General features: G+C 43.6%; 3 pseudogenes; 2 read left to right on the top strand and 1 right to left on the bottom strand.

Annotated features, from left to right (window-relative positions):
- The first annotated feature begins 5,765 nt into the window (after nt 1–5,765).
- On the top strand, nt 5,766–38,559 carry LOC117035416 (vomeronasal type-1 receptor 4-like; annotated as a pseudogene).
- An 8,430-nt stretch (nt 38,560–46,989) lies between these two features.
- Nucleotides 46,990–57,674, bottom strand: LOC117035415 (zinc finger protein 479-like; annotated as a pseudogene).
- A 142-nt stretch (nt 57,675–57,816) lies between these two features.
- LOC117035414 (zinc finger MYM-type protein 6-like) lies at nt 57,817–59,568 on the top strand (annotated as a pseudogene).
- Nucleotides 59,569–66,411: the final 6,843 nt, after the last annotated feature.

The following is a 66,411-nucleotide window of genomic DNA, read 5'->3' as shown; positions in this document are numbered from 1 at the left end:
TTTTGTTACCGGAGAGCAGGCCCTTCTCGGTGTGGTGTCCAAGTTCTTGGCGTCTTAAGCAAAGACTTGAACAAGAAACAGAAATACATTGGTGAAAGAACAGTTTATTAGAAGCAAAACTACACTCCAAAGAGATAGGAGCGGGCCCGAGCAACAGAGTGGCTCAAAAGGCTCTGACTGGTGAGGACTAGGAGTTTTTATTTCCTTCTCTTCTAGAAAGGGCTAGTCCTCTCTAGGTGTAGGGTCACTTGATTGGCAGGAGGCTATTACCTCATCTTTTTCAGACTGTGCATGTTCCTTCCCAGAATTCAGTCTGTTATAATTAAATTAATGAACGTCTGGGCATATGTATGATATTATCATAATGGTATAATGAGACTAAGGTGAGGCACAGGTGTGAGTAACTGATCTAATCTAGTTAGATATTTAGTATCCTTTAGCTTCCACATAGTGGTTGATGGCTATAGTGGATATGGGAAAGATTTTGGCGTGGAGGGGAGCTCTTCTGGGTGGTCGCTTATCATAGGTCGTGTTAAACGTGCAGGAATGTTTGGAGACCCCATTCCTATCTTTAGCGGCCTGCCTCATTTTCCTTCGAGAGGCGTGATCCCCATAAATCTCTATGGGAAGTTGAGGGGCAGGAGGTCTCTCCTCTGTATCTGCTTCCTTCTGAATGTGGCCGTTGTCCCTACCTCTTGGGGATTCACGGAGCTCTCATCCTATCTGATCTTAGACGAAGTGAAGGGGTCTCGGGATCCGCCAGGAAGGCCATATTGACCTTTTTGGATGGGATGTACTGGAAGTCTTGCTGGGGCATCATTTGTATTCCATTGGTCCCTTGATGAGGAGAAATAGATTTTGGTTAAACAGAGTTAAAAGGCCTAAGAAGCCTAAGAGGCCTAAGAAGCAGGACCCAAAGCCATTGACACAAGGTGGCTATGTCATAGAAATTATGTTTGGCTTCATGGAGCCTGTGGCCTTTTCATCTGGTTAATCTGGTCATTAAGGTGGTGGTGTTCACTCAGGAGCTGGGCCATAATGATTACAATAAGCACAGATCGTAGGTTCCGGGGCAGTTATCTGAGGCAGGGGTAGGAGACTTCCTATGATTCAGGCTAGAAACAATCTTCCGTTCAAGATTAAAAAGCTAATTTGAAAAGTGATTAAAATGAGGAACTAAGGAACTAAGAAAGTAAGGAAAAGGAGACTTAAAATTCCTATAGTGGGGGGCTCTCCCGTATCAATTTTCTGAAAACCTGATTGGACAATAATTGCACTAAAATTGGTGAAAGCGAGTGGAATGCCTATTTTGAATGGTATTTTGAGGCTTCCAACATGACCGAGAATCTGAAATTACATCTTTGTGAAATAAAGTGTGATATTAACAGAGGCTACAGAAAATTTTAAATGAGAGAAAATGGCATCCAAAGCAGAAGAGTTTTTATCATTATTAAGTAGTCTTTTATTACCTTGTTAAGAATTAATTCCTTTTTCTTATAACTGTCCCATAAAATACTGAATGTTTATGTTAAATTTCTTTTTATTTTATTTTATCAAATAGAAAAGGAAGTGACTAAATAGTCACTTAACTCTTGGAGTTAAGTTTCTGTTTGGCAGGTTTAGGGGAAACAGAGCTGGAAGTCCCGAGAGGCAGGGAGATCCGAAGCTTGGAGCCATCTCCCTCCATAGCCCCGCCCAGATCCACCCTGCTGAGGCTAATTTCAGGTCTGGTCCCAAACTGGGATTCCCCCCTCGCTGAAGGGCTGAGAGGAGGTCACATTTTGAGTGGCTGCACCTCCTGTCTCAGGGCTGGTGCTCACAAGTCTGGAACCCCCATAGTGGATAATGGGTGCAAAAGACTATTTTGACTTCTTTCTTTCTCTTTAAATCCTGTGATTAAGGAGCATTCACCCAGCATCCAGCTTTGCATTCCCGCAGATCCAGTACCGTGTTTCCCCGAAAATAAGACCTCACTGGACAATCAGCTCTCATGCGGCTTTTGGAGCAAAAATTAATATAAGACCCGAGCTGATTGTCCGGTGAGGTCTTATTTTGGGGGAAACACGGTAGTTGTTGAAGTTACAAAAAGATAAATACTTGTATACATTATTAAATGATTACAACAGTCTAGCTAAGTAACATACCATTAACTCACGTGGTTACGATTTGTGTGTGCATTGAGAACATCTACAGTACGCTCTCTCAGCAAATTCAGTGCTGTAGTTTACATCTCCAGAATTTCATCCTCCTGCATAACTGAATCTTGTATTACTTGACCCACATCCCCTCCTTCCCCGCAGTGGGTCCTAGGAATCACAATTCTGCTCAGCTTTTATTAGTTTGACTTTATTAGATGCTACATATAAGTGAGATCATACAGTATCTGCCATTCTGCATTGGCTTCTTCCACTTTGGCATAATGTTCTCTAGGTTCACCATGTTGTCCCAAATGGAAGATGTCCTTTCTTTAAAAAAAATGTCGTGTTTTTTTTTTTTCATATTGGGGAACAATGTGTTTCTTTAGGGCCCATCAGCTCCAAGTCGTTGTCCTTCAATCTACATGTGGAGGGTACCGCTCAGCCCCACGTCCAGTCGCCGTCCTCAATCCTAGTTGCAGGGGGCTCAGCCCACCATCCCATGCGGGAATTGAGCCAGCAACCTTGTTGTTCAGAGCTCGTGCTCTAACCACTTAGCTATTTGGCCACCCCAAGGATGTCCTTTCTTTTTTCTTTTTTTTTTTTTTTAGTATCATGTAATCTACACTTTATTTTTGGAAAAAAGATACCATACAAAGCACACGTTCCAGTTCTGCTCCCATCACCTTCTTAGAGTTGTGCAGCTGAATCATGAAGGAGGTGGGTTAATGGTTGTACATAATAGATGGCAGCATTCATTTCAGTATTGGAAAACTGGGATGTGACACCACCACCAGCATACACAAGAGAAAAACACAAATGAAGTTACTGACAGCAGGAATGATGAATCACCCAACTTGAGTTGAAAAGAAACAAAAGTGTACCACTAACTACATCGGATCTTAATGACCATAGAGTCTTTTTGCTAAAATTGCATCCTCTTTCCCAGTTTTATGCATCATTTTGTAACAAATTTTAATAAACCTGATGTGCATCTCAGGGTAACATGTGAATTTAGATGAACTTAAGCATCCTTGTAGTAATACATTCTGTGGATGACCTGCTAGCTACCGACGATCAACAATGCTTCATATGGTACGGTTTTTAAATGCTTTCAGTGAAACACCACCATTTTTAAACCAACCAACCCCCCACCAAAAAAAAAACCTCAAATAAGCAACACAAGTAGAATAATGACCTTAAGCTTAACCTTAAACACAAGTATAAATATGCCAGAAAGAAATATGCATCCACTACTCAGGATGCAGAAGAGTGTCCCCAAAGGAGGGTGGAGGTGAAGGGGAGGCTCATAAACCTGAGGTGTACAGGACAAGCCAAGAGCGATTCCTCGTCTTTTCCGCATTCTGCCACCCTCGGTCTCTCAGCGGTGAGGCTGGGGCCACAATCTATAACCTTCATCCCAGAGAACCCCAGCATTTCTCCATGGTGTGCAAACCCAATTGCTGGAGGGCAAAGGGATGAAAGGTAGGCAAGGCTATGCCCCTCAGGGACGTTACACCAATCTTTGCGATTCCCAACCGAAATCGGAGCAATGGGTGTATTTGCGGAATGGATGTTCAGGAAGGCACCTTCAGACAAAGAGCTGCGAGTCGGGAACCACCCCCGAGCCGGGAGTGGGGCTGAACAAGCCGGGCCCGTATCCCCGGGAGTGGGGCTGAACAAGCCGGGCCGTATCCCCGCAGCCGGAACCCCGCGCCGAGACGCGCGGGACCACGCCGCCGACACTCCGGAAGTATCGGGGACCCCCCACCCACCCGCCCAGGGCTGACCCTCTCGCCCACCCGTAGGCCCTCGGCCTAGCCCCTCACCCTGGTGATTGAACAGTCTCCATATCCTGGTGAAGAGAATTCCCATTCTCGGGCAGCGGACCCCCTACAGCCACCGGGCCGCCTGGCCTCCCCCGGCTCAGGCCGACGGGGAGGAGAGCGACGCGCCGGAGCCTCCGCCTCTGCTGCCGCTGCTCCCGCGCTGGCCGCCGGCCGGCTGCCGAGAAACCGGAAGGAGGCCGAAGCCCCGGCCGCCTCGCCGCGCGCGAGGCCCCGCCGCTGCCGCCGCCGCACTCTCCTGGCTCGCGGACATCGCCGCCGCGTTGTCTACGACGGGCCTCGCGGGCCACCGTCCTCCCCCAGCTCCTCTCGGGCGGCTGCCAAGGATGTCCTTTCTTGAAGGCTAATATTCATATCTTTATGTATTCACATATACATGTTTATCCATTCCTGCTGGACACCACGGAGACAATAGTGAGAGGCCAATGCCTAGTTTCAAGATGGTTAAAATTAAAACAGACAAACAAACAAAAATCCTGTAATACCAACTTTTAGTGAGGATGTAGACTAATTGAAATGACCCGGTATTGCTGATGGGAGTGTAAAAGGTACACCCACTTAGGACAATTGTTGGGCTTTTATGTATGAACTTAAACATTTGTCTGTCCTATTACAAAAAAAGTGTCAACACAACAATGAAAATCTGAACTTCTGATCCACCCCTCCTTTTTGTATGCCACCATCTTTCTTATTTAATTCCTACAATATACAGGGATTGTTAAAACTCATTATTAGGGTACAGGAGGAAAAGGAAGTCAGGGCCCAGGATACGTGCTCACGGTGATTATGGGACACCTCGTGCCCACCCTAGGGCGTCATGAGGATTGACTGACATAACATGGGGAGGGTCCCAACACAGTGACCGTAACTGACTTATGAGCACATGTTTGATGCTCAATCACACGTAATGAACATGTACATGATGTTTTCCTAACAGACTTGCTTAGCCGTTACTGCCTTTACTAGCCTGTAAACTTGAAAGTGCCAGCAAAGCCTGTGATCCTTCAGGACGGTGACTGTGGTCCTTACTGGGAATGAACAGTTAACTACTGGGAACTCCACAGAAGTTGGCTGTGTTGAGATAAGATGGGTGGTGTGAGGGGCTCAGGTGTGCTGTGACTGCTTTCTCTACTGTGCTGCTCCTAAAATGGGTCTGGGGACCGCGTCAGCACTGACAGGAACTGGTTAAAGGTCACTGTTCCTGGGCCTGTCGCAGTGGGCGCCAGAAGCACAGAAGGACAACCGTGCAGTTTGGTATCCTGGTAGGAGCTCCTTGTTCCTGACTGTGTCCTGGGACAAAGGACAGGAGAGAGCAGCCCATTCAGCATTTCAAGGTCCTTCTGCCTGTCAGTGTGGGGGAAGCAGACAAGAGGCGCTGGGCCGACGCCCTGGAAGGCCCATTCTCAGGATGCAGAGGTGGCTCCTCCCCATGAGTCCCCTGAGGAAACAACCAGAGCAGGACGACAAGGACGAAATGGCTGCTTGTGGGGTAAGCGTTCCTTCCTGGGGCTGAGGCTGTGTGCGCTTTTCTTACTGAAATGCCATGTATTTAGAATTTGCAAACCTTTACTGCTCTACTTCTGAAAACAAATTTGTTTTCAATGACTTTGTTTTCCCCGTCTAATGAAAGTACAGGCCAGTCCTTAGGGTGTCTTCTCATACCCGAGAGCCTGCTCTTCACAATATCTGTCCTGGCATCTTATATGGCATGAAGGATTGACACCGTGAACCATTTGAACCATTGATGTGCAATTACTGAAAATTCCCTTTGTGACAGGTCAACATGGGCATGTGCTGGTACCACGGTTCCCACTGCCGATGGGGTAGGGCCCTGGGACATTGGTGCAGAAGGTGACCATTTCATAATCAGGTCCCGTCAGGATGCAGGCAGGATGTGGCATCTGTCTGTGTTGACCAGGATTAGGAAAATGCACAAATAAACAAATTACCTCATGGCCGAGAATAACTCAAAGTTCTGAGGGAGAGGCTTGCTTACTCCCTAGGTTGCCTCAGAGAAAAACTGTTTAAAATACATTAGGGCCGGCCCAGTGGCTCAGGTGGTTGAAGCACTGTGCTCCTAACACTGAGGTCGCCGGTTTGATTCCCACATGGACCAGTGAGCTGCGCCCTCTACAGCTAAGATTGTGAACAACGGCTCTCCCTGGAGCTGGGCTGCTGTGAGCAGCCAGAGGTCGGCGTGAGCTGCTGTGTGCTGCCATGAGTGGCTGGCAGCCGGGGAGAGCTGCCCTGCGGTGAGCTGCTGTGAGAGGCTAAGTGATGACCAGCGACCAACTGCCTTAACCCGGGGGGAGCATAAGGCTCATAATACCAACATGGGCCAGGGAGCTGTGTCCTACACAACTAGACTGAGGAACAATGGCTTGAACCGGAGTGGGGGGGGGTGGGGCAGAAGTGGTGGGGGAGAAGCTTAGAGTCAGTGTAGCTGGGTAGTCCTTATAAGGGTTAGTTTAACATTTTTGTTTGCAGATTCCTCTGGTGCCATCTCTGGGATGGTAAAAGTCTGTCTCCAGAAAATGGAGAATTTATTTCCTGCCTTTAGGCAGTAAAGGGGGATTTCTTTTTATCTGTACTACTTTTCAATCACCTTCAGCTCAAAATAATTTTTATGTCAAAGAGGCATATTTTGAAGTGACATTCTGGTTTTTTTCATGTGTGCATGTGTATGCATATGTACATATATTATGAAATTTCAATTTGAATCTCAGATACACTCTGAAAATTGTATAAGAAGGAGGATACATCTCCAACGGATGAAAGCTGTTACTTCTGGAGATAAAATAATTGATTGTGAGGTAATTACTGGGAACTTGTACTTATTTACATTTTTTCTACTTTCATATTTTATAACCTTTTTTAAAATAATTATCAAACATTTTTTTCTTTATGTAGTAGTTTTCTGTCATGGCCATAAGATAACATTTAACAGCTTAATCCAACATCCTACAATTTATAAGTTAGAAGTCTAGTAAGCTTGGTAGGATCTCTAGGGTCTCACAAGGTCAAAATCGAGGTTTTTAGCAGACATGGGCACTTATCTACAGCCTGTACGTGAAAATTGACTTCCAGGACCATTCAGATTGCAAGCACAATTTATTTTCTTTGCATGGTTTTTGTATGACCCTCCATCGTCACACCTTGGGACTGGTATCCCCAAAAGAGAGACTAAATTTGTGGCTCACTGCTCACCGAGTTCTCTACTGTATATTCAAATAAAGGGATTCCTAGGCATGTTTTCTATAAGTGAAGGTACTGCCTCATGGACTGAAATTCAGAACTTCTCACAATTGAATTGTGAATCAAAAGCAAATTAGAACTAATGAATGGGAATATAAATTAATGACCTTCAGTCTTCCTCCTGCAACCTCCTCTTCTCCACTTCCATCCCTTCCCTCCCTCTACCTGTGTCCTCTATTGTGACCTCAGTTGCCCCACCCCAGTCACCTTTGGCCATCCCCTAGACCTCACCTCTCCAAATAACTGTTCTAGACTTCTATATTTTTCACTTCTTCTATTGTTCTCTTCCTCTATCCAGTGCACTTGAGACATCCATCCTTATGAAATTTCTGTCCCCCTGGCCCCAGAACGCTCAGCCCACCCCATCTTACCTCCCATCACCCCAAAGCCTCCCTCATCCATACCTTCCCTTCCCCTTGAGCTCTATCCTTCCCCAGCCCATTCCAATGACTTCAGTGCATTTCCGGTGTCCTCAATGTCCAAACACCCTCACGTGCACCCACCATGATGTCAGGTGTCCCCAGCTCCCATAACCCTGAGGCCACTACCCCAAACCCTACAATCCTTGACCCTTGCTCCTGGGCCTGTTATCCCACTGATGCCACTATTCTCCCAGCTCCCTTCTCCTTCCACCCACTTTGTCTCATCATGTCCCACCGTTTATTTCTATTTGGAAAACTAACCCCCCTGAGACTCCATTCACAACCAAGTGTCTCCCTTCCATCTCTGTGTTCTCTAAACCTTCACAGGCATTAAGGTTTCTGTGACTTTTACCACCTTGGCTGTACCCTCCTTTGCCATCCCCCAATCCCGTTATCCCCTTCATTCCCTTGACCCCCTTTCCTCCCTTATCCCCTCAACAACCGATACACCCCACATTCTCAACTTCCATGATTCCTTTTGTCCCCTTACATTGTTTTACTTCAAAATGTCCTTTCACTATGAATTAACATTAGAAATTTCAAATAGATATGCCTCAATTTCTCCACAAAAGAGTAGTTTAATGTATAGTGCTATCTCAGTTTTCTAACATAATCCGTTCCGGAAGACTGTTTGAAAGAGTTCTGAAACGTTTGAAAACCGAGGCATGGTTTCCCATGGAAAGCAACGCAAAATGGATTAATCCATTCCAGACCTTTAAAATCAACCCCTAAATCAGTAATTTAGCATGAATTTTACTACCTAATGGTGCCATAGATCCATAAAATGATACACAATGAAGGCAATAAACACAATATACTGTACTGTAAAAGCAATAATCAACACAATGTAAAAATAGTATTGTAGATAATAAAAATGAAGATGTAAATTTTTCTTACCTGCAATGATGATAGTCTTGGTTTGGATGGGGGGTCCCCTTCAGTAATCACAATAGGTGACTGTTCTTCAGGTGTTCTGTGGTCCTCTTCCATAATCACAATAGGTGAGTGTTGCTCAGGTGTTCTGTAGCCCTCTTCCATAATCACTGAAGGTGACTCTTCTCCTGCCATTCCTTCCCTTGATTTATTTACACCACTGACACCTGGTTTACACTCACTGGATCTTTTCCTCACTATAAATTTTTCAATTGACATTTGCTTTTTCCGATGTTTTAAAATTTGTCTAAAGTGAGACGTAGCATGATCATTGAAAGTGTCAGTGGAATGACTTACAGCAGCTTTATCAGGGTGGTATTTTTCAATAAAGACTTGCACTTCAACCCAGTTTGCACACATTTCTTTGATCAGTGCAGTAGAAACACTGTCTCTTCCCTCCTCCTCCGAAGACAATTCCTCAATGGCCGCCTGTTGCTGCTCCGTCAGAAGGTGCTGAAGTTCTTCTGTGATGAGCTCAGTCTGTGGTCCTCCATTGACTCCTTCAACATCACGACTCACTTCCCAGCCCATGGACTTTCCCAGAGACACAACATCCTCAACGACAGGAGCATCCTCTTCAACACCCTCCAATACACGTTCAGGGACAGCGTCTGGCCACAGTTTCTTCCATGCTGACCTCATTGTTCTGTGAGACACATCCCTCCATGCTTTGTCTATGAGATGTAAGCAATGTAGGATATTGAAATGATTCTTCCAGAACTCTCTGAGGGTTAGCTCTGTGCCCAAGGTCACCTCAAAGCACCTTTGGAACAGTGCTTTGGTGTAAACCTTCTTAAAATTAGATATGACCTGCTGGTCCATGGGCTGGATGAGGGGAGTTGTGTTGGGGGGCAAAAGCTTTACGTTGATAAAACTGAACTCGTCCTCCCAGCCTGGGGGGTGCGCTGGAGCATTACTCATAACAAGCAGGCACTTCATTGGAAGATGTTTGACTTGGGGGTATTGTTTTACACTTGGCCCGAACACTTCATGAACCCACTCAATGGAAAATTGCCTGGTTACCCAAGCTTTGCTGTTTGCCCTCCACATCACATGCAATTTGGTTTTCATGACATTGTTTTTTTTTAAATAGCCTGAGGTTCCCAGAATGGTAGACTCGCAAAGGCTTTAACTTAAAATCCCCACTTGCATTCCCACAAAATAGAAGGGTTAGCCTGTCTTTCACGGACTTGTGTCCTGGCAATGAGTTCTCCTCCTTTGTTATGTAGGTCCTCTTTGGCATTTTCTTCCAAAGGAGGCCTGTCTCATCACAGTTGAAAACTTGTTGGGGAAGGAAGCCCTCTGCCTCTACATAATCTTTAAATTCCAAAACAAATTGGGCGGCGTCTTCTTTGTTGGCACTGGCAGCTTCACCTTGTCTCACCACATCGTGTATGCCACTTCTCCTCTTCAACTTTTCAAACCACCCTCTACTTGCCTTGAAAATATCACTCTTAGTACTTATTCCAGGGGTGGTTTTGATGAGGTCAGCATGCAAATATAAAGCTTTTTCACAAATTATGCTCTCAGAAATGCTGTCACAGGCCAACTGTTTTTCATTTATCCCTATGAAAAGCAATTTTTCCACTTCTTCAATTGTCTGTGTTCTTTGTCTTGTAAGTGTTTTAACACCTCTTGCAACATTGGCTCCTTTAATGGCTTCTTTATTTTTTAAGATGGTACTAATTGTAGATTTGGCAATACCAAACTGCGTTGCCAGATCATACACACGGACACCACTTTCATGTTTGAAAATAATTTCCTTCTTCACCTCTATTGTTGTTCTGTTAATGATTCTCTTGGCTTTGCAGCTTTCATCCATTTCTCACAGCGAGGGGTGATTGGCAGAGGGCTCCTGAGGTGACCTGAACACAGATTGATTGCACACAGTCACAAAAACAAATTGGTTGCAAGAGGGCTACTTAGGTTAGAATTCAGGGGTGTCCAAACTTTTTTCAACGTTTTTCACCAAGGGACATAATCGGTAAAATACACAAACAGCCAGGCCACTCACTCGAGGTGAAGTACATATTGCCTCACCTGGTTTATTTAACTAAATATACTTTTGGAATTTGCTGCGGGCCAATAAAAAATGGATCGTGGGCCGCAGTTGGCCTGCAGGCCGCAGTTTGGACACCCCTGAGTTAGATGAACACAGATTGATGCACTGGGTTCCACACAGTCACAAAAACAAATTGGTTGCAAGAGTGCTCCTGAGAGGAGATTGATGAGTACAGACTGACTGCACACAGTCACCGGGTTGCGCCGGTACTCAGGACTCAACAGCTGACAGCTAGGCCTCAGGATCTTGCACTCAGCGGAAGGCGTGTGACATGTTCGATTTCCGAGGCGTGTTCGAAAACCGAAACATTTACTTCCGGGTTTACGGCGTTGGTAAACTGAAATGTTCGTCAACGGAGACGTCTGAAAACCGAGTTACTACTGTAGTTCACCTTTGCGGTGCCTCACCTGCCCCAGGATAGGTCTGTAGACACGGAACACAGCATTATGGGTGGCTCTCCAACCATCTATTTGTACAAGGTCAATCACTGCATTACAGTCGCAATAACCCCTCACGTGGTCTTGGCGGGACCCACGCCTCTGTAGGAGGCAGGCAGGACCCACATCTTTTGATGTGATGTCCCCACCTAATGTAACCGAGTCCTGTCAACCTGGGGAAGCTGGCTCATCACACTTGCATGGTGTGGAAAGTTGTGACCTCCAGGAGACCTGCCCACGCACCCCAGGTGGGAAGGAGGATGCTAGGCTGACTGTCAGGTCCGTGGGGGATCTGATAAGCTTACCTGATAGATAGGATGACAACTGAGGGTGTCTGTGCCATTGGCCCAATCGTGCTGTGGACACACATTACACACAGAAAGCTGAGGAAGATCTAGGCACTGGGGTTGGGGCATCTTCTGGGAACCGGGGTCGTATCCTCAAGCTGGACGGCATGAGGCATTCACAGTGGGTGAGACTCTGAAGGGAAGCATTCACCCTTTTAACGGGGATGAAAGGGCATCTCCAGTCTCTAAATTGAAGGCCATCCATCACTGGAGCCGTCACAGTGTAACTATGCATTCCACAGCATCCCATTAATTAGGCCGGAGTAAACAATAGTTTGAAGGAGGTTGCAAACCTGCAAATAAAGGAATATTTAGAGCAGGGGTGTCAAAACTGTGGCCCGCGGGCCAACTGCGGTCCGCAATCCATTGTTAATTGGCCCGCAGCAAATTCCTATAAGTAAACTATATTTAGTTTACTTAAATAAACCAGGTGAGGCAATACGTACTTCAGCTCGAGTGAGTGGCCCGGCTGTTTGTGTATTTTACCACATATGGCCCTGGGTGAAAACCGTTGAAAAAATTTGGACACCCCTGATTTATAGGATGAGAGCTGATTCCCTGTCTCCTGGGCATTTCAATTCCCTGCTTACGAATCCCTCGGTAAGCTGCACCACAGACAGATATGCCCCCCAGGCAATTAGAGAGGAAATCGTGCTTCCACAATATGATAAAACATTGCCGAATTCACAGTGTTATTACTTGCCAACTTGTCCTTTTTCATATAGTTATAGCTCCACCGAAGTGTATGAAACCAAGTCGGGTAACCGCCTGTTGCTGCGGTTCCACTGTGGGGCCACAAAAGGGCGCGCTGAGGAGCAAGTTCTCTAGTGGCTGAGAAAGCAGAGGGCCAACAGGGGCCAAGGAGCTAAGAGGGATCGCCCGGAGGACTAAGGCCCAGCGAGCACGTGCGTTAATACATCTCACAGAGGACAAAGGAAAGCCACCGTATTCCATCCGACCTTCCCGGGCTCTCACCCAGCCGCCCCTGTTCCCAGGCACGGCTCTTGCTCAGGCTCCGGGAACTTCTATGGCAAAGGGAGGGGCAGCGGCTGCCATCCCAGTGAGCTCCAAGCCAGTTAAGGTTGAATAATAGTAGTGTAGGGCCTTTAATGAATACAGAGTGAAAACAAGTATAAATGATTCATTGCTTTTCTTTGCAGGGCTACTCAGTTTTTAGAGCACAGCACGAGGTGACCGCTCCTGAGGGTCAAACAACCTTCCCCTCACAGTTCTCCCAGGCTCTCCCTCCTCTTCTCCATTCTTTTCTGTCCTCACAGGACACAGAGATGGGGTTTTCTTATCCCATAAAGCTACATGGGATGCTTGCAGGGGTATCCAAAAGCCCAACAGGGCCATCTTTTCTGGCTGTGCCCTGCACAGGGCTTCACCCAGGGGCCGAGGTTGAAGAGACACGGGCTGGATCATCTGCCCAGAGCAGGTGTCTCTGTGTCACTGGGGCAGTCACTGTAAGGCCTGGAAGGTGCTGAAGCTCTGCTCTGCCCAGAGACCTCTGGCTTTTCTTCACAGTCCAGCGTTGACATCTCACGGGGTGAGGCCTCCCCAGCTGAGCCAGCCCTCCCGTCTGAGGGGGCAGCCTACACCCCACTGCTGAGACCCTCACCACCCTCCTGGAGGAGACGCTGGGCTCCTGGGGTAAGACCAGGTCCCCACATCCTTCCCTGAGCACCTTCTCACAGCACAGAACAAGACACCGTAGGTGGAACTCGGCAGTTTAATGCGCACCTGTGAACCGGTCCACAGCTGCTTTCACTAGGAAGCAGGACTTCTCCGCAACTCACTCCAATCGCCGCTTTTCTCCCTGCCTGGGAGAGGAAACTGCTCCCCCTGACCACGGCTTAACGGCCACACTCTTCTAGCTGTTTACACTCACTGTTTCCTCCTCTCCTGTGTTTTTAACTGGCTTCTGTCCCCACACGCATGAATTCAATCAGCCACTGCTCGTCTCTAGCCAATCACTACCTTATAGGTACCATGTTAGTCCTCGTCCGGCTTTCACAGAGGCCAGAAATCCAGATTTGTATATGAAACGCCCAGACTGTCAAACCTTGGTTTAGAGCACAGTCAGCAGACCTGCAGGGCAGGCATGGCTACAAGCAATCCATTGGTTTCTTCCATGTAACGTGCTGACAGGGTGTCTCCAACCTCCAGCTTGAGGTTCGCCGTGGGTGAACACAATAACGGTGATGAAGGAAACGAGATCAAGGGGTGAGTGCTCAGGGCCAGCTCAAATGCTGACCTGTTTATACAAAGAGAAAAACTTAAGAACTCATCCCTTCACCTAGGGCAGTGGTTCTCAACGGGGGCGTGGGGGGGGGTGGGTAATGATACTGCCCCCACCCAGGGACCTAGGGAAATATCTGGAGACATTGCGGCTTCATATATGGGGAGTCTGCTATTGGCATCTGGTGGGTAGAGCCCGGGGGTGCTGCTAACCAGCCTCCAGTCCACAGGACAGTCCCCACAACTAAGAATGACGCAGCCCCAACTGGCAGCACCACTGAGGTGGGGACACCGTAATGGAGTAGTGGCTCTCAACCTTGCTTACAAACAAAAACACTTGAGGGGGGTAAACATACTGATGCTGCAGCCTTCCGACTGAACAAGGAAATCAAAATTTCTAAGGATGGGCTTAGGCCTCATCTTTTAAAAGCTCCCGAGCAATTCTAATGTGCAGCCAGGACTGAGAGCCATGACAGACAGTGACAAACTCCCTGCGTGTGCCCACAGTGCTGCCATCCCCTCCCCTCATGGAACCCACTGGGGGCTCTGCTGAACATATAAATATGTGTCATCGGGATGGGGGCCTAGATCAATCACCCATCATTAGTCTCTTACAAGTTGCTGTGCTGGACTTGTATTGACTGTCAACATTCTACTGGTTGCTGCTATAAGCTTCCTTTTTAGTCGATTTTTCAGTACATCGAAAGGACACAATGTCCAGAAGTCAGTCAACAGTGTGACAACACACTTTCTGTTGGAATAATTACTCCTGAAAGTGAACCATACAGAAACAATCTGGACGGAAGCTTACAAAATTAACTTGCAGTCTTTTTGTCACCCCTCCTGGTCATGCAATGAGAAGAATTAAAAACTGTTTATTAAATGTAGTCTTGGAAACTTCCAATGCTATCATTCAAGGAGATATAAGAACAACAATAAAAACACACACACACACAAAAAAAAACAGTACTCAAACCAGAGCAGGAAGGAATATGGGAAAACCACTAACACTAACCAGATTTCCTTATAATCAGAATTATTTGCTTGGTGATTTATGCACATCTAACTGAGTTAGGGGAAATTTTCACAAGTCTTGATGGAAGCTAGAAAGTGGTGAGAGATGAGGAAGGATTGGTCTTTAGTATTACAAACAGCACCAGCTAATCTACCCAACTGCCAAGTGCTATTTAAGACAGTGATATGACCACCCCTGGTCCCAGCACAGGGCCTCCAGCCCTGCTAGGAGACAGCAAGTGTGTGTGTGTGTGTGTGGGGGGGGACTCTGTGGGAGGGGATGCTCATACAGTCCTGGAGGAAGTGACAGGTGGGAAGAGGCTTCTCAGCTGCCGATAAGGAGGTGTTATGCATGTGAAGGGCTTAGGGAAAGAATATCCCTGATAAAAGGAACAGCACATGCAAAGGCCAGGAGGTAAGAGAAAGCTGGGTGTGTCTGGAAACCCCAGAGCAAGTGGTTCTTCCAGAGGTGGGAGGACTGGGAGGTGGAGGCTGGATAGGCAGCAGGGCTGACCCAACAGGAGTGGAGGCATGGGGGTCCTTTCAGGTACAAAACAGGTGGGGATCCTAAAGGGGGAAGTCACAGAGGAAGACACTGGGTCTGGCGTCAGACAGACCCTGTATTCCAATGCTAGTGGCACCGTGTTGTGTGTGACCTTTGGCAAGTGACTAATCTGTAATCACGCAATAAAGATAACACCTCCTTCCCAAGGTCATTGAGAGGATTAGTTAGATAATATACACGGGGCTGGGTTTGTAAGTGGAAGTGTTACCTGCAATGACATTGAACCTTGGCTCTTTGTCTTCTTGAAGGAAAGAATTCAGTCCAGAGACAGTTTGTGCAGCACAGAACAGCAGGAAGTTGATTAGTCAAAGCAAGTACACTCTGAGACCCGGAGTGGGCTGCCCCAAGAGGGAAGCAGCCCCTCCTTACATTGTGTGAGGGTTTTTCTCTCTCTGGGTAGAATTGTCTCATCCTCCCCTTTCAGCTATCTTTCTCTTTCTCTACTGAGGTGTCCTGTCCCTCTGGTTCTCAAGGTTGCCTCTTGGAGCATAAGCATAAGCATGAACCTGTTAATTTCCCATAATTTGTATAAGAAGCTCATTAAAAATGGTCCTGAGAAGCAAGATGTATATTCTGATAAGCAGGATGGTTTCTCTTTCTCTCTGGCTTCTAACAACATATCTCTTTGATTTAGGGGTATGTGTGAACCTGGAATCCTGCTGGGTTAGCAAGGCTTTGGTGCCCTAAGCGAGGGCAGCTGCAAGGGGTCTTGACCCAAGTGGGAGTAAGAGCTGCAGCAAGGGGCTTTCTAACCGGGGCTAAGTCTTGTCTTTTCCTGCTCATCTCTATTTATCTACCTACCCCATCAGAAGCATGGCTGCATTCATACCCAGAAAGGCAGAGGACTCTGGCAGATGGTGATGAGATAAATATGAAAAACAGAAATGGGAAAGAGAGAGGAGGAAGACTTTAGTTTATGGATGGGTTTTTTTTTTTTGAGAGCATGGATACAAGAAGGAAGGAGAGAGGAGAGTGAACAAACCAGGACTATAACCCACCAGTTGCACATTCTCAAAACACGGCAGCAGAGATTTCAGAGACGACAATTGTTTTTTGCTCAGTTTTGGATAGTGGCCTGAGATTCCTGTGACCCTGAGCCAAGGTGCCATGGGCGTGAGTGACACGGGGAAGGCCCATTTGCTGGCCCATACAGGCTCTTGGAAAAGCTTTCTGCTGTTTCAAGTTTTACAGTTGTGATTGTTTGTAAGGATAAACTGTCACAAGGGCCCTTTTCCAAGATATGGGTGGCTCTGTGTCCCAAGTCTCTCATCCACTTACCTTTGTGGGGGAGAAATGTTACCCCTACGCCAGCCCCGGGGCCTGGGGCATCCCCAGTCTCTGCCTTGTGACTGCAGGGGGTAACCTCCTTGCTTTGCCTGCAACCCAGGGGACAATATGAGATCTCTGGTGATATGAGGAAAAGGCAGGTGTCTAGGGAGTAAATACTATGCCCAGAGGCAGTGGAGAAGCTCGCCATCCCATAATTGCATTCCACAGCTCGCTGTTTCAGCAGCAGGGAGCAGCCGTGGCTTGGTTAGGCTCTTATTCAGTAAGACTCTTCTACGTGCAAGATACGGGGTGATGCAATGTTTAAGACAAATTTTGGGTCAGAATATTTGGAATAGAGACTCCTTTGGTCTCAGGATACTAGCCAATGCTGTTACTCCTTACAACAGGACAATCACCAAAACTGATTTATAACTCTTTGAATATTAAAATATTAATGAACTTGCTGTCATGAATATGAGTAGCTTTAACTTTAACCAATCCCTTTAAAAACATTAATTTCCACTCACATAAATTGTTTATCATCTAATTTTTTAAAAAATCAGTTCCTCCCTCCTCCACAGTGATTTACTTTCTCTATAGAAAAAATGTTAATAACTGGCCAGGAATCTAAACGTTAAAAGCAAGGAAGAAGAAATCTTTGAAAATGAAAATAAATGATGCATGTTTCTTCTTTCAGAAAAATTGTTGCTCCCAAAAGATACAGGATGTGGGAAGGAGAGGAAACAAATGATTTCAACTGTAAGTTGAAGTTCCTTGAGAGCAGACACTGAGCCTTTTTACTATCTTTCTTTCTGTCTGCGCATTCCTGGACATTTATGGAGCTCTGCTGGATGCCAGTCCTTGCTCAGGAAAGTCACAGATCAGAGCAGATGATAACTACTTATAGCAGCTCACTGCAGTGAAATGAGACAAGTGCCTCCAGGAAAGATGGGTACCAAGACTGCAGAGGCAAGAACTCCAAAAGAAGGGGCTGGCCCGGTGGCTCAGGTGGTTAGAGCTCCATGCTCCTAACTCCGAAGGCTGCCGGTTCAATTCCCACATGGGCCAGTGGGCTCTCAACCCCAAGGTTGCCAGTTCAACTCCTCGAGTCCCTCAAGGGATGGTGGGCTGTGCCCCCTGCCACTAGAAATGGCAACTGGACCTGGAGCTGAGCTGCGCCCTCCACAACTAAGATTGAAAGAACAACAACTTGACTTGGAAAAAAGGCCTGGAAGTACACACTGTTCCCCAGTAAAGTCCTGTTCCCCTTCCCCAATAAAATCTTTTTTAAAAAAAGAACCCCAAAGGTAAAGGAGAGGACAGATGGTTTCACAGAGGAGGGGGAATTTGAGTAGGGTATTGACAGGTCAGTAGGAGTTGTCCAGCTGGAGGGAGAAGTATGAAAAGCCACATGTTATATGGGGAAAGCTGAACACCAGCAACTGAAAGGAGGAGGTACAGCTGAGGAGAATGGCTGAGGGCAGACATGCTGGACAAACGCAAACCCAGTTCAGTGTCTAGATCTTATCTTCTAGTTGATGAAGTATTATTACAAAGGGTCATTTGTCGTGTTCCAGAAATCATTCCGGCTGCAGTGTAGAGGACTGACCAGAAGGGGGCCATCCTGAGCCGGGAGACCAGTTAGGTGAGTAGTACACTAGTACAAGCCAGCAATGAGAAGGGGCCCAACAGGGCGGTGGTAATGTACATGCAGAAGGGGCGGCGGGTGCGGGAGACACCTGACACGTGGGATTAGCAAAAGTTGGTAACCACTTAGCATCAGGGTTTCATGAGAGAACACGGAAAACTGCAGGCTGACAGCCAATTGTACAATTCATGCTGTGGAGGAAAGAGCCAAAAACAGTATAGTGGGAGGATGGAGGAGGGGGGGGCAGCTAGTTGCAAAGAAAAAGGCAAAGGGAATTAAGAAGAGAAGAGCCTGAATTAGTGTCAGATAGTCTCAGGTTTGGAAGAGGTCTTCCCCGATAAATGGTTTTCTAGCCTTTCCTTACATACTTCTGTTGATGGGGAGCTCATTATCTGTGGAGTCACCCTATTCCACTGACACCCTCTGTAACCACAATCTCTTTTCTCAGGCTCATACATGCAGCTTCCTTTGAATTTTTCTTTCAGTTGCTCAATGATACTTTTTAGAAACCTATTTGATTTAGCAAGAAGGCCAGAATGGCCTGGCGGTCCTGTCCTGTTGCTGGAAGTTCTTCCACTAGAGCAGGGCAGAGGCTGAGAAAAAGTTAATGCAGGAACACAAAGCGTGGAACACATGTGGTGGCCCACTCCCACCCTTGACCTTGGATTTTAAGCTACTTTGGCTGCCCGAGTCCTCTACCCCATCCCATTCCACCAGAAAATCCCGCCCGTGCTACTGTAGCCAGCAAAGCAGGCTGACTGGTAGATACCCATCTGCTCCACACACTGCGGTGACGGACTTGGTTTGGCACTGAGTTTTTATAGCCGGGTGAGTAGAAGCCACGGCCCAGCCAGGCACTGAGCCAGAAAGGAATGACGGAACCCATCTGAGAAGGCCAAAGGATTGGAACTATAGGCTCTGAGCTTTTCTTTCTGACTGAAGAATAACTTTATTGTAGGGAGGCCCTATGTTCTGAACACTGTGAATTTACTATTTGGGAGTTGGCACAGTGAGGGGTGCTGGTGCTGATCTCCAAATACCGTTATTTATGGCACGTGCAAACCAGAAGGCACCGTATTGGAGAGGAAGGGACTGACGAGGCCATGGTGATGGTAAAGGGGAGGGAGGGGCGTATGGTGCCTTGTGCACATTTGTGCACGAATTGTGCATGGATGTACAGACAGCTGCCTCTGCCTGTGTTCCCCCGCTCGCCCTTGTGGGGTGGCAGATAAGCCCAGCTCAATTGTACCTTCTGGCTGAACTGCAGGAGCAGGCCTGGTGGCCTGCCTGTAGAAGGAGACTCGCGTGGCATGCTGCAGTCTCAATGCTCCAGGCTGGATTGCCAAGGCAGCCTCAGACTCAGAGTCCCATGTAGAAAAGGGGACAGCTGCCGACACTGGTTATATAAGGACTCTCCATAATTTCCTCTAAAGGCAATTCTGATTGGACTCTAGTCAGAGTCTTGGGATAATAACTAGGAAATAAGGAAAGTAGCCCCGTAAGAACTAACTTCTTCCCTTCGTCTCTCCCATCTTTCTATTTTTCCTTCCCACATTACCAGGTCCTACCCTGGGTCAGACCCTGTCATTACTATGCAAGTCCAATGACAGCGTCCAATCCTCTAAGGAACTGTTGAGTTCTGTCCTGTCTTTTATTCAAAGCTGATTTTACAAAATTTTTATCTTCTCTCCTCACATCATCTGTACAAATGTCAAAAGCAGCTATTGGAGTCCTCTGGGGAGTGATGTCTGATCATTTCCCTCAGTGCTCTCCTGGTCGCCCTGGAGGGGACCAGGTTGCCCTCCAGGGGTGTCAGCCCAGAAGTGTCACACTGATTGTTGGACCCTCAGAGTAAGATGCAGAGGTGTCGTCGATGCCTCAGGTCATGGTCACCAGGGACAAAGCTGGCTCCATTAACCTATCGTCAATCCCTCAGGTCACGGTCACCAGGGACAAAGCTGGCTCCATTAACCTACCCCGGGACACAGTCCCAACACACTTGCGCCCTCACTCCCATCTCTTCATCTCTCTGATTCGCTCTCAGACCCCATCTCAGTTTCTCCCTCTAACACTGTGCCTCTCAGTCTCTCTCTCTATCCCTGTGACTTTTAACTCCTGTGCTTTTCACCATCTGCCCTCCCCTTGCACCCTCTATTTCCCCATGCCCTCTGTTCCCTGCACCCCTGAATCATGCCCCCCTTTTTCTGTGCTATTTCTTACCCTGCTCTATCTCATACCCACCTCCACACTTCCACAAACACTCCAGCTTTCCTGCCACACACCTCACCCTAAGAGGCAATGTTCACAGCACATTTTAAAGGACGCGTGTTGCACACACTGTCCTGGTGGGCTGTTGCAGGTGGAAGGAGAATAAAAGTTACAAAAGGTCCCATTTTTCAGTCATCCTGAGGTTGGAGGCACTGCTTTTCTCCCATATATGAACACGCTTGCATTGTGGTTGTGGAGTGTGCTCATGAGGACGTCAGATTGTGAGTTTGTGTTGTCATCCGTGTGAATGAATGTGAGCTGTTTGTGGTAAGCATGTAGATAGGAGTGCTGGGGAGCATGTACGTGTGGGGGGCTGAGTGTGTGAGTGCATACGCAGGGGTGTCTCTGTGTGATAGAAAGAGAATTGGTTCAGCATGATAGCTCTTATCCATGACCTAGAAAACCAAGATGAGCAGATGGTGAACCGGAATCAAATTCTGGAATTGGTCATTGAAAATATCAAGGACTGCTTTGTACTCATATTTCATATTTCTTAGTTTATTACAAAAGAAAATGAGTGCCCTTTCTATAAAATTCAAAAACAGCAACAAGTATAGACTGTGGTAATTCTTCAATGCTCTTGGAGCTGAGTAAAAAGAACAGAGTTTTCTGATACCTTCAAAAGGGCAGACGTGGCCTGTTAAACCCTCTGATGATAGTGCTTTCATTTATTTATTACTAAATCTCTCTCTCTTCTATGGCTACTGTTCTGGTTAGAAATCCCATCGTTACTGGGGTCAATATTGCTCAATTACATTTTCCTACAAAAATTCCACATTATCTAACCGCAAATTCATTGGCTTGAGTTGTGCAAATGAACCCAATAGTTTCTAATATGCATTAGTGGTTTCCTGTTCATCTCTTTGTGTCTCATGGAATATTAAGTACTTTGCCAGGTTCTCCATCTCCCATCCAAGTACTAACCAGGCCCTACCCTGCTTAGCTTCCGAGATCAGATGAGATCGGGCGTGTTCAGGTTTCTCCATCTCTGTTCATAAAATGATACCTCTCAGTGGTCTGCAAGCTAATGAAGAATTCACGTTTACACAGAACTCAGTGAGGCAACAAGCCAATCCATCACATGTCAGACCTCAGCACTTCCTGCTTCCTCCAGGAGACCCTGCACACCTCCAGGGATCATGGAAAAGGAGCCTGTCCTAAACTTGGCAGTGGTCTCTTCAGAGATGCCGACTAGAAGGTTCTGTTTTCAGTTGTTACCAACGGGGATATTTTTTTTCCATAAACATTCCCAGGTCCCCAAGCCTGCACTGTCGTTGCCACCAGAAGTCAAATAATTGCACTTCACAAGGGAGGGGAGGTCCCAGATCCTAGCCCCTGTCTTAGGGCCTGGCTGTCTCCCTCCCACACAGGCAAGGCAATGGCAGTTGCAACCTGAACGCTGAGTCCACTGGCTGGCAGCAGGAAGGCATCCGTGTTTTTGTTTCAGGCGGAGGAACAGTCTGCAATGGAAGGAAGCATATCAGGGTCTGGGTGAGTGATCAAGCAAAAGGAAGTCTTCTGGGTGGCAAAGAGCTCCATTCCCAAAGCTACAAAGGAATGGAGAAAATTCTTCAGGCACGAGCTGAGCTAGTGGAGAGAAATGGGGCTGTAGACCTGCAGCATTCATGAAGGCTTCTGATGACATTTAATGCAGTTCTTACTGACAGTGTTTTTTGGTATTTGATCAAAGTGATACTGAAACTTGATTTTAAGATGCTTAAATCCATTTTTCATAGTTTTTTTTCAATTGCAGTTGACATTCAATACTATTTTATATTAGTCTCAGGTGTGCAGCATACTGGTTAGACATTTATATAATTTATAAAGTGATCCCCCAATTAGTCTAGTCCCCACCTGGCACCATACACAATTCTAAAAGCTACCTTCTACTCAGTATGTTTTACAGAAATCACAGATGACCTTTCAGGATTATTGAGGGTGGCTGTCATACATCTGTACTTGTAACAAACAATAGGGTGGATTTGCTGGAATCACATAATCCTTTGCAAAAACAATGTCTCAATGACAGTTTTCCAATATAGAAATACTTTTCCTCTAACTGTGAGTTACGATGACCTTAAAAGAGGCATGAATTGTTTCTCTACTGCGAACATCCATCGCCTGATGACTACAATGACACTGGCTTCCCCTCTTGAAGTTAGGAAAAGAGCATTTAATGAAAGGTAACATATTTGTTTGCTTCGGACAGCAGTTGTCAGGTTCAAATTCATCATGTGATATTTTCTCTGGTTTAAAAACTTGTTAATATTAAGCCCAAGCTCAACACATGTTTCTCTACAAATTCATCCCATGCACAAGATTTCACCAATGTCACCTCCTGTTCAGTTTCACTCAACTCAGGTGTGAATAGGTAATATGTTACTGGATCTTAGGGTATGACATAGTGTTTCGTAATGGGAAATTACTGTTCAATTACTGTGACACCATACTTGTGATCCTGGCAGAAAAGCAAACAAGTCTTTCCTAATATTTACTTGCTCTTGTGTTCATTGATCCAAGTTGGTCACGGGACAGACTGCTGCAGTATTATATCGCAATACTTCACCCAACTTTACCGAGAGCTCCAAATCTTTCTTCACAGTTGATGTTGACCTATAAATAGTGACACAGGAAAAGAAACTTGTGAAAACACAAATTATAATAAAATACTATACATCTGAAATAAAATGGCAAGGTATAAGGAACAAAGCTAAACTTGGATCCGAATTATTTGAAAATCCAGCTGTCTTGATTTATGAGGGTAGCAAAGCGGTTCAGAGTACTGTCCTTGCTATAAGCCCAGCCACTCTGCTCTGAGCAGTATGTGCATTTGGCAAATGGACTGACATTCTGTGCCTAATTTATTTTCCTCTGAAAAATCAAAATCACATAAGTGCCTGTATCACAGGGTTGCAAAGGTTTAAAACCTTGCTCTATGCAGTGTTCATACCAGTAATTCATATAAATGTTATTTAAACATTTGGTCAAGGATTAGAAGTCTCTTAACAAAAGAAACACTAAATTGTAGTAAATATTTTTGAGGAGCTAGTAGTACATGCAAAATAGTGGACTTCAGTTGCCCACACATAACTCCACCTCGTGTGTCCATGCAGGTTCTCAGGCCCTGAAAGATGAACATCAGGCATCTGGAAATGACCGGAATGGCCTCAGACATCAGGCAATAGGAATGACATTTTTGTTACAAACTCTTGTTGGAATCCTGGGGGATGGTCTCCTCTTTACCACTCTGTCTCCCCCGTGCTCACAGGATGCAGGTTAAGGTCCACGGATTAGATCCTCAAATACCTGACCATGGCCAACTCCATGGGACTCCAAAGTCCATGGGACTTTCTAAAGGAGTCCCCCAAACGATGGCAGGCTTTAGGCTGAGAGATTTCCTCAATGATTTTGGATGCAAACTTGTTTTCTATGTTCAGAGAGTGGCCAGGGCTGTGTCCGTGGGCGCCACCTGCCTCCCGAGTGTCTTCCAGGCCCTCACCATCAGCCTGGAACGCCGGGTGGGCAGAGCCGAAAGTGAGAGCCTGCAAGTGTGTGGAGCCCTCGGTGTTCCTTAACGGGACGCTTTTTGTGGATAAATTTAATTTTTCCTAAATACCTGACTGGTAAATTGAGCAGCAATGTCATGAGGGAAAAAGCTTTAGGGTAGCGTCCTGCTACTTTTAAAGAAGAAAACCCAGTCTGTTTGTAGCACTACTGTTTATTCTCTGATGTCTTCTCTTTGGGGCTCATGCTCGGGGCCAGCGGCTCCATGGTCTTCATCCTGCACAGGCACCAGCAGAGGGTCCAACACATTCACGGGACTCATGCTGTCCCCAGAACCTCCCCCGAGACCAGAGCCACCCGAAGCACCCATCTTCTGTCATCGTACACCCTCTCCTCCATCTTTCAGGTTTCTATTGGTATTTTAAATAATCCCCACTCTGCTGTGTGTTTCCCAACTGTCTGCCCCTTTCTTCTCATGAGCCACAACTCTAGTCTATCTGGACTCTGCTGTGACTGCATAAGAAACACAAATTCCCAAACATAAGCAGAAAAATGTAAACTGTATATTTTTCAAAACATTCAGCTCTTTATTCACTCATCTCACTCAGAGTCCTAAGCACTATTGTCAACAGTCATGTGACAGGCAAGGAGTGACCAAGTCAGATGGAGCTTTGCCTGCAAATTAATTTTGATAATTAAAAATAAACTGGAATAGAAATTTTAAATGAAATGCTATGTACTTCTTATGCATTTGAATACTTAAAAATTTATTAATGCCTTAGTGGAAAAGGTCAGAGGTAGGCATTAATAAAACATGAGGTCCTAAAACAATCTGGAGATCACAGAAACATACTTGACTGTGTAACTTCCAATATGACAAATTAAAGCTTTTCAGAAGTTAACTAGACATGGGAATTTAGGACACAATCTATCAACGAGGAGGCTTCTCTGAGGTGCTCACTGAAGAAACTGAAGGAAATAAATGAACCCATGGAAGGATGAAGTGGCCTGCGGTTGAGGTAGATGGAAAAGTCACTTTCAGGTAACAAAGAAGCTGTGGGCCTACGTAGAAGTTTTGCACATTCCACCTTAGAGATGGTATTCTTGTGAAACACGGAGTTAAGGAGGGACCTTGGCATATTTAAATTGTGTGCATGTGAAAATGGCCTTCTGTGAATTTAAATGTTTCAAAGGAGAGCACATAAGGATGGTTTGCTGATTTTTTTAAAAAGATACCAAGTGAGCATCAAAAATTTAAAAAACAAAATGGCTTGGATCCAGTGGCATAAATTTTGGAAGCTGTAGGTGATGTTTTTCTCTGTTTAGTGATTATGTCAATTGACTATATGGGTGAGATAGATTTTGTGGGTTGCAGTCTTGTGTATTCAATGTGAGGAAGTAGATTTATGGTGAAACTTGTCATTAAAGTTGGAGCAGAGAAAGCTGGAGTAGACATTTGAGCAGAGAAAAGTTTTTATTGTTGTTTATGGTGAGTTTGTGACTTTTGGATTTCTACAGGAACAAAATGGATATTTACTCAATCTCCAGACATGCTTTAATATAGCTCTCTGTATTAACATTATAAACCTGACTCCATATATTAAGCATCACAAATCAGAGAAAAACAATGAGTTTGACCAAATGATATTGATATATGTCATTACATATTGAGATTACAAATATATTCAACCCTGTGCCATAAGACTAAAGACACACAAGGAGGTTACAAGCTTGGGGAGCCAAGAATATTTCTTAGAACATTGTTCTCAGTTGCTCATTACCCAAAAACACTCATAAATTTCTATTATGAGGTCCCACAGCTCCAACGAGACTGTTAATTTGGGAGAAACTTTCTGTTCCATCATCTCTGGAGGGAAAAAAGCTCTCCCATGAGGGGAGCAGACAATGCTGAGGTCTGACACGTGAGGGACGGGCAGCAACTCGTGTGTTTCATTGGATTCTATGCTCCCCTGGAAAATTCAGATGGAGTTCTTTTCTAGTCTTCAGACCACTGGGCTCCACCATCATGTAATTAATGAGCAGAGGAAAGGAATCAGATAAATTAAGAAGGAATTCCAGTGATAGAACAATCAAAATGAAATCATGACAATAACTGACACTGGCACAACTCAATGCAAATTAGTTTGCGCTTTAAATACTATGGATATTTGGAGGAAAACTATAATCTAACAATATTGATTCCTGGATTAATAGGAATTCTAAACACAACAATCATTCACAAAGACAGAGACTGTTATGAAGAGTCTCTCTCTGACACACAAAAGATGAGGAATGGAAGGCTGAATGAGCAGATTGTACCATTTTTTTAAAAAAATCAGGCTACTTCTACTTAATCAGATCGACAGCATGGAATGGTTACCACAGTACTCACGCAGATTTTCTGTCATAGACATCATTTTGTAATTATTAAACAAATACAAAACATGACTTCAATTCTTTCTCCTTTCCAACAAATCCACATTTGACACCCATCCACTATCTTATGCCACCAATGCCACATTTTCTAAATCACGGGTTAGAGGTGTATTGGGGACAACTCATATTGTATACACATACATACAGACCGCATGTACACATGGAGAGATACAAACACAAACATGCATTAACACTCAAGCATTAAATACACAAGGTATGTAATCATGCTGTCACTTATATACCCTCAGTCACACACTCAAAAGCACACATACAAACAACACCCCACATACACACTCATACCCACATTATACACAATCATAACGAAACACACAATGACATAAGTTCAAACAGTCATATTTATGCTCAAAGAACCTCCGTCACATGAGGACATATATCTCCATAGTGTTTGAATGTGAAAAATAATAATGACTACAGTCCTCTAGAGGCCTGTATACAAGATGTCTTTCAGCCCCATATGCCTTCCAACACAGCGGACCCCACAGGGACTGTCTTCACAATAAGCAGCACTTATGTGGCACTGTGAACATTGCTACTGTAGGTCTAGAGGCATGGTGTGAACGTTGGAGAGTTTGGGTAGTGACAGTGCACGGGTGAGGAAAACGGGAGTGAGGAAGAGAGCACAGGCGAAAGGGAGCAAAAGGGTACAATGGGGCTGCTGAGAGTCTGCGGGCCTGGGGTAACACGGCAGGCAGGGGAAGAGAGAGGCTTCCGAGGGTTCTGGAACAAATGACCACAAACTGAGTGGCTAGACCAACATAAATTTACTCTGTTACAGTTATGGAGGTTCCTAAAAGTCTGTAATCAAGGTGTTGGCTGGCCCATACTTTATCTTTCCTTGCCTCTTTCTAACTTCTGGTGGCTGTTGGCAGTCTGTGCCCCGTCTCGGGGTGTAGACGCATCATTCCAGTCTCTGCTTCCACTGTCACACAGTGTTCTGTGTGTGTCCAAATGTCCCTGTTGTCATAAGGACACCAGTCATCAGATTAGGGCCAACCCAAATCCATTGTTACTCAGTTTAACTTGATTAAACCTACTGCCCAATAAGGTTACATCACAGGGACTGGGGTTAGGACACAATCATATTTATTTGAGGCTCACAATTCAACCCACAACAGGGCTATCGGGCACAAGGTCGTTCAATGTCACTGAGGGATGGCCCTGTGGATTTTACAGCACAAGGGGGAAGAGTGTGCGAGGAAATTAACAAATGAGGGAGGGACACTATGTCAGGTGAGGGGCTAAGAGGGTGAAGGAAATCGTGGGAATGAAGGGGATAACAGAGACGGGGGAGGGGAGGTTAACTGATAAAAGGCAGTGAAAAGGCAAGGAAAAAACAAAGAAATCTTAATGCCTGTGAAGGGTTAAAGGACACAGGGGTGGAAAGGGGAGACTTGGTTGTGAATGGCGGTCCTGGGGTTATTTAGTGCTGCAAACAGAGGCAAGCGGTGGGAAGGGAAGATGCAGCCTGGGGTCACAGCAGGAAGTGTGAGTTACAGTGGCTGGAGGCAGTCCAGGGAGCTGGGAGGAGAGCGGCGTCAGTAGGCAAAAGGTCCCAAGAGAGTCAGTGATTGTGCGGTTGGGGGTGACAGGTGCAGAGTCATGAGGAAACTGAGGACACTGGATAACTGATGACCAAGACATAGGACAGTGGACAAAGGGGACACAAGAAATGGGCTGACGTAGTTGGAGTGGAGAGAGGATAAAGAGCAAGGGGGAAGGAAGGTTGAAAAGTTTGGGGGCAATAGAAGGAGAGGAGAGTTGTGGTGAGGGCTTTGGAAATAAGGAGAAAAGGTTTCGTAGGATGGAGGCCTGAAATGCACAGGATGGACATGGGAGAGCGATACCGAAGCCTAGAAGGGTCCTTTGGAGGGAGGGACTTAGGTCTCCTGGATCTCTAGGGATAACAGGTGTGGAGAAACTGAGGTCACAATTGGGGATAGAGATGGAGGAAGGGAGAGATGGAGGCAGGGGTGATGGAGATTGCAAGGGTGGATTGCAGATCACCGATACACTCTTCTATTCATTAATCCCGATATTCCAGTCACAACTTAACTGTGAATAGTTTCTAATTTGAGCCCATGAGACAAAAACATTACTTATATAAAATATCCCTTGAATTGATTGTCCCTTCAATTGAATATATGGTAAAGACCCAGAAGTAAAAGCTTAAGTGAACAATGTAATAGAAACCTCTCTCTTCCTTGGAGATGCCAGGTGACAGAGTGTCGGAGATAGAGACAGAGAAACACATAGAGACAGAAACTGACAGAGAGAGACAGAGATGGACAGAGATAGTCAGAGGCATAGATCAGAAAGTGAAAACACATAAGTCAGAGGCCCGGGCAGCTTTGGATTGAACAAGAGAGAATTACAAAATCATAGATAGTCATTAAAAAATCAGGGAACAATGGAGACCTTCACATGTGGCGGGCAATGTTCTAAGCTCCCCTATGGCACGAATTCATTTAAGAATTCTGGGAGGTAAACAGATACATTAAACTACTCTTATGTGGAGAAATTGAGGCTTATGTACTCAAAATTTCTAATGTTAATTCATAAAAAGCGAAAGGACATTTTGAAGTAAAAGACGGTAAGGGGACAAAAGGAATCATGGAAGTTGAGAATGTGGGGTGTATCGGTTGTTGAGGGGATAAGGGAGGAAAGGGGGTCAAGGGAATGAAGGGGATAACGGGATTGGGGGATGGCAAAGGAGGGAACAGCCAAGGTGGTAAAAGTCACAGAAACCTTAATGCCTGTGAAGGTTTAGAGAACACAGAGATGGAAGGGAGACACTTGGTTGTGAATGGAGTTCCAGGGGGGTTAGTTTTCCAAATAGAAATAAACGGTGGGACATGACGAGACAAAGTGTGTGGAAGGAGAAGGGAGCTGGGAGAACAGTGGCATCAGTGGGATAACAGGCCCAGGAGCAAGGGTCAAGGATTGTAGGGTTTGGGGTAGTGGCCGCAGGGTTATGGGGAGCTGGGGACACCTGACATCATGGTGGGTGCATGTGAGGGTGTTTGGACATTGAGGACACCGGAAATGCACTGAAGTCATTGGAATAGGCAGGGAAAGGATAGAGCTCAAGGGGAAGGGAAGGTATGGATGAGGGAGGCTTTGGGGTGATGGGAGGTAAGATGGGGTGGGCTGAGCGTTCTGGGGTCAGGGGGACAGAAATTTCATAAGGATGGATGTCTCAAGTGCACTGGATAGAACAAGAGAACAATAGAGGAAGAGAACAACATAGAAGTCTAAAATAGCCATTTGGAGGGGAGGATGATGTCTAGGGGATGGCCAAAGGTGACAGGGTGGGGCGACTGAGGTCACAACAGGGGACACAGGTAGAGGGAGGGAAGGGATGGAAGTGGAGAAGAGGAGGTTGCAGGAGGAAGACTGAAGGTCATTAATTTATATTCCCATCATTAGTTCTGATTTGCTTTTGTTTCACAATTTAATTGAGAAGGTCTGAATTTCAGTCCACGAGGCAATACTCTTCACTTTAGAAAACACGCCTAGCAATCCCTTTATTTGAACATATAGTAGAGGAACACAGCTAAATCTCGGTGAACAGTGAGCCACAAATTTAGTCCCTTCTTTGGGGATACCAGTCCAAGGTGTGACCATAGGGTCACATAGAAACGATGAGAAGAAAATGAATTCTGTCCCTCAAATGAAAATAAATTCTTTCCCTCAAAGCACTAGCCCAGTTCACAACCCAATCTGTCTGCAACCTGAATGGTCCTGAAAGTGAATTTTCACTTACACGCTGTACATAAGTGCCCATGTCTGCTAAAACCTCGATTTTTGACTTTTTGAGACCCTAAAGAGAGATCCCACCAAGTTTACTAGACTTCTAACTTATGAACTGTAGAACATTGGATTAAACTGTTAAATTTATCTTATAGCTGTGACAGAAAACTACTACATAGAGAAAAAAAGTTTGATGATTATAAAAAAGTTATAAAATATGAAAGTAGAAAATATGTAAATGAGTTCCCAGCAATTACCTCATGATCAATGATTTTCTTTCCAGAAGTAACAGCTTTCATCAGTTGGAGGTGTATCCTCCTTCATATACAATTTCAGAGTGCATCTGAGATTGAAATTGAAATTTCATAATATACGAGGTCTGACAATTAAGTTCACAAACCCATCCTAAAAAAGTGCTACATACCTCACTGCTGAATATCACTACAATCACCTCTGAAGTACTCCCCTTGGGAAGCTATGCACTGACGCCAGTGCCCAGTCCACCCTTCAAAGCAATTTTGGAACTCTTTTTCAGAATGGCCCTCAGAGCTGTTGTATTACCCTTGACGTCCTGAATGTCATCAAAATGTCTTCCTTTCAATATTTCCTTTATCTTCAGGTAAAGAAAGAAGTTATTGGGGGCCAGATCAGGTGAGCAGGGAGGGTGTTCCAATACAGCTATTTGTTTACTGGCCAAAAGCTGCCTCACAGACAGTGCCGTGTGAGCTGGTGCATTGTCCTGATGCAAGAGCCATGAATTGTTGGTGAAAATTTCAGGTCTCCTCATTTTTTCATGCAGCCTTTTCAGCACTTCCAAACAGTAACCTTGGTTAAATGTTTGTCCAGTTGGTACAAATTCATAATGAATAATTCCTCTCATATCAAAAAAGGTTAGCAACATCGTTGCAACAAGTTTGCAAACTTAATTGCCAGATCTTGTATGTACACATACATACACATACACACACACACACACACACACACACACACACACACACAAAAAAAAAAAAAAACCAGAATATATCACCTCAAAATATGCTTCGACATAAAAATTGTTTTTAGTTGAAGGCAATTAAAAAGCAGTAAAGATAGAAAGAGCTCTCCTTTTACAACCTAAAGGCAGTAAATAAATTCATTTTCTGGAGTCAGGCTCTTACCATTCCAGAGATGGCACCAGAAGAATCTGCAAGCAAAAATGTTAAACTAACCCTTAAAAGGACTACCCAGCTACACTGATCCTAAGGTCCTTCATCTGGACAATTCTTCACAAATTCACTGTTTATCGAAACGGTGTCCTGGTCACTTCTTCGGGTCTTCATCCTCTCCTCAAGACTTCTATGTACATGTAAAAATTTAACAAAATTTGTATCCTTTCCTCCTGTTAATCTATCTCATGTCAGTTTCATTCTTAGGCCCAGCCCCAGACCCAAACAGAGTGACAATTTTCCCCGCCCCACACAAACATTCAAATGATATATATTTGATTCAATATTCACACAAATACTATATCAGACTTACTACGAATCAAAATCCTTTTTTAAATCAGTGATAACGAAGGCCATGTTTGCATACCACTAGAAATACATCCAATGCATTTGCTAAAACTGGACAGTAATTATGAATAAAATACCTTATGGAAACATTGTTTATACACTTAGATTTGAAGGTGCCTGTCTGCCAGTATCACACACATCAGAGAATGTGGACTGTTTCTTTGGGCGTAGGTACATTACCTGGGTGCTTCTGGGATATGAGATTTAGCACCATCGAGAAGGAACAATCTCAGTGTGGGTGGATAATTGAAAAACAGTCGTCACAAATGGACAGAAAGCCTAAAATTCACAACTGTGTTCCCGCACGTACCACGTTTCATTTTGGAGCATTTTTGTCATCTGGCTCCTTTGTGTTTCCCCCAGGGACAGGGTGGCCTGAGGACACAGATTTCCTTCCTCTCCTTACCTCACTCACACGTGCCCACGACACACCAGCACACTGCCGTCACTTAACCAGAGTTTATCCTTGGTAACCACTCACCACAGCGCATGGGCTGGAAGAGTTTCCCCACCAAACGCTGCACCTGCACACCGAGGGCTTCCGGCCCACAATACCCCTCCCACCTCCCAAACCTGCAGTCATGTGCTCCTCCATTCCGTCCTTCTCTCTGGACTATCAGCATCCAATTCCATCTCAAGCAGGTGCTCCTGAGGTCAGAGTTCAGGGAGCTGGGACCAAAACCCGCAGCACAGACCAGACCTCCTTTCAACCTGCATTTTTACTCCCAGGGATTTTCACACCCTCTCCCATTTCTACCTTTTCCTTTCGCCCAAACGTTCATGCATTCACACACTGGGAACCCCTCAAGGACCTAAATCCAGCCCCTATAACAATGCCCACAACTCGAGAGCAGACTGGGGATTGGGGACGGGCCACCGAGAATCACCGTATGTAATACAGACACATAAGGTGCCCATCAGTCCCAACTATAGATTCATGACTCTTGTGCGATTCCTATAATTTTCAATTCAGTACTTTGTTCCGTAGAGGAAAGAGGTCATTATAGGTTACAGAAAATTACTTCCCAAACACTGTTTCCTGACAGCCTCTTGAGAATATTTAGAAGTATTTTCAATTTCCAGATCCTTACTCTACTTCCAAGCACTACTGAATCAAAATAGGGGTGCAGAGATGATTTTAAAATGGGGCAACACTATTTATCATCTCAAGAAGTGGAAAATGAAACATCATAAAGTTTCTTTTTTATACCAACAAATCCCTAATTATTCCCTTGAATTTCATGTATCATTTGTGCTGAGTTATATGATAGGATTTGAAGATACTTGAACATATATTAATTATAAGATTGTTGGGGGTTTTTTTTGCTGAAAATACAAAAAACAGTGTCTGTGACATGACTGTGGAATACAATGGAAATTTACAGGATCCAGGACCCACTGGAAGGGGCTGTGATTTCCCCTGCCCGCACCAGGCCCAGGAACAGTGACCTTTAACCAGTTCCTGTCAGTGCTGACGCGGTCCCCAGACCCATTTTAGGAGCAGCACAGTAGAGAAAGCAGTCACAGCACACCTGAGCCCCTCACACCACCCATCTTATCTCAACACAGCCAACTTCTGTGGAGTTCCCAGTAGTTTACTGTTCATTCCCAGTAAGGACCACAGTCACCGTCCTGAAGGATCACAGGCTTTGCTGGCACTTTCAAGTTTACAGGCTAGTAAAGGCAGTAACGGCTAAGCAAGTCTGTTAGGAAAACATCATGTACATGTTCATTACGTGTGATTGAGCATCAAACATGTGCTCATAAGTCAGTTACGGTCACTGTGTTGGGACCCTCCCCATGTTATGTCAGTCAATCCTCATGACGCCCTAGGGTGGGCACGAGGTGTCCCATAATCACCGTGAGCACGTATCCTGGGCCCTGACTTCCTTTTCCTCCTGTACCCTAATAATGAGTTTTAACAATCCCTGTATATTGTAGGAATTAAATAAGAAAGATGGTGGCATACAAAAAGGAGGGGTGGATCAGAAGTTCAGATTTTCATTGTTGTGTTGACACTTTTTTTGTAATAGGACAGACAAATGTTTAAGTTCATACATAAAAGCCCAACAATTGTCCTAAGTGGGTGTACCTTTTACACTCCCATCAGCAATACCGGGTCATTTCAATTAGTCTACATCCTCACTAAAAGTTGGTATTACAGGATTTTTGTTTGTTTGTCTGTTTTAATTTTAACCATCTTGAAACTAGGCATTGGCCTCTCACTATTGTCTCCGTGGTGTCCAGCAGGAATGGATAAACATGTATATGTGAATACATAAAGATACGAATATTAGTCAGCCTTCAAGAAAGGACATCCTTGGGGTGGCCAAATAGCTAAGTGGTTAGAGCACGAGCTCTGAACAACAAGGGTGCTGGCTCAATTCCCGCATGGGATGGTGGGCTGAGCCCCCTGCAACTAGGATTGAGGACGGTGACTGGACATGGGGCTGAGCTGCGCCCTCCACGTGTAGATTGAAGGACAATGACTTGGAGCTGATGGGCCCTAAAGAAACACACTGTTCCCCAATATGAAAAAAAACACGACATTTTTTTAAAGAAAGGACATTCTTCCATTTGGGACAACATGGTGAACCTACAGAACATTAGGCCAAAGTGGAAGAAGCCAATGCAGAATGGCAGATACTGTATGATCTCACTTATATGTAGCATCTAATAAAAGCTGAGCAGAATTGTGATTCCTAGGACCCACTGCGGGGAAGGAGGGGATGTGGGTCAAGTAATACAAGATTCAGTTATGCAGGAGGATGAAATTCTGGAGATGTAAACTACAGCACTGAATTTGCTGAGAGAGCGTACTGTAGATGTTCTCAATGCACACACAAATCGTAACTACGTGAGTTAATGGTATGTTACTTAGCTAGATTGTTGTAATCATTTAATAATGTATACAAGTATTTATCTTTTTGTAACTTCAACAACTACCGTGTTTCCCCCAAAATAAGACTTCACCGGACAATCAGCTCGGGTCTTATATTAATTTTTGCTCCAAAAGCCGCATGAGAGCTGATTGTCCAGTGAGGTCTTATTTTCGGGGAAACACGGTACTGGATCTGCGGGAATGCAAAGCTGGATGCTGGGTGAATGCTCCTTAATCACAGGATTTAAAGAGAAAGAAAGAAGTCAAAATAGTCTTTTGCTCCCATTATCCACTATGGGGGTTCCAGACTTGTGAGCACCAGCCCTGAGACAGGAGGTGCAGCCACTCAAAATGTGACCTCCTCTCAGCCCTTCAATGAGGCGGCAATCCCAGTTTGGGACCAGACCTGAAATTAGCCTCAGCAGGGTGGATCTGGGCGGGGCTATGGAGGGAGATGGCTCCAAGCTTCGGATCTCCCTGCCTCTCGGGACTTCCAGCTCTGTTTCCCCTAAACCTGCCAAACAGAAACTTAACTCCAAGAGTTAAGTGACTATGTAGTCACTTCCTTGTCTATTTCATAAAATAAAATAAAAAGCAATTTAACATAAACACTCAATATTTTATGGGACAGTTATAAGAGAAAGGAATTAATTCTTAACAATGTAATAAAAGCCTACTAATAATGATAAAAACTCTTCTGTTTTGGATGCCATTTTCTCTCATTTAAAATTTTCAGTAGCCTCTGTTAATATCACACTTTTTATTTCACAAGGGTGCAATTTCAGATTCTCGGTCATGTTGGAAGCCTCAAAATACCATTCAAAATAGGCATTCCACTCGATTTCACCAATTTTAGTGCAATTATTGTCGAATTAGGCTTTCAGAAAATTGATATGGGAGAGCCCCCCACTATAGGAATTTTAAGTCTCCTTTTCCTTACTTTCTTAGCTCCCTAGTTCCTCATTTTAATCACCTTTCAAATTAGCTTTTTAATCTTGAATGGAAGATTGTTTCTAGCCTGAATCATAGGAAGTCTCCTACCCCTGCCTCAGATAACTACCCCAGAACCTGTGATCTGTGCTTATTGTAATCATTATGGCCCAGCTCCTGGGTGAACACCACCACCTTAATGACCGGATCAACCAGATGAAAAGGCCACAGGCTCCATGAAGCCAAACATAATTTCTATGACACAGCCACCTTGTGTCAATGGCTTTGGGTCCTGCTTCTTAGGCCTACACTTTTAACTCTGTTTAACCAATATCTATCTCTCCTCATCTAGGGAGAGATACATTTGTATCCAATGGAATACAAATGATGCCCAGCAAGACTTCCAGTACATCCTATCCAAAAAGGTCAATATGGCCTTCCTGGCGGATCCCGAGACCCCTTCACTTCGTCTAAGATCAGATAGAATGAGAGCTCCGTGAATCCCCAAGAGGTAGGGACAACGGCCACATTCAGAAGGAAGCAGATAGAGGAGAGACCTCCTGCCCCTCAACTTCCCACAGAGATTTATGGGGATCACGCCTCTTGAAGGAAAATGAGGCAGGCAGCTAAAGATAGGAATGGGGTCTCCAAACATTCCTGCACGTTTAACACGACCTATGGAAAGCGACCACCCAGAAGAGCTCCCCTCCACGCCAAAATCTTTCCCATATCCACTATAGCCATCAACCACTATGTGGAAGCTAAAGGATACTAAATATCTAACTAGATTAGACCGGTTTCTCACACCTGTGCCTCACCTTACTCTCATTGTACCATTATTATAATATCATACATATGCCCAGACGTTCATTAATTTAATTATAACAGACTGAATTCTGGGAAGGAACATGCACAGTCTGAAAAAGATGAGGTAATAGCCTCCTGCCAATCAAGTGACCCTACACCTAGAGAGGACTAGCCCTTTCTAGAAGAGAAGGAAATAAAAACTCCTAGTCCTCACCAGTCAGAGCCTTTTGAGCCACTCTGTTGCTCGGGCCCGCTCCTATCTCTTTGGAGTGTAGTTTCGCTTCTAATAAACTGTTCTTTCACCAATGTATTTCTGTTTCTTGTTCAAGTCTTTGCTTAAGACGCCAAAAACTTGGACACCACACCGAGAAGGGCCTGCTCTCCGGTAACAAAATGATGCCTGGGAATCTCATATGTTCCTAGGAAGTGGCAAACCATTTTCTGAATAACTTTTAGCTAGATCTGTCCATTTAGTGAAATATGAGCATGAAAATGGCACAAAGCCTTTAACCTAGTATTCGGCCTGTGTCCCTGGTAGAGGATGGACGGTCTTAAATATTTAGGTAGCTGAGATCCCACTTTTCAGAGAATTTTCTCTAGAACAAAGGGCCTGAGAGAATTTACAAGCGCTCGAGCAACCTGCAGGTCAGATGCCAGCCAGCCTCACTCTAGATCGGTCTGATCACAGAGGACCATGATGATTCAGAAAGAGTTAATGAGTCTGGGAGCTAGCAAGAATAGGTTTAAAGATTAACCACATAAGATCTGAGTCCCCTGCTGACACTACACCTGCGGTCTGAGAAACACCCAGAGAATTTTTGAAGGAAGCCAACCTTGACAACCGTTCTCAGAAGGGGCCAGCCGCAACTGTAAACAACTGCAAGATGCCTAGTCCCCTGCATCCGCATAAAAAAATATAAAACCCTACATTCCCTTACCTAGGGGCAGTCATCTTCTTCAGTCACTGCCGTGGGCATTCTCTCTCTGCCAAACCGCCAATACAACTTTCTTCGCTTTCCTACTTTTGAGACTTGTGAATTCCCTCACCTTCTATGCATGGCCAGGGTTGAATTCTATGCCAATACAGACCAGGCTTAAGACTAAAAGCCAGTTCTAGGAAAGTAACCGACAGGCGGAGAATCCGAGTGTAGGCTGAGAGGAGCGGCATTCCTCTCCATGAGAAGACAGTCTAACACTGGGACAAACTGACTCATTTCAGTAGAAATGTGCTCTGAACTGTCAACGGAAAAATAATATCGACTAGGTGTTAAAAGGATTCATTCGGGAAAAGGAAAAGGAGAAACGGACAAAGGGCTGCAACCCAGCACGTGCACACAGGGCAGCACGTGCATTCTGGTGTGTGCTAAGATGGAGGGTCCTTCAGGCGAGGCGACAGGAAGTTAGAACCATCGAGGTCCACGAGGTATTCTCATGCACTTCCCTGAGTCCAGCTCCTTCCACAGATCTCCCCGCACGATCAGTCTCCTTGAAGTCCCAGTTCATCTTTACCACCGTAAACCCACCTCACCCAGCGCTTCACTGGCACCTGACAGGCTTAGAGGTCAGTAAGGAGTTCCGGGTTTTTTTCTGTTTTTTATTTTTATTAAGGAACAGTGTGTTTTCCCAGGACCCATGAGCTAAATTTCAAGTCCTTGTTTTCAATCTAGCTGTGGAGGGCGCAGCTCACTGAACCATGTGGGAATCGAACCAACCACCTTGGTGTTATGAGCTCTGCGCTCCAAACACTCGGCCAACGGGCTGCCCAGTAGACTTTAAGAGGGAAAAGGAGGTGCAAGGCGGGGCCTACCAGGTCCAAAGACAGGAAGTCGAGGGCAGCAAGCAGCTCCCGAGCCATTTCAAACCCCAAAGGAGGCGTCCGGTTCCCTACGGAGGCACCTCAACTTTAAGAGGGAAAAGCTGGCTGCGGAGACTACCGAGTCCGTGGCGACCTTAGAACCCTGAAGGGTTGGGAAACGCGGGTTAAAACGAGAAAAACGAAACTCAAGCTCAGCACCGTGACCTTCGCTTCCGGGCCTGTCCTCAAAGCCGTCTGCAGGAAAACGACGGGGACCCTGGGGGCGGAGCTAGGCCAGAGGTCGGACCAGCGCACTGACGCAGGGAAGCGCGCGGGCGAGTGGGCGGGGGCGGGCCGGACGACGCGTGGGGGGCGGAGCCGGGACGGAGCCCGAGCGGCAGGGGGCGGGGCCTGCGCGGACGGGCAGATCGCGGAATGAAACTGGCCTAATGGCAGGACCTGAGAGGGGCGCGAGCGGCAAGGGGGCGGGATCTGGTGAGAGGCCACTTCCGCGTCTGGACTGCGAAGAGGGAAACCAAAAGCTGGCGGAGAAGCGGGGCGGTGCTGCGAGTTAGCGTCCCCGCCCTTCGCTACCAAGATGTCTCTTCGAGTTTTGGAATGTGTCTCGTGCATCCGAGTTGCTTCCTGCCCACTTTAAGTTAGTATGTCTATACTATGTCTAGCAGTTTTCGGATAAAAGGTAAGAGTTGTATTAGACACTTGTGTTGGAGACTAAGATGTTTTCCTAAGTTGAAACTGTTTTAAGTCAAAGGCTGTTTTTGCCAGCGGGTTGCACGGAGGTCCTGCTAATGAAGCTGCAGCAACTCGGAGGGAACTAGGATCTCCGTGAGCGGGTGGGTGTGGGAAAGGGATGGTACCCAGGAACATTTCCGCAGTTAGAATTAATGTAAGCGGTTTAATTAAACAAGAACTGCAGTTGTCTATGGGGATTACGAACTCGAATGTGAAATATAAAACTCTCCCTGGGTAGAACAGGCAATTTCATACTGACACCAACAGAACAGCATGTCCTTTTCTATTCCTCATTCACTATGGAGGCTAAGACTCAACATTGCACACGAGTCCATGTCTGTGCAAGGTCCAGAATAGGAAAATCCATAGATACACAAAACATAGTAGTGGATTTCAGAAGAATAGGGGAAGGGGAAATAGGAAGCAACTGCTTCATAGGTAAAGGGTTTCCTGTGCAGCTGATAAAAATATATCAAAATGACTCCCTCCCTGTCCACTGGATGAACTGTGGTTTGCTTCCAGGGATGGTTGATATTCGAGGATGTGGCCATAGAATTCTTTCAGGAGAAGTGAGAATGCTTGGAACCTGCTCCGAGGATCTTTTTCCAGGTACATGATGTTGGAGAAATGCAGGAACCTGCTTTTCTCTAAATTCGGTGACTATCTGTGGGTCTCTGTTTTCATCTGTGAGTCTCTTGGGAGGTCGACTTGCTTGTCTGAGTTCCACATCCCTGTTCTTGAGAGAGTTGCTGAAGCTGTTTTGATTCAGGAGGAAAGGCTTCCTCATGGGGCATATGAACTCTATAGCCTTCTCCTCCCAAGTTCTGCCCATTTCACGCTTGATTACTGCTGGATGTGCACCGTTAGGAGTCAGGAAAACTTATGGAAACTTTTAAGACCGCCTGATTCTGTGTTTTTCCCTCATGCTTTTGATTCAATAGTTGTGGAAGAGTCCAGCCCTCTGCAAACTTAACAACCCCTCAGCGTTCAGAAGGAAGCAGTCAGTTCAACAATTTCTGAAATGCTTTCCTAGACCCCTCTCTAATATTCTCTCTTCATAGCTGAACAAAGAGGTGGGAATGTGCTCTGGAATAGCATTCTATATCATGTTCCGTTTTTCTTTATAAATGGAAATCTCTTTTGAGCTAAATATGATCTGCACTTTGAAATAAGGGGGAAAACCCTGGACCTTTAAAGTGAGAGATAAATCGAATCAGGTGGGAATGAATGGAGCTGTGAACACAAGTAAGAGCACAGACGGGCACAGAGTCAGCCGCTCCACTGCTGGTGGGGAAGGTCTCATGAAATGGGAAAGTTCTTGGGAAATAAGTTTGTTTCTGGGGAGCTCTCAGAGGAAGTCGAACTCAATTAACACTGCTTTCATGAACGAGTGAATGCTTTTTCCCACACACCTTACTCAGACATTACTGCCTGCTCTGTCCCCTCTCAACAGGAACACAGTGAGCAGAGAATGTCCTCTCCCGAGGAGCTGCTAGGTGACACTCACTGGGAACGGGTATTTGTGTTGAGATGGAGAGTTGGGTGTAAGGTACTCAGATGAGCTTGCTTTCTCAGGCTTTGTGCTTCTGGAAATGGGTTCTCGGGAGAGCAACCTCAGTGGTTGTTAAAATGGTAAATTAAACAGCCTCACCTCAGACCTGGGAGATATGATGCCTGAGGGCATCTCCTGTGTGGTTTCAGAACTACCATCTCCTGTGTCCACCCCCAAGGATTTTCAGTTTGTGGCGGGGCCCTGCATCGATGTCTTCATGGAGTAGCCCAGGATATTCTAACGTGAGGCCAGTTCAACACGGGGAGGACGCCAGGGACATTTCTGAGAACTGATTACAGGGTCTGGGCCTTAGGGAAGTGTCCATGGGGGATCCTGCCCTGCTTATGTTTTGGGTGGGGGAGCATCATTTTATCCCCCATGCCCTAGGATGTAGCAAATTTGTAGGTGTCTCTAGCAGCCAAGGGCACCCAAATACTGGGGAGGGGACACTGACATTTTGGCCTCCATGTATGAATTCCAGATGTTCACAGATTTTTTTCAGGCCCAATAGCAGTGGAAGTACAGTGAAACCATGCAGACCCTCACTGGCCATGGGGAGGCCTTTGGCTCACTGGGAACGTGCTAGAAGGTCTCTGGGGCAGAAGGAGAGGCATTAGAGGATGTAGGAACAGGATCAGAGTGGGACAGAATATGTTCCTCTGCGACAAGAGAAAGGATTCTGGGCTTTCTAACAATCATTGCCATTGAAGCACATTTTCCCAAACCACACTTTAAGGGGGTTTCCTCCTTGACCTTTTAACTCTCTCACCTGTGTCACCTGCTTTGTTTATTCGCAGCTACCAGGGTGGAAGACTAGTGTCTCCTGTGTTCACTTCTCAGGGCCTTTTCCTTTGTTCCAAATATTTGGCCAAGTGTGGATCTGAGGCAATTACACTTATTTATTATAAAAAAGAATGTGTCTCTCTGTGGACTCTACAATTTCCACCCAGTATTGTGCTCGGTAGAGAGGACATTATAAAAGGATATAGAAGATTATTTCCCCAGTTTCCTAACAGCCCTTTTATGACGCTTAGACAGCATATTCAATTTACAGATCTGAACTCCACATAAGTACTAATATGGACTGAAAAATAAGGGGGTGGAAATTGGGGTGTAAGATGTAGGCAACAATACTTTATGGCACTGAATTTCTATGATTGTCCCTAACGTAAAGTGAAGGATGCAGATAACCTCACAAAAGGGGAAGGTGAAGGTCAAGATGAAACATCAAGATTTTACACCAACAAACCCCAAATAGCTTTCTTCACAGAGGGTCACAAATTCAGTCGTGCGAAGCAGAAACTCCAAGAGAAACTGAACAAGTAAAAGAAACTGAAACCTGTGTTTCAGTTCTGGAAGGAAGGGTAGGAGTTCTGGAAGGAAGCTCTCCTCACACAGGGAGACAAAGTTCCTGGAGTTCTCCAACATCACGTCCATGTACAAATCCCACTGAGAGGCCCAGACATTCCTACTGCTCCTAAGAGAATTCTAAGGCCACAGCCCTGAATATCAAGTCCCTGAAGTAAATAACACATTTACCAAGTGGCCATGAACACAGTTCATAACTTTACCAAAGATGAAAACACAGAGTTAAGAGAAATGGTTCCTGACTCAGGTGAGTTACCTGAAGTATAAAATTAGATTTTTTCAAACACAGTAAAATTCTCTATTATTTTCTCTAACTGAAACACAATGAATGACATGGATGTAAAAACCAACTATAGATAATACACTTTGGGGAAGATAAAATATGTAATTAGGGCTTCAATACAGGCACATATACGTTTTTGAGTGTGTATACCCCATGTGGGCAACTCATGGTGGGTTTGAAGCATATTTCTCCTAATGTGCACAGCAATGAACTGGAGGTCTTACTACACTGCAGGTTCCGTGTAATTCTTGAGCAGGGTCTGCATTTCTAACATGCTGGCCATTCATGCTGATGCCTCAGGTATCAGGGTTACACTTTTTAATACGAGAGCAGTAAAACTCATGGGAAGATGTAATGACTGACTTGGAAAGGAAAGGGCTTTACAGCAAGAACAGGTTCTTCTGTAATAGCAACAATGGGGGATCATTCCTTTCTGAACACTTGATAGCGTGAGGCATTATTCTCGCTTTTTCAGATATTAATGCATAAAACTAGAGAAATCCTCTAGGAGAGCAATATTATTTTTCTTTAATAAGAATGTTTATCCAGGGGCGGCCGGATGGCCAGTTGATTAGAGCACGTGCTCTTAACAGCAAGGTTGCCGGTTCGACTCCCACATGGGACGGTGGGCTGCGCCCCCTGCAACTAGATTGAAAACATTGACTGGACTTGGAGCTGAGCTGCGCTGTCCACAGCTAAGATCATAGGACAACAACTTGACTTGGAGCTGATGGGTTCTGGGGAAAACACACTGTTCCCCAATAAAGTCCTGGAAATATACATTGTTCTGCTTCCCCAATAAAATCTTTTTAAAAAAAAAAAAAAAAAAAAAAGAACATTTGTCCAATATCCAGTAAATAGTAGAACCTGGGATTTAGCCTAGTTTTTCTGACCTAGAATTTATCTACAAGGAAGATACATGCAAGGCCAATATTCAGAGAAAATCATCAACAAATAATTAAAGCAGATTTTGCAAGTGAAAAGAGTAATGGAAACAACAATGTACCAAAATGGAAAGGATCAAATAACTTTTACATTTTATGTGTACACCCATATCTTTAAAAAGTCATGATGTGGGCTGACCCTGTGGCTCAGACAGTTGGAGTGCTGTGCTCCTAATGCCGAGGACGCTGGTTCAATTCTCACATGAGCCAGTGAGCTGCGCCTCTACAGCTAAGGTTGTGAACAGCTCTCCCTGGAGCAGGGCTGCCCTGAGCAGCTGGAGCTGGCGTAAGCTGCTGTGGGCTACCATGTGCCGCTGAGTGGCTGGTGGCCAGTGTGTGTGGCCGCCAGCTGGTGAGAGCTGCCGTGAGCTGCTGAGTGGCCGACCATGACTGGCAACCTACTGCCTCAGCTGCCTGGGAGCACAAGGCTCAAAATACCAACATGGGCCAGGGAGCTGTGTCCTACACAACTAGACTGAGAACAACGGCTTGAACTGGGGGGGAGCCAGTAAAAGGGCGAGAGTCGTGATGTACATGGTCAGAGTGACAGTGGAAAAATTTTATGTCACTGAAACTAAGAAATATTTTCAATTAAATATATGCATCTATATGTGGATGAATTTTTGTGTTTAAAAAATACTATGGGGACAAACACGCCCAATGATGCAAACTCATATAAAAGCTATTGTTTGTGAGTGCATACATCACTGAAAATTTTTTAGTTATCATTGTGCTGGGTTCTAAATTGTGCTGAGTTCTATCTTAGAATTTGCAGACACTTGAACATCTATTAATTATCACTCTTACTTTCTTCTGAAAATACAACAAAGACATTAAAAAAGAGTATGTCAGACATGGCTTTGGAATAAAATGGAAACTTACAGAACTGAGGCCTGCCTTAGAACCTCCAGTTGAAAAACCAGTATCTGTAACAAAGGTTAGAGCCTTCATTTTCCAAAGCAAAATCAAGCAAAGACATACTGAGTAGTTTCCAGAGTAAATATCATGGTTTATACAGAACACTCAGTAAATCCCCCATAATGTTATTAGTGAAAATAGGAAAACTGTTACCATTATAGAGGAAGAATGGGGCATACAGGACCTGAATCAAGAGGATGAAGGTAACATCAGCTGTGAGGGGACAAGCTCGTGTGGGCTGCCTGATGCACATGGGTGAACCCATCTTCTATCCTGTTATCACTGGGGAAAAGGGAATTAGGATATGGATCTAATCACAAGGAAACAGGTGCTTTATGCTCATTTTAAGCCACATATAACTCCTATATCTGCTAACCTTTAGTTTAAATAGTCTTTCCTTAGCATTCTAGACAGTCTTTCCATCATGTCTTTTTGTGCGTTTTCTGAATCCCGGTCTCCAGTAGAGCTGAGGGAGCATCCAGATGGAACCTAAACACGAAATGTTCTCCTTCTTCACTGATATCCCAGAATCCAACCCCATCATCAATGCGAATCTTGGCTATCGACACATTCCTATGTCGTCCTGTCACAGAGGGAACCCTGTCAAGAGTTGCAGGTCAGTAGTTGAAGATGTCGGAAGTCAGGATGGAGAAGTGGACAGAAGGTCTGGGACATAGGGAAGAATTAATCTAAAGACCTGACCTTGACTATCATAAGAAGAGAAAGAGGGAAAAAACACACTGAAAATATATTGGTTAGCTAGGAACTTCGTAAGAAGTTATGGTTTGCAAGTTCTAAATGCATGACATTAATGGGTGTATAAAAACCCTGAATTGAGACATAATACTTGAGAACCTGTCGTTTCTATCTCTTCTTCCTCCTCATACAGTGACATGGGGAGTCATGCCTGCACCTTGAGAATCTGAGTTGAAAGCACCAGCAGAGCCCATTCATCTGCTACCATCACATCCACAGGCAGGACCCTGAAATGCAGAGGCCCCCCCTTCCCTGTCCTTGGTCACAGGAGAGAGTCAGGGACAATGACTTCCTACATGGAATCAAATGGAGAGTTCCATTCTGTCGTCAGGCGCCCTCCTTTCCCACAAACACCCACAATTCCTGGTACAGATGGGGAATGTGGGGGTGCATGGACATGCCCACCTTTCAAGCCCATGTAAAGCAAACTGTTACCTCCACTTGGACCAAAGTACGACTTCTAATTATATTTCCTGTGAGAGATAAATTAGCATTTGTTAAGCAGAGAGTCTTCGGTTGGATGCTGAGACCACAGTTCAACAATAGAGCACAGGGTAACTGAAACAGACAAGTTTCTTATCCTCACAGTCCTACAGGAAGGACACAGCATGCCTGGAAGGGCCACATGGGGAGGCCGAGGCAGGATGCACCAGGGAAGAGCAGGACCCGGGGCACATGCCTTTATTAGGGTTCATAGGACAAGTGATTTGGGGTTCTCCAGCTAAGTCCAGATTGGTCAATTGAAACGAAAAACAGCAAGGTTTTGGTAAGCTCTGCAGGAATCTATCCAGGGGGTATACAAGGTGAAGTCCCTCAGAGGCGGGGGACACTTGCTCACAAGGGCTGCTGGAGAAGTAATAACAGGAACTTACATTCACTTCTGAGTCTGTGACCCGTTGTCTGCACAATAGTGTATGCACTAGTGGGAGGGGCCAGTGTCACTTCAAGGCAACTTGGCTACACAACATGGACTCTGAGGCAGCAATATGGTAGTTTAATTAAACTCTCTACAGCACTAATACTTTATTTTAACCATCGTAATTCTCCAGTAATCAGGAAAACAGGATACAATATATAAGTTATGGGGAAAATAGCCTCACATTATTTGCGGATTAAGGCCACAGGGAAAAGGGATTACTAGTGCTGTCATTCTACTGCATCACCAAATAGTGCATTGATGATTACAACCATGACTAAGGTGGGAGAGGTTAACATTCGTGGCAGGATAACAAGTCATTCATTACACATAGTGTTAGTATATTTAAAGGCATCTGCCTTTATTATAAAAATATCAGTTCACACATAGTCTAAATAAAGCATGGCAAACCACCTGTAGGGTCCATGGATAAAATACAGATAAAAAGCAGTTAAGGAGCATTCTGGTTCTTACATAATGATCTTAGAGCTCTGTTTTCCATGGGTTTGCAGACTGAGGTTCACTGCGTAGGAAACATGGATGTACAATAATCAGGCACTTAGGGATGAGTTGTCTGTCAGTTATCTCTGAAGACGTCGTTATTTCAACCACATTAAATAATACTAACTACAAAGACACATCAGAGTTTTAATGAACTGCCACCTATTTTGCTTAAAGAACAATTGGAAAAACTAGTTAAAATTCAGAATATTCCTGTCTTACATTAATGCAGAGAACGATGTCCTGAACACCTACCTCGTGGTGACTTACATCAATGTTCTAAGTCAACCAAACAGCATCTCCATTTAGATTTCTTTATACATTGTGTATTACAGTGCCCTCAGTCTTCCAGGGAAAAGGAGATCTCAGTGAATCCCACCCAACATACAAGGGCTCTCACATCTTTGAGGCAGCAACAATCAACCCATGATTCAAACACAGACACACTAGGTGTAAAAATATAATGTCAAGTGACTCCATACTGGAATCACATTAATATTTCCTTTTTGAAAAACTACCTCATGTAATGCCAATATACAAAAAAACATTGAAGGTAATTACACCTGTCCAACATCCATCCCCTTAATAAGTTGAAACAGATTAACAAGGAAGATTTCTAAGTTTTTTAACATTTGCTTATTTATTATAAGTACTCTTATTTACAGTAATCTGTCAAAAGTGTTCTTGATTTACTATATTCTGATATCAATTCTCTGATATTTCAGAGTTGATTTTCAATTAAGCACTTCCCCATATTTTTTTACATCCAGTCACTTTGTAGCATGAATTCGGTGGGGTATTCTGAAGTATATATTTTGGATGAAATTCTTTCATCATGTATTAGAAATGGAGAATTTCTCTCCAGTACATATTCTCAGTTACTGAGGGAGGCTGTAGGTCCAGCAATAAGGTTTTCCAAATTCTTCACTTTTCAAGTTTCCATCCATTATGAATCGCATGTGTAGAGTAAGATGTGAACAATGAATAACGGCTTTTCCACATTCTCTACATTTGTAAGGCTTCTCTCCAGTATGACTTCTCACGTGTGTAGTAAGTGTGAACAGTGAATAAAGGCTTTTCCACATTCCTCACATTTGTAAGGCATCTGTCCCGTATGAATTCTCTGATGCTGAGTAAGACTTGAACGCCGAAAGAAGGCTTTACCACATTCTCTACATTTCTAAGGCTTCTCTCCACAATGTATTACCTCATGTCTAGTACGATGTGAATGCTGATTAAAGGCTTTACCACACTGTTTGCATTTGTAAGGCTTCTCTCCTGTATGAATTCTCTCATGTACACTAATATATGAACGCCAAGTAAAGGCTTTACCACACTGTTTGCATTTGTAAGGCTTCTCTCCTGTATGAATTCTCTCATGTACAGCAAGACGTGAACGCCGATTAAAGGCTTTATCACACTGTTTGCATTTGTAAGGCTTCTCTCCTGTATGAATTCTCTCATGTACAGCAAGACGTGAACACCGAGTAAAGGCTTTGCCATATTGCTCACATTTGTAAGGTTTCTCTGCAGTATGAGTTCTCTCATGCCTGGTAAGATTTGAACGCCAGTTAAAGGCTTTGTCACATTCTCTACATCTGTAAGGCTTCTCTCCTGTATGAATTCTCTCATGTACAGCAAGATGTGAACGCCGATTAAAGGCTTTATCACACTGTTTGCATTTGTAAGGCTTCTCTCCTGTATGAATTCTCTCATGTACAGCAAGACGTGAACACCGAGTAAAGGCTTTGCCATATTGCTCACATTTGTAAGGTTTCTCTGCAGTATGAGTTCTCTCATGCCTGGTAAGATTTGAACGCCAAATAAAGGCTTTACCACACTGTTTGCATTTGTAAGGCTTCTCTCCTGTATGAATTCTCTCATGTTCAGTAAGATATGAACGCCAGTTAAAGGCTTTGTCACATTCTCTACATCTGTAAGGCTTCTCTCCAGTATGGATTTTCTTACGTCTCTTTAGACTGGGTAATGGAGTAAAGACTCTCCAACACGGATTACATTCGTAAGGTTTCTCCAAAGTGTGAATATTCTCAAGTTCAGTAAGATTTAAAGATTGGTTCAAAGATTTGTCCCATTCACTACATTTGATTGTCTTCTCTACAATAGGGCGACTCTGATGTATAAGATTTAAGCTTTGATCTAAGACACTCCGATATTTACAATGGTTCTCTGGAAAGTGAGTTCTCTGATGCTTATTACGGTTTGACCCTTGTTTAAAGCTTTTCCAAGATTCATTGAATTGATTGCTTCTCTCTCCATTACATGTACTCTGGTAATCATTGAAGACAGAAAGACCTCTAGTGAGGGCTCCAATTTCATTAAACATGTAAAGTTGTTCCCAATTCATGATACCTATGGAACCATGATGCTTGTATACAAACCCTCCCACATTCATGAAAATAATAGAATTTGGAATAAGGAGGAATTGTTTCTTGTTGAAAGAATAATGAATCCCTGGTTAAGGGACTGTCAGACAAAGGAGATTCAGAATTTCTATCTTCATTTTCAAATCTCTGGTTTTTAGAAATTTTGACTCAATGTTTAATCCAATCCTACTTTTTAAATGACTCAAATGATTATTCACACCATGTGTTATGGGACTTACCAGTTATTTCAAATTTTCTTACAGAGAATATATACCTTTACAAAACTCTTTTCTATCTTTACATTTAGAAACACGTTGTTCTGCAAATGTAACTGCCTTAAACTGATGGTTTTCCCAAGATGTCTTATATATTTGATAGCTTTTGGCCACAGGGATTTTATTATGATTAACAGTGCCAGTTTTGTTATATCCATTATAATATCCCTACTGCCCTTGACACTCCCCTCACATTCCCACTTTTTCATTAAAGGTAGATACTCAAGGTCACACCTTCGATATCTTACCAGAAGCATTCTGTGGAATGAATCGTCTATGTCCAGTTTTGGCAACAAGCCCTGGGTGTCCGCAGAAGACATAGCTGAAAGGCACCAAACAAATTATCACTCTTTCAACAGTCAGGTAAATTCTACCATATGAATTTAATACTTATTATAGGACTTAGGAAGATGGCATAAGAGCACCAAAACTTCGCTCCTCCATGGTTGAGTACTGATAATTTCACAAGGGAGTTCAGAGTTCACAGCATGCCCAGGAGACAGTCACATCAAAAAGGAAAGAAAACTTGCTTACATTTGCTGATAATAGCTGCTAACCCTCCCTGGCACACCATGGCAATATTGTGAGAAACGCCAATTCCCAGTTTCTTCTCAGGAGGGAAACAGTTGAGTATACTGTGTGTCCAATGATCTCCCCTCATCACAGCTGCCTGAGGGACTCATTTATCTTCTGCATGACACCAAGTGCTCAGGGAATGGAGGTGCAATGTGAATGCATTGTGGTGGCCACAAAGAAAAACGGTGAGTAATTGTTCAAACACCACAAAGACTGCAGTACTGAAGACAAACATCAAGAATAGGAAGGTACCACTGCCTCTAAAGAAGAAACGGAAAACATTTTACAGTGGAAAATTACGCACGAAAAACACAGAGAACACACATCCCTAGAATAGGATTGACAGGCCTCAGAATTTCAAGCATAACTCCCTATTATTTGTGTTTTCCTGTACAAAACTAGTAAAAAGCCTGAGATGGTGGCTGTTTCTGCTCCCAAAGCTCAACAAAAGATCACAAGGCATAGAAAGAACAGAAAAACACGGTCCAATCACAGGAACAAACTAAATCTCCAGACATTGGCCCTGAATTAACAGAGCTATTAATAACCTGACCAAGAATTCAAAATACTTTGTCATAACTTTAAAATGTTTTAAGTTACCCCCATGGTAAACACAATAAAATAGCTATACCAGACACACAAAAAGTGAGAAAAAAGTCGGAAGCGTGTGAATACCAAATAAAAATCAAAAGCACAAAATGGAACAGAGGTAAGAGGGGAAAAGTGGGACCAAAGAGCTTTAAAAAAAGTGCAAAAAACAATCTCAAATGGTTGTAGTAGTCCCTCCCTCTCGTTAATTACTTTAGATAGAAACAGATAAAACTCCCCCGATCAAAAGATATATGTTGGCTGAATGGATTAAAAAATAAAATCCAACACCTTTTGTCTGCAAGAGACTCATTTTAGATGTGAGGCTATAGGACATAACTAAACGGATGGGAAAAGGTATTCCATACAAACGGTTACCAATAAAAAGTAGGAGTGGCCATATTAATCAGAGAAATACACAGTAAATGTCAAAAACTGTCACAACCCAAAGAATGATATAATGATGCAAGCGTGAATTCAACATGAAGCTGCAACATTTTACTCATGTAAAAGGCGGTGCAGCAAAAACAGTACGGAAGTAAAACAAAAAGAAAACAAACAAAAAACAGTATGGAGATTCCTCAAAAAAATTATAAACACAGCTACCACGTGATCCAGTAATTCTACTTCCAGGCATTTATACAAGGAATACCAAATCACAAATTTGAAAAGATATATACACCCATACATCCACCCCAACATTATTTACAATAAACAAGATGTGGAACCATTTTACATGTCCATCGATAGATCAATGGATGAAGAAGATGTGATAAATGTCCACAATGGAATGTTTCTCAGCTAGGAGGAAGACGGAAATCCTGCCAGTGGCAACATCAAGGATGAACCTAGAGGGTACTATGCTAAGTGAGATTAGTCAGACACAGAAAGACCAATACCATACAATTTTGCTGACATGTGGAATCTAAAAACTAAAAGTGAAAACAACAAAACCAATCAGAAAAATATTCACAGATACAATTTACCGATAGAGGCTAGAGAAAAGAGGGCCATAAAGGCAAAAAAAGGTGAAGGGTATTGAGAGGTATAAATGTCTAATTATGAAATGAGTAAGGCAAGGGATGTAAGGTAGCATACAGAATATAGTCAATGATATTGTGATACCTTTGTCAGGTGACAGATGGATACTTGACTCACTGTGGTGATCACTTCGTAAGATATGTAAATGAAGAATCACCATGTTGTACGACTGAAACTAATATAATATTGCATGTCAACTATACTTTAACAATAAAAGTAAACAAATACAATGGTTTATCACAGTTTGGACCACAATAAAATTTTAATATCTTTCAACTGTTTCAATATTTGTAACAATCATGTATTATTTTTATAATGTAAAAAACACCAATAATGAAAAATAAACTGAGGAAAAAGGCCATCTTTGATGGCTGTACAATTAAGAATGAATTAAAAGATTTCATTAGAGTTGGCATAACATTGTCAGAAAATTTATACCGTATTTTGCTGTGTATAATGTGCTTCCATGTATAATGCGCACCCATGTTTTTTGGCCCAAACTTTCAGGGGAAAATATCTGTCTTTTTAATTTTTTAATTCAAATTTTTATTTGTTTACATTTGTGTTCTTGTGGGGTTTTTTGTATTAAAAAGGAATTTAGCATTTCTTTTTTAACATATTATGGTACAAGAAATTTTATGTAACAAATAATTACAAAACACAAGAACAGATACAAGGCACAAGAAAGTTTATGTGCAAATTTATGATATTTACCCATCATAGAAGGCCCAGAATTCTTCCTCCTTGCAAGTTCATTGTAAGTTCAACAAAACTGATTATCATATTCCAGGGTATTAGTTTGCATATAGATATGGTTATTGATTTCTAGACTTACAATTTTAACTCATAAGCGTAAATAAATGAATTAAAAACATTTATACAGAGGGTGCCAAAAAACTGTATACACATTTTAAGAAAGGAAAACTGTATTAAAATTGTAATACTCAACATATACTGATAACAAAAGGTGAATACAAGTCACGTTTGACTTCTGCAATTACAAGAGTTGCTGAAAGTGGTTACAGGTAGATACAGGTAGATACAGGATTAGTACTACCCATATATAATATGCATCCTTATTTTTCCTCACAAATTTGGGCAAAAGTGTCATTATACATGGCAAAATACGGTATGTAAACTCTTCTCCATCTAGCACGTGACTCATTATGTGTTTATTCCAGGAATAAACACACAGCTGGAATTATAATTTAAATGTCATTAAATGTAAAGTAAACTTAATTTTATACTCTCCAGATTTTTCCCAAGGCAAATTCTTAAACAAATTTTTGTTTTTGCAGTCCATAATATTAAGTTCTGATCTCCCATGTTTGATACCAATTATTAAGGAGCAAAAATGAACAAGTCATCCTCATCAAGAGTAGAAGATGAGAAGCCGCAGACTGGGAAAGAATATTTGCAAAGACATACCTGTAAAGGTCTGCTATGCAAAACATACAAAGAAGTCTTAAAACTGATTGATGAGAAAACTACCAACCCGATTGGAAAATGAGCCAAAGCCCTAAACAGACAGCACACTAGACAAGAGATACAGAAGGCAAAATGATATGTAAAACGATGCTCCACATCATATGTCACCGGGGAAATGCACATGAAAACAACGAGAATGAAACACACAGCAAATTAAACACCACTACACACCTACTAGGAGGGGCCAGAACCCAGAACACAGACAACATCAAGTTCTGGTGAGGACGTGGAGCAGCAGGAACTGTCACTCACTGCGGGTGGGAACGCAAAATGCTGCAGCCTTTTGGGTACAGTTTGCTGCTTTTTTCAAAACTACACATGCACTAACCATACTGGCCAGCAACTGTGCTCCTTACTTGTTACCAAAAAGTTGAAAACGTTTATCTACACAAGAGTCCCCACATGCATGTTCATAGCAGCTTTATTCATAATTTCCAAAACTAGGAAGCAACCAAGATGTCTGTCAAGACCTGAATGAATGGATGAGTGAACATGGTGCATACAGAGAAGGGAATATTATTCATCACTACAAAGAAATAAGCTATCAAACCATGAAAAGACGTGCAGGAAACCTAGACACATATTAAGTGAAAGAAGCCAATCTGAAAAGGACACATACTCTATGATTCCAGCTATGGCATTATAGAAAACGCAAACTGATGGAGACAGTTGAAAAATCACTGGTTGTCAGGGTTTATGGGACAGAGTGATGAACAGGCAGAGCACAGAGAATATTCAGGGTTGTGACACTAGTCTGTATGACACTATAGTGGTAGATACGTGTCATCATAAATGTGTCCACACCCACAGAATGGATAGCCCCACAGTGAACCCCAAGGTGAACTATAAACTCCGGCTGACAATTACATGTCAATGTAGCTACCTCTATGGAACAAAGAAAACACTTCTGGGGCATGGAAAAGGGGAAGGTTTGCTTGTGGGAGGGGCCTATGGGAATTCTCTGTAACTTCTACTCAATTTTGCTGTGACCTAAATCTCCTCTTAGCATAAAAGTCATCCTCAGACTTCTGCTTCTCTGAAATATGTGATCTCGGGTCCATGGGACTTGAGTGGTTCGTTACGTTCATACAAGAACATAAATGTTTGTATCCACTGCTTAACAAACACAATAGCACCGCACACCAATTAAAATGACTACTATCAGGGATACACAAAATATCAAGTATTGGCAAAAATGTGGAAACTTGGACCTTATGCACAGTTGGATGAAATAAAAATTGATACAAACACTATGAAAAACCATATGGCCAACCCGGTGGCTCAGGTGGTTGGAACTCCGTGCTCCTAACACCAAAGGCTGCTGGTTCGATTCCCACATGGGCCAGTGGGCTCTCAACCACAAGGTAGCCAGTTCGACTCCTCGACTCCCACAAGGGATGGTGGGCTGCAGCCCCTTACAACTAACAATGGCAACTGGACCTGGAGCTGAGCTGCGCCCTCCACAACTACGATTGAAAGGACAATTTAAATTGGAAAAAATCCTGGAAGTACACACTGTTCTCCAATAAAGTCCTGTTCCCCATCCCCAATAAAATCTTTAAAAAAAAAAATAGAAGAAAAACAATATGAAGGTGTGTGAAAAACTTAAAAACAGAATCGTGCTATGATGCAGCCATCCCACTTCTGGGTACATTTCCAAGAGACTTCAAAGGAGGCTCTGCAAGAGCCCGTGTGCACACACATGTACACTGTAGCATTGTTCATAAAAGCCTGTTATAGGTGGAAACAACACAATTGGCCATCGATAGATGAACGGGTGAAGAAAATGTAGCATATACATACAACAGAATATTATTCTACCTTGAAGTAGAAACAGATTCTCTAATCTGATACAAAACAGAGAAACCTTGAGGACATTTCAGTAAAATTCATGAATCACAAAGACACAGACACTATGAGAGTCCACTGCTGTGAGTCACCTAATGCAGTCCTCCTCACAGAACAAAAGGAAGGCAGGGGGTGAAGGGAAATGAGGAAGTGGTTGTTTAATGGGTATTGAGTCTATTTTCCAAGATGGAAATTTCCAGAGGTCAGTTGTACAACAACGTAAATATACTTAACATGACTGGACTGTACAGTTACAGAGGGTAGAGTTTTAGTCACATGTCTTTACCAAAATTGAAAATGAATAAAAATATCTAGAAGAGATATAGTTATGAAACATTTCAAAAATCACCTTCAATTTAAAAAAGTGGTTCTCTCATAGAGAATATAAAATCAACAGTAAATAGATGTGAAATTAAGACTATTACCACAACTACTTCACTACACAGGGTAAGAAAAGCACTGACCACAAACTAACAAAGGAAATAAACAAGATGAGTTATGCACAAAGTCGGGGTAAAATGATAGAGACAAACATGCACATAATTTTAATGGCAATACACATACACCCGATTCTTATGCGAATCAAACCCCACATTGTCTTAAGTGTGCTGAGCTGAATACTGTTATTGACATTTATAATATGTTAAGTAACAACCAAAACGCAAGTAACTAAATTTGAGGAAACTACCATAAAAAAGGAAATGCATTGTTATGGAATTGCAGAATGAGAATAAGAAGCAATGGATTCCACGAATTCTTAACACTACACACATGTACTATTGAAAAGAATCCTTGTATAGACCTCAGCCTCCACTGTAAGTGTCGCCCCGTGAAGAGCAAGCGTTCTGAGTCATTTGAATGCGTTGTAGGGCAGGAATTTTCACAGACAATGCATTAGAATCATTCATAAATAGCTCTGAGGAAAAATTTTAATCAATAAGCATGTAAATTACATTGGAAAAATTATTAGGTTATTAATATATTACTACTATTCTTACAGAAAATATATAGGCTGTAATGCATAATATAGAACAAAATATCCCTTCATTTCTAAATAAAGGAATAACAAAAATGTAAAACATCACAGAATCAGTGATCCATAAATCAACATTTGAGATTAAAGTACAGCAATATTGAGAAACATGCTGAGGAAGGCAGATGACAAACCTCATGATTACTTTTTGCCTGAAGTAAATGGAAATTGAGAAAGCAAATACTTTCCGAACTATGAGAACCTAACAATTCTACAACTAACGTCTTATTGAAGGAGTTCATTTCAGCACCTTGTTATCAGCACTTCTAAAACTAAAACCACTAATCTGACAAAGATCTAATCAGAAAGTGAAAACATACAAGACAAGCCCAGTAAGCTTTGGACTGAAAAAGACAGAATTATAACATGACAGTCATTAAGAAATCAGGGAACAATGGAGACCTTCCTATATGGTGGGCAATATTCTAAGCTACCCCACGGCATGAATTCATTTAAGAATTCTGTGAGGTAAAAGGATACATTAAACTATTCTAACATGGAGGAATTGGAGAGTAGATACTCAAAATGTATAATGTTAGTTCACACAAAGTGAAAGGACATTTTGAGATGAAACCGAGATTGAGATGTTCTCCCTTCCCTTTAAGGCTGTGCCTTGTGCTATGATAAAATTACTGAGTGTAAATTTTGTAGGGTCATGTTTGAAACCTTCTTAGGATTAGAAATTATAAAGCAGAAAACATGAGATATGCTCTCCAGTGCCCCTGGGATTTCTGTTCCAAATTCCAGGACCTCCCACCATTTGCTTCACAAACTCCTTACATGAGACAAGAACGGAACTTTAAAAACGGCTTCAGGGAGAATTCCTCAGCAGAGAGCACAGATTTTCCCCGGCCCCCGAGGCAATGGAACAATAGCCACACCAGGGCGGCCCCCACAGTCCAGGGGGAGGACATCGGCCCTCACTGCCATGGGACCCAGATCACTGAGCAGGAGGATGTGGAGCCCGGGATGTGTTGGATAGGACTGTCCCTCTGTGACAGCAACAGACAGAAACCTGGGCTCCTCATATCCTATCCACTGAAGCGGAGCTTCCCCAACTACATCTTAAGGTCTGGCTCCTCCGGGACCTTGGGCCCTGTCACCTGTGTCATCTGCCTCCTTCATTCCCACCTACCTGGGTGGATGGACACTGTCTTTTTTCGCTTCACAGCCCAGGCCTCCTTCATTCTCTCCAAAAAGATGACCAGGTCTGGCTTAGAGACAGCAAGACCTGTTTATTAGAAAAAGGAACATGAGTTTTGATGGAGATTCTCCAATTTCCAATCCAGTACGTGCTCAGCTGAGAAGAAAGGACATTGCCGAAAATTAGAATATTGTAGAAAATGATTCCCCAAAACACTCTTTTGTGACAGCACCTTTACTGGACAACATAGAAACTTTTCAGATCCTGAGTTCCACTCCAAGAGCATCATGAAGACTTCTTTTCTACACCAGCAAACCCCCCGTTTGTTCCTCAGAGCCGGGATCTGAAACTCTACCACACAAAGCAGAAGCTCCCAGGAGACACTGTACTGATGAAGGAAACACAACCCTGCGGTGAGGTAGGAGTTCTGGAAGGAAGTCACCCTCACCCAGGGAGCACAGGTTCCTGTAGTTCTCCAGCATCACGTCCATGTACAGTTTCCGCTCAGCTGGGTGCAGACATTTCCACTCCTCCTGAGAGAAATCTATGGCCACATCCCTGAATGTCAACCGTCCCTGAAACAAAAGACACATTTACCACATGGTCACAGAAAAGGTCATAACTTGACTCAATATGAGAACAGAGTTAAGAGACCTCGTTTTGATCTAAGAGAGTATCTAGAACTAAACGGTAAGGTCACTGACAGTAATATTCTCTAGCATATTTTCCAACTCTGAGAAAGGAGGATGACCTATGATCCACAAACAACTGTACAGACTTTCCCTTTTCTGGAAGATAAATTTTCAGGCATCAACACAGGCATATGGATTTTTTAGTGTTGTACTTGTATCATACAGGATACATTGTGTACATTTCGTGGTTGGAAATGTCTTGGTGAGTTAGAAATGCAAAATACCTCTCAAATTTTCACGTGGACAACAAGAAACTGGACTGTTGTAAAAATGCAGATTCCGACTGAGGAGTTTTGGGGTGGGGCCTGAGTTTCCACATTGAACAAAATCACTTTTGAGCGAGGCTGACGTGGTGCAGATATCGGGCGGGGGCGCACTGGCAGGCGATTGAAGGCGAAGGTGGAGCAGAGCTCAACGGGGCTCCTTCCTGGGCATGGCTCCCGTGGAGACCCTGAGAGGGGCAGGTGGTCCGCTTTCAGAGCCCAGCTGTCCATTACCAAGAAGAACTCTATTAGTGTAGACTGGGGAATTCCTTTACATAAAAAATTAGAATTAAAGAACCTTTGGATGGTGAATGCAGCAAAGCAATGGCACCACAACAGGGGCTTCCGGACAAAATTAAAGAAGAACCTGACAATGCTCAAGAGTATGGACATGCCCCAAAGCCAAAAACTCAAGAAAGTGAACTGAAAATTAGTGCTGTGTTTTCAGTTAATGACAGTCCTCTTGAGACATTTTAAATTCAAAGGATGTGATCACAACCCAATTTGAAAATTCTTCTCCCAACAAAGATTTCTGCAGCCAGTCATGCCTTTCTTCTTATGAGCTAAAGAAAAAACCTGTTGTTACCATATATACCAATAGCATTTCAACTAAGTGCAGCATGTGTCAGAAGAATGCTGATATTCGATTTGAAATTAAATATCAAAGTGTGGTACAAGGTCTCTGTAGTGATGCTTGTTTCCAAAATTTCACTCTACCAACAACCTTATCATGAAATGTGAGAACTGTGGGAGTTATTGCTATAGTAGCTCTGGTCCCTGCAATCCCAGAAGGTTTTCACTTCAACCAGTGTCACAGCGTATAAGCAGAATTCAGTGCAGACTCCTCCATATGCCTTGGGGAAATCATTGAGGCCCTCAGCTGACATGATTGAGACTACGAATGACTCAGGAAAAACAGAACTTTTCTGCTCTGTTAATTGTTTATCTGCTTACAGAGTTAAGACAGTTATTTCTTCAGGAGTCCAGGTTTCGTGTCATAGTTGTAAAACCTCCGCAATCCCTCAGTATCACCTAGCCATGTCCAATGGAACTATATACAGCTTCTGCAGCTCCAGTTGTGTGGTGGCTTTCCAGAATGTATTTAACAAGCCAAAAGGAACAAACTCTTCAGCAGTGCCCCTGTCTCAGGGCCAAGGAAGCCCGCCCTCTGGGTCGGCGGTGTCAGCAGGAGGAGGTAGCACCTCTGCCACTTCTGCCAGTGTCATCAGTGGCTCTGAAGCAGCGGGCCTCCCGTCTCCTGCCGCAGAGGCCCAGCAAGTTGCTCCTGCCCATGCAGTTGTTAAATTCAAGTGTCAGCACTGCAACCATCTGTTTGCCACAAAATCTGAACTTCTTTTCTACAAGAGTAAAATGTTTCTGTTTTGTGGCAAGAGTTGCTCTGTTGACCACAAAAAGAAAAAGCTATAGCAATGTGTGACTACTGTAAACTACAGAAAATTATAAAGGAGACTGTACGGTTCTTGGGGGTTGATAAGCCTTTCTGTAGTGAAGTTTCCAAGTACCTGTCTGCCCGTGACTTTGGAGAACAGTTGGGAAACTACTGAAGGGTGTGTAGTTATTGTTCCCAGACATCCCCTGATTTGGTAGAAATTCGATTAGAGGGCAAGTTAGAAGAGTTTTGTTGTGAAGATTGCATGTCCAAATTTACAGTTCTGTTTTATCAGATGGCCAAATGTGATGCTTGTAAACGACAGGGTAAACTAAGTGAGCCCATAAAAAATGGCAAGGAAACATCAATCATTTCTGTAACCTATTTTGTGTCTTGGAGTTTTGTCATCAGCAAATTACGAATGACCCTGTTTCACAAAGAAAAGTAAATATTTCTAAGGCACCAACTGTTTCAGTGGCGTTGCCTTCTGCAAGGACAAATACAACGCCAGTTATAACCAGTGTGGTGTCATTGGCAAAAGTATCTCCTGCCCAGCCCACAGGGAACACTAACAGTGTTTTGAAAGGTGCAGTAACTAAAGAAGCAACAAAGATCATTGAAGATCAACAACTGCTATTTTTGAAGAAGTTGAGCCGGATGTGGACGGCTGTTCCATGGTGGCCAAAGATGGACAGTGTGTCTGCACATCAAGAAGTCCGCAGTGACAAAAAATGAGAAAAATGAAACCATAGTAGATTCATTCTTAAGCAAGTCTTCCAGAGAATCAGACCAGCTTCACCATAATGTGGAGAGAGAGAGCTTGTCCTAATTTGATACCTCTTAACTCTCCCATTATTTGTGTTGTTGGAAGATGGTAATAATGACCTCTGCTTAATTACTTTCAGGCAGTATACTACAGTAGTGAACTGTCATTAAGTTAACTTGGTAATTATTTGTATATTATATACTCTACATTAAATTATATTTTAAAATAAAAATAAATCACTTTTGATTAGTGACACCAATATCTCTGGCCCACGTTTCACATTATTCAATAGCACAGAGGAAGGAAACGGAAAAATTCATACATGATAGAATTGAGAGTTTTATGGAATTTACACTTCTCATAGAAGCATAGCAACACAGTCCTTTTTGAAAACTTATTGTATACTAGAGAGCGTTTTGTTTTTTAGATATTAATTCATAATGAACATAAGTAATCTGAGAAAGATATTATTCTTCCTCTTGTATGTGAAGCATCCAGTAAATGGTAGAGGTTGGGTTTTATTCCAAACTATCTCTAGAATTTATCAAAAAGGTCCAGACCAATATGCATAGACAAACCTCGGGAACATTCATAGCAATTTCTGTAACTCAGAAGAAGAGAAACAAGTTAAGCAAGTAAGAAGAAAGAATAGCTCAAATAGCATTAAGATTTTATGCACACAGGCACACCGACATATGGGGAACTGCGTACACATTAAAAGTGACAGAAAGAAATTTTCACGTCACTGAAATCACAATTATTTTAATTGTGTACATCTCATAAATTTCTCCGTGGATGATACTCTTTGTATTTTATAAACACAATAGGGAGAAGAACACACAATTTTCTTTGAAAAAAATTTTGTATCATTTATGCTGAGGTATACATTACAGATGTACCACTCCAACACCTTACTAATATGATTCTGTAAACTTACTTAAAAACACAAAAAGTGATGCAGTAGAGAATGTCTGTGACCTGAGTCTGGAATACAATGAAAATTTACAGGGACAAGGCCTGACTGATGAAAGCCTCCACTCCAAAAGCAAATTATCTCTAGTAAAGAAAGCTGAGGGCCTGCAATTTCCAAAGCAGAGAAACTAAGAAAAGGGAGTTTCAAGAAATGTGATGGTTTTTGCACATCTCTCTATAAATCCCTCCAGACCCTTATTAATGATAAAGATAAAAATGTTAACTTCATAGTGAAGACAGGACCTTAACCGAGTGAAAATCAGGTGGCAGGAACAAATGGGTATCAGCTGACCAAAGCACACGGAAGGACACACCATCACTGCTGTGACGTTACCGGCACAAATGAACAAATAAGGAAATCATAATGTGAATCTGATCATAAAAACTTTAGTTTTATGGAAATGTCAATGCAGATATAGCTCCCCAGTTCTGAGACTCTAATAGTGCATTTAAACAGTAAGTCTTTCTTACCAATCTAGTGAGCAAGACGCTTGCAATTACCCCTTTTTTTTTTTTTTTAATAACTTTCCGGGCTATTCTGAGCACTGAGGCAACCTGGGTCATTGTGCATATTCTTACCCCCGTTCTACAGCCCTGACGCTGCAGTCACAGGACATACACCTACACCTCCCTTCATCAGGACACTGAGCATCTGACTCTACTTAACAGGGACCTTGGACACAACCACATTACCAGGTGGATTTGTCACAAAGGAGATGTTTTCAGTAGTTGAGGGTCAGTAACTCACAGTGGGAATTCCTCAAGTCCTCGGGGAGCCTAATGGACAGAAGGCAGAGAAGGCTTTGGGAAAAGGGCAGAGTGTTCTACAGAGCTGACCTTGACTCTCCTGAGAAGAAAAGGAAAAAGTAAGTAGTTGAAAAGAACCTTGCTAGGCAGGAACATCAGAAGTAGAGAATTAAAGGTGACAGGTTCCAAACCCACATATTTTAGGAGGAAAAGTGGATATGGCCTGTGACCCAGGACGGAACGCTTACCCGAGAAGCAGCCATTTCCTCCTCGTCCTCCTCCTGCTCTGGGTTGTTTCCTCAAGAGATTTTCTGGGGAGGAATCACATCTGCATCTTGAGAATGTGCCTTCCAGGGAGTGGCACAGGCCGATTTATGTACTTCCGCCACACTCACAGGCAGAAAGACTTTGTAAAGCTGAAAATGCCGCCCTCTCCTGTCCTATGTCCCAGGACAGTCAGGGACAAGGAGCTCCTATTTGAAGACAGAACTGTGAGTTTTTTCTTTCCTGTCTTCCGGTGCCCTCCCCTCACACAGACGTCTACAAATTCCCACAGCAATGAGAATGTGGGCTTCTCTCTTGGACCCCACACACCGAACATAGCACCACATTACCTCCCCTGGCCAAAGCCTGCTCTCAACTCAGAACCCTGTCCAGGAGCCCACAGTTAATCTTTGTCCTCACCTGAGAGTCACATGAAACCTCACTAAAATAACAACAATGCTCCACTCAGACGATTTGTCCTACTCCCAAGGAGAGGGCACAGGTCACATCACTCCTTGAAATTCCCAGGTGACATAGGAGGAACCAGATGGGAATCTTTTAGCTGCAATGAATATGCAGGTCCCGGGGGATCAGGGCCCATTCTAAGGAGTTATGGTTCTGCAGGTCTGCAGGGGGCCCAGGAAATGGCATCTTTAAGTCTCCCTGGGGGAGCTGACTTACCTCCGGGACCTGTTTCCTGTCACACTGGGCTACAGATCTCAGACTCTGCACACCTGAGAGCTTTAGGGAATGTGAGGGGTTGGGGAGGAAACTTCTACAAGGGCTGGCTACCTAGGTGGATTTCCTTTCTCTTTTCCAGGAAGTCACAGAGAATTAGTTAAAAACTATAAAATAATGAACACACATTTTGGTGCTGAAAACTTGAAAAAAGGGTTAACTATGGAAATACACTGATCAAATTACTTCACCACGAATAGATGGGCTCCATGGGAACCAACTTTCAGGTCTGTCCCGTCCATCACTCCACAATCAGAGAATGGACAAGAGGGACTTGAGGGGACAGCTACTTGGTAGCTCCCAGCTCACTAATTTAACAAATCCCGTTAAGGGAAAACAAAAGCTGCTGAATATCAGACTAACTCACCGAACTAGGTTCTCACACAAACATCCTCACCAGCTACACACTGAAGAAGCCTAATATTATTAACAAGTACCAGTGGATGTTTCAACATGATAAAGAGTAGAAAGAATGCAGGGCTTCTCATCTAAACTAGACACAATGTTATTAGAAGGGAAATCAATTTGAGATTTTTTTTTTACTGTAATTACTTCTAGGGTCAAAGTTTAAAAGAAAATTGAGATTACCTCTTATTTAGAAAAAAATAAGAGCTGGTAATGCAATGTCACCAGAGCTTATTTCAGAAGTTAATGACTATTACAAAATAGGAGAAATTAGGCAGACTAAGATTTACCTCAATTTGCTTTTTTTATTAAAACAGTGAATCAAATGTAGGAGAGGTAGAAAGGAAAAAGTAAATTCCATGTAAAAGAAAAAAGGATGCAATGCTTTCAATATTCCTTGAAAAGTCATCGTGTGGTGACAGAGTAGTCATTTCTTGTCCCAGGTCACGTCCCTCATGCACCCCAGGAAATGAGAAGGGACCCATGACTGACTGACACAGGTCTCTCCCCTCTGGCTGTATGAGGGTTTCACATGGAAGTTGTTGGGTGATGAAATTAATTATTAAATGCACAGTATTATTAAACTGGAGTTTTGTAATTCTCATTCTCATCTGTGTGACTTAAATTAAATCAACTATAAAGCCACAAGTCATATATCATGACTTCATCAGCCACATTCCATCAGCTCACTGCTCATCCAGGTGGGGACTCCCCTTCTTCCTCTGCTATTACGTATTCCTGTCCATGGATCTGTGTGTCCCTCTTGTCCTGAATTATCTCCACTGCTGTCCTCTCCTGTCCCCCTCTGTCCTCGCCTGATTTCTCCTGTCGAGGAAAAAGATCCAGCCTCAAAGAAAGCTTATAAGATTTTATTTGAGTGAAACTCATGAGATTTGCCAAGAAGTAAAATCTCAACAGAGAAAATGCTCCGCAAAATTATGGTTTGCAGCTTATTTTATACATAGAATCAAAGGAGGAGGGTTACATGAAATCCACTGGTGGTAGATTAAGGGGGTGGGAGGATACAAAGTGGGGAAATCTCTGGGATTGGATAAAAGTAAATTGGAGAGACAGGTACTTCTTTTAGTAAAAACTATCTTTTAGGTGGGTACAGGACAGTTAATAGTTCTCATAGAGATGTTAATCAAGGGACAAGAATAATAATGAGGGATTCTGTAGTTTCCTGCTCTGGTCTGGAAAAAGGGATTACTGACATTCCAAGGATGTCATCTTAGGTGCAAAACAACAATAGACACTTAAGGTGACACTTCCCTTAAAGTGAAGACTTTATGAAGGGAGCCTCAGGCTGAAGATGTGACTTCCCGCCATGACCCACCTTAGTTATGATTTTTTTTTTTTTTAGGTTCACGCCATGTTATGTGTTTGTTTTCAGTCTCCCGACCTTGTCAGGATTAAACTGGTGAACTCTTTTCCATCCTCAGTTCCCCTTTTGGTCATAAATCAATCTGAAGGATGCATTGATGACCAACCTTTGGTTGGATAGTGTGGTCCCACGGTATTAGGAAGGCTCATTCCTAGCAAGTGTCAGCCTTTGTCTTGCTGAAGGTTGGACCATTGGGGGTGGGGCAAGACCATAACCTTAAATGGCAGTCAAGACCGAATTATTTATTTATATCTAAAAGAAAATGTGAGCAAATGGGAGGCAGTCAGATCCTTTATGTCTAAATTAAATACATTCTTGGTAATTTCTAATCTTTGAGCTAACATGGTCCAAGTTTTTTTTTTTCCTGTCTATCTTGTGTTGGTTGTTTTTTGCATCTAGTACAACATGTACAAACTAGGACCAAGAGCAATGGTATTAAACCAGTAACACTGATTAGGAGCAGAAAATGTCCAATGTTAGACAAGTATGAGTCTGAGGGAAGCAAACACCTATGAAGACTCGATTATTTCAGGATCTAGAAGTACAAATTTTTCTTTTGGCCAATTAGTTTCTGCAAGGCTTGTGGCGAGATAATGAAGCTAAGAGAGTCAGGCGCCTTGAGAAAGGTGTGTGCTTTATTCTGTGCTCCCAGGCGAAGTTCACCGGTTTGCAGACGGGGCCAGTGAAGTCGCGCCCAGGGCAGAGCGAGGGAAGGCATATATGTGATTTTTGGGGTGGGGGTTGGCTGAGTGAGGTGGCAGATGGGCAGGCCCCCCCAGCGCAGATCAGGCTCCAGCTGCTGCATCGGAGTTGTTTATCGCACCAAAGGTCTGCTGTCTCTTCGGGGAAATGCCAGGGACCCGTTTCCGTCATGCGAGGAGGGGTCTGACTTGGCAGAGGGGTATGACTTGGCTCCTGGCCGCTTTGACCATGCCCGTAGCTGACCTAACCCCCTCACACCCTCGTTCTGCAGCTTTCCTGGCTGGCTCTTCACAGTCACCGCTCACACAAAGCCCCTCCCCGAGTGAGGGGGTGACCTGGTGACACCCCGCGGTGTTCCCTCCTAAATCCCACCCCCCTAAATAGTGTGCTCTACCTGGGATTCGGGCCTCTTATTAAACTGAAGGGAGAGGGGGTTGTAGGTGGAGGAGAGGGTCTGCAGAACCCCAGCCCAGGGAGGAGGCGGGGGCTCCAGGGGCCGCGTGGCGAGGCTGGGGGAGGGGCGCCAATGGCTGGACTCCATCTCCCGAGTCAGTCTCCCAGGACTTCACACCGCGCGTGGAGGGCTGCCAGGTGGAGGGAAAACAACGCCACAGGTGGGGTCTAAGGGCCCTAAGGCGGAGAAACCAAGGGGAATGGCCTTAGTTTACGCAGATACCCTCTCTTTTTATCTTGAAGAGTCTGGTTAAAAGTTAGTCATTGTTTTTATATTTTCAAAATACCAGCTCTTGGTTTCAGTGATGTTTTGTTTTTTTTTTTTTTTTAGTCTCTATTTCATTTATTTCCACTCTGATCTTCAATATTTCCTTCCTTCTACTGATTTTGGGCTTTGTTTGCTGTTCTTTTTCCAGTTCCCTGGGGTGTAAAGATAAACTATTGATTTCAGATTTTTCTTATTTCTTGAGATAGGCCTGCATTGCTATGAATTTCACTCTTAGGACTGCTATCACTATATCCCATAGATTTTGGGACATTGTGTTTTCATTTTCGTTTGTCTCAAGGTATCTTTTGATTTTTTCCTTGATCTTATTGTTGACCCATTCGTTATTTAGTAGCATGTTAGTCTCTATGTGTTTGTGTTTTCTAGATTTTTTCTTGTAATCAATTTCTAGTTTCATACCACTGTGGTCAGAGAAGACACTTGATATGATTTCATCTTCTGAAATTTATTGAGACTTGTTTAGTAGCCTAACATGTGGTCTACCTTGTAAAATGTTCCATGTGCACTTGAAAAGAATGTATATTCTGCTGCCTTGGAGTGAAATGCTCTAAAAATGTCACTTAAACCCATCTGGTCTAGTGTGTCACTTAAGGCCGCTGTTTCCATGTAGACATTCTGTCTGGAAGATCTGTCCATTGGTGTCAGTGGGATGTTAAACTCCCCTATTATGATTGTGTTACTGTTGATCTGTGCCTTTATGTTGGTCAGTAGCAGTTTTATATACTTAGTTGCTCCTGTGTTCGGTGCATAGATGTTCACTAGGGTTATGTCCTCTTGTTGGATTGGTCCCTTTATTATGTAATGTTCTTTGTCTTTTATTATAGTCTTCATTTTAGAGTTTATTTTGTCCAATATAATTAT

Source organism: Rhinolophus ferrumequinum, chromosome 15, assembly GCF_004115265.2.
Source record: "Rhinolophus ferrumequinum isolate MPI-CBG mRhiFer1 chromosome 15, mRhiFer1_v1.p, whole genome shotgun sequence".
Taxonomy (NCBI): domain Eukaryota; kingdom Metazoa; phylum Chordata; class Mammalia; order Chiroptera; family Rhinolophidae; genus Rhinolophus; species Rhinolophus ferrumequinum.
The sequence above is the reverse complement of the archived record's forward strand: the minus strand, read 5'-3'. Positions and strand labels throughout refer to the sequence as shown.